The sequence below is a fragment of the Procambarus clarkii genome, chromosome 2, assembly GCF_040958095.1.
Source record: "Procambarus clarkii isolate CNS0578487 chromosome 2, FALCON_Pclarkii_2.0, whole genome shotgun sequence".
NCBI classification, from domain to species: Eukaryota; Metazoa; Arthropoda; class Malacostraca; order Decapoda; family Cambaridae; genus Procambarus; species Procambarus clarkii.
In genome coordinates this window covers 18162188-18234276 of record NC_091151.1, presented here as the reverse complement: position 1 = coordinate 18234276, position 72089 = coordinate 18162188, and the positions used below count along the sequence as shown (strand labels likewise).

At 41.8% G+C, this 72089-nt stretch overlaps 2 non-coding genes across 2 annotated transcripts; one reads left to right on the top strand and one right to left on the bottom strand.

Moving 5' to 3' along the window:
- The first annotated feature begins 3485 nt into the window (after positions 1–3485).
- Positions 3486–3626, top strand: LOC123762472 (U4 spliceosomal RNA). Its single transcript, XR_006773359.1, has one exon. It is a non-coding gene; the product is annotated as a U4 spliceosomal RNA (small nuclear RNA).
- A 58412-nt stretch (positions 3627–62038) lies between these two features.
- Positions 62039–62111, bottom strand: TRNAV-AAC (transfer RNA valine (anticodon AAC)). The gene has a single exon. It is a non-coding gene; the product is annotated as a tRNA-Val (tRNA).
- Between the last annotated feature and the right edge of the window lie 9978 nt (positions 62112–72089).

Genomic DNA, 72089 nt, shown 5'->3' with positions numbered 1-72089 from the left:
TCAATACATGTTTTTGTATCATGGGGCTGGCTGCAGACTCCGCACCTCACTGGGCGTTGGCAGCCATCTTTGTGATGCCCAAATCTCTGACATCTAAAGCATCTTAGGGGTTCTGGGGTGTAAGGCCTGTGTTGGAACACACCCAAGATTCCAAGGTCAAGTTTCTCCGGGATCCGTCCTCTTACTGTGAGAAGGACTTGTCGAGTTTCCTGTTTTGTGGTTCTTACTTGGCATCTCTCTGCTGACACCACATAGTTCAGCTTTTCGAGATGGCCAAGGGCCATATGCAAGGGATAGTGGAGGACAATGATTTTACTTATTTTATCCTCTGGTTTCAGTTCCTCACATTTTGCGTAATTTTTTAGAATCGTAGCGGCCGACTCGTCTTTAGGCCTCAGAATGTATTCTCCTTTGAGATTAGGTATTGCTCTGACCTGGAGCTGGGGGTACTCTTTTTCCAGGTCCACTACAGTAGCGTAGGAAGACTTACCTTCCGTGTGCTGCACTTTGAAGATTGGAAGCGTAGATCTAGTCTGAGGCGCTGGGAGAGCTGGAGAAGCTGGAAAGATTAATGGGCGATGGGTCGTCATGGAGTGGCTTGTCCTGTTAGACTTATTCACGTGATGCCACTCGCCGTCACTTTCAGAACTAGTATCCATTATCGATGGTCTTTTCCTACACTGAGCAGCATTGCTGGATCGATTATAAGTCAATTGGAATTCCATGATGAAATTCAAATGATCACTTGTGGAGTGGTCTGGTGAGTGAAGGTGATGCTCTGTGCTACTGGAGACAAAGTCAGCGTGGAGTTGGCTCACTGGGTGAATTGTGTGTGTGTTTGAAAAAAGTAGACTAGTTATTATTCGATAGATTTGTAGCGAGTAGATTATCCCAATAATATACTCGCTCCAAATGCATTGTTAATATTCCTGTCAACCTTTGGAGATGAATGAGGTGAGGCGTTGCCCGGGCAACACGGTGAGGTGTTGCCCGAGCATATAAGCAGCAGAATAGCAAACATTAACTAGTCTACTTTCAAGTGTGGTCTAGAGCAGACACTTGCGAGATACTGTACCGACGCTCAGTGCGCTCAACTCACACCAAAGTATCACCTGTGTACTTCTGTATATTCGACCAAATATATATATAGTATCTTAGTGTCTGTGTTTATTTGTCACCATACTTTACGTAACAATAGAACCGTTACATTGGTGACCCCAGAGAGTTTCGACGCTACCCAGCCACGATGGACTACAACATGGACTCTCACTGGACCTCTACTGCTACTGTTTGCTGTGATGGAACACTGCCAACACCCTCGCCACAGCACCCAACACCACTGCCTATGATTTTCATCGCGTCCATCTCTGCATTTTCATCTACTACGGCTTGCTGCTCCACGATCGTTACTCACTTATCTGACAGCCTCATCAATGATTACATCATGTTGGATCTACAGCTTGTCCTGCCGACTCTCCGTCGCTGCCAGGGCACTGCTTGTCCTACGCCCACGACAGCTGCTCTGTCATCAGATGCATCTACACTGCATTTTGATACTCGGCTGACTCAAGCCCTTTGCGCAGTACAGGACTTACAGCTTGCGTTTCCGACACTTCGTCGCCTTCAGGACAATTCAGCTCTAGATGTGATTACCTCGTTGTCCTAACTACGTGCCTACATTACCTCCTAATGTCCTGGTGCCCGAGCCCATCCGCCCCGGATCTAAATGCTGCACCAGCGACCCAAGGACGCAATAATTATGCACATTCTTCTCTCCTGCTACACCGAGCTTGTCCACACACTGCCTACATCTTTTGGTACCAGACTACAATTTCCACAGTCAACAATGTAGTACTCGGCGTGTACAGTCCTAATCAACCCAAGACGCTACAGCTTCGACACAGAGCAGACAGCAGACTACGACCGCATCGAGCCGCCACGCTCTCGCTCCCCGAATTCAGACACTCACAATTCTCAATCGAGCCGCCACGCTCTCCTACATAGAGCTCCACGACTCCGGCCTCACTCAGCTCTCTGCTCTGCTCCAGGCTTCGTCTCAACGTCTGCGACACTGCTAAATCCAGAGACACATCCGCCGACTACGCAGTTCACTTTTCGACCACAGTTACCAGCAGCACCGCCACCTACGACAACGACCTCCCACCCTACAACCCCAGTTACCAGCCGCACCACAACCTGATCCTACGACGACGGACGATCCAGTGCGACCTCCTACCCTACGACCCCAGTTAGATGACATCAGCGAAGAGGAGGAAGTTAACTTTGATGGTTATGTAACGCGAGCAGGGCGTACAATTCACCGACCAGCTAAGTTCCTTGATCAAGTATTTTTCCTTTCATCCCCTGGGAGGGGGAGTTCTGTAGCGAGTAGATTATCCCAATAATATACTCGCTCCAAATGCATTGTTAATATTCCTGTCAACCTTTGGAGATGAATGAGGTGAGGCGTTGCCCGAGCAACACGGTGAGGTGTTGCCCGAGCATATAAGCAGCAGAATAGCAAACATTAACTAGTCTACTTTCAAGTGTGGTCTAGAGCAGACACTTGCGAGATACTGTACCGACGCTCAGTGCGCTCAACTCACACCAAAGTATCACCTGTGTACTTCTGTATATTCGACCAAATATATATATAGTATCTTAGTGTCTGTGTTTATTTGTCACCATACTTTACGTAACAATAGAATCGTTACATATTGATTGATAAAGATTAAGCCATCCAAAGGTGGCACGGGCATGAATAGCCCATAAGTGGTGGCCCTTTTGAGCCATTACCAGTATCAAGAGCTGATACTGGAGATCTGTGGAAGTGCGACTGCACCCTGCGTGACGGAAGATGTCTCCCGTAGTTATTATTCGTTGTTGTTGTTTCAGATTTAGCTACTCAGGACGAAGTGTCCATGTAGCACAGGCTAAGGTGAGCCCGTAGATTGGGCTACGGTGAGCCCGTAAAGTTATTATTCGCTACTCTGCTGCTTATATGCTCGGGCAACACCTCACCGTTCTCCAAAGGTTGACAGGAATATTTACTGGAAGTAGGGAAAGGTTTGAGTTCCATAACTAGTACTAAGAAGAGCTTTGCTTCTCTCATTAGGCCAATGCATTTGGAGCGGGTATATTATTAGGATAATCTACTCGCTACATTATTATTAAGTAAAAGTTAAAAAATTATGATTTCAAACGATTCTTAAGTTAGTCCTCCAAACTTCTGTGCGTTTTCTTACACAAATGATCAAGGAGCGGAGACTGTGCAGAACAATTATTGTTTACATAACATCAACAAGTGTCTAGTCATTTATTTTAACATATGTATGATAATTAATACAGGCAAAAGTTCCTTAAATATTAATATAAGAATGAATTTATATGAATATCAACATGGCGAATATAAGAACATAGAGTACATGTGAAATAGTGTGGTCCACAGTGCTCTGAGGCTGGTATTCATTGCCCAAATACCAGTTAGCTTTGCGCAGTGGCAGTATCGTAACCAATGAGGTACATCCGAGGTGCGATTATTGCTAGTTGAAAACTTTAACCAATACCACGCTGGGTCTGCGTGTTAAAGCGTCGGCTACGGCAGTTTTTGTTAGCCCGTTCAAGGGCTTCAATATGATACAGTTGTCTCACTTATAGAAAATTTAATAATTAGGATTTATGTTATATTATAAATATATTGTTATATTATATTATAGATCTTACGATACCTCGCTGACTCCACATAGGCAGGAGAGGAGATTCACATACAGCATACTTGTGGTAATGTCTACGATTCCCTAAGGGACAATTTAACTTAACCTAAAACCATATAATTATATCAGACACGTGTTAACTTGTCAGTACTTGGATCTAATTACATGGAACTCCAGAATATAACCAGGATCAAAACAAAATTACCCTTTTTATTTTGTTTATATATATTAAAAAGCTAATTTTTATTTATATATACTTGTAAAGCCATTAGCAGCATAGCGTTTCGGAAAAGTCCTTAATCCTAATTTTTTCCCCCAAAGATGACCCGCCAAATCGTTTAACAACCAGATACTCTGTTACTGCTGGGTGAACAGAGGCTACAGTTAAGGATTGGCACCCAGTCAATCCTTCCCAGCCAGTATACGAACCAAGGCCAAAGCGGTTGCGAAGCGCCAGGCGAGTATTATTATTAACATCTATATTGACAAAATTAATTACAATTTTGCCTAATCTGAGGATTTCGATTAAGTCTTATTGAAGTGAGGATAATGCTGGTATTCATTGTCACGCAGGACAGAGGGTCATAACATAAGACAATAGGTCTAAACTGCAGGCGGAAGTACATATATATCATGGTTACAATCAATGTTTTAATGTATGGATATGTGAAAACAACTTTCTCTCGTGCACTGGCACACAAGGGCAGGGATGGGTTCATAAGTGATGCAGCTTAGAAGTAATATAAATAAAAATTGTTCTTCATTCTTTAAAATGGACAAGAAAATTTTGGTTAAATTGTTAGGATGTCGTTCAGAACACCTGAGTCAATAAAATAGTTACACAGTTGGTGGTACAAGAGGCCAGGTCTAAAGTCCTTTACGGTTTCTCATTCAACAATATAGTGTTCTAGTGAATACATTAAAGGTTTATCACAGAGTTTACAATCTGAGTATTCAGGTAGCGGCACAGCCTCACTAACGTGCCAGATGTGTCTATAGTCAAGGCGAATTCGCGCAATGACTACATCACATTGGCTGGTCTGGTTACTGTGCTGACCATATAAATACCTAATATTACAAAACTTGTCATAACTTTTAATACTGCAGCTTTCAGGTCTCTGGGCATTTCTTAGTTCTTCTAAATCTGAATTAATTTTTTTAATTTGTATGTTTCTAATAATTGCATTAGATAGTCCAAAGTCATAATCAATGTTTTCTTTCCTGCAAGCCTCATTGACCAATCGATCTTCAAAGTCATGTTTTCCAACTCCAACATGGGATGGGATCCACACAAATTTTATACAAGAGTTATTATCATTGGCAAAAATTACATTCCATTTAATATTACAAGCTACTTCCGAAATACATTGTGATGGGTTATTTAAGGACTGCAGAGCACTTTTAGAGTCACAGAAAATAACTCCACCACTATTGAGCTTAAGGTATTCAGTGGTTAGATAAATGCCCAATAGCTCAAAGCAATAGCTTTGAAAGTAGACTAGTTATTATTGTTGTTGTTGTTATAGATTCAGCTACTCGGAACTAGTTCCAAGTAGCGCCAGGCTGGTTGATTACCTGGTTGATGGGGTTCTGGGAGTTCTTCTACTCCCCAAGCCCGGCCCGAGGCCAGGCTTGACTTGTGAGAGTTTGGTCCACTAGGCTGTTGCTTGGAGCGGCCCGCAGGCCCACATACCCACCACAGCCCGGTTGGTCCGGCACTCCTTGGAGGAATAAATCTAGTTTCCTCTTGAAAATGTCCACGGTTGTTCCGGCAATATTTCTTATGCTTGCTGGGAGGACGTTGAACAACCGCGGACCTCTGATGTTTATACAGTGTTCTCTGATTGTGCCTATGGCACCTCTGCTCTTCACTGGTTCTATTCTACATTTTCTTCCATATCGTTCACTCCAGTACGTTGTTATTTTACTGTGTAGATTTGGTACTTGGCCCTCCAGTATCTTCCAGGTGTATATTATTTGATATCTCTCTCGTCTTCTTTCTAGTGAGTACATTTGGAGGGCTTTGAGACGATCTCAATAATTTAGGTGCTTTATTGCGTCTATGCGTGCCGTATATGTTCTCTGTATTCCCTCTATTTCAGCAATCTCTCCTGCTCTGAAGGGGGAAGTGAGTACTGAGCAGTACTCAAGACGGGACAACACAAGTGACTTGAAGAGTACAACCATTGTGATGGGATCCCTGGATTTGAAAGTTCTCGTAATCCATCCTATCATTTTTCTGGCTGTCGCAATATTTGCTTGGTTATGCTCCTTAAACGTTAGGTCGTCAGACATTATTATTCCCAAATCCTTTACATGCTGTTTTTTTACTATGGGTACATTTGATTGTGTTTTGTACTCTGTATTATGTTTAAGGTCCTCATTTTTACCGTACCTGAGTACCTGGAATTTATCACTGTTAAACATCATGTTATTTTCTGATGCCCAGTCGAAAACTTTATTTATATCAGCTTGAAGTTTTTCAATGTCCTCAGCCGAGGTAATTTTCATACTGATTTTTGTGTCAACTGCAAAGGATGATACGAAGCTGTGACTTGTATTTTTGTCTATATCTGATATGAGAATAAGTAAAAGCAGCGGTGCAAGGACTGTACCCTGAGGTACAGAGCTTTTAACTGCACTTGGACTAGATTTTATATGGTTGACCGTTACTCGCTGAGTCCTGTTTGACAGAAAACTGAGTATCCAGCGTCCTACTTTACCGGTTATTCCCATTGACTTCATTTTGTGTGCTATCACGCCATGGTCACATTTATCGAAAGCATTTGCGAAGTCCGTTTATATCACATCAGCATTCTGTTTTTCTTCTAATGCCTCAGTGACTTTGTCGTAGTGCTCAAGTAGCTGTGAGAGGCACGATCTTCCCGCTCGTAGTCCATGTTGGCCTGGGTTGTGAAGGTCATTGGTCTCCATGAAATTGGTGACCTGACTCCTAATCACTCTCTCAAATACTTTTATGATGTGCGATGTTAGTGCAACTGGTCTATAATTTTTTGCCAATGCTTTGCTCCCTCCCTTGTGTAGAGGGGCTATGTCTGCTACTTTAAGTGCATCTAGTATCTCCCCCGTGTCCAAGCTCTTCCTCCACACTATACTGAATGCCTGTGCTACCGGCACTTTGCATTTCTTTATAAATATTGAATTCCATGAGTCTGGACTTGGGGCCGAGTGCATGGGCATGTTTTCAATTTCTTTTTCAAAATTTAGTGCGCTCGTGTTTATATCAGTTATATTTACAGGGGTTTGAATATCCCGCATAAAGAAATTGTCTGGATCTTCCACCTTCATGTTGTTTATTGGAGTGCTAAACATGTCCTCATACTGCTTTTTTAGGATTTCACTAATTTCTTTGTCATCCTCCGTGTATGAACCTTCACTTGTACGAATAGGTCCAATACTGGCAGTGGTTTTTGCTTTTGATTTCGCATATGAGAAGAAATGTTTTGGATTTTTCTTTATTTCCTGAATTGCTTTCTGTTCTAACTGCCTTTCTTCAGTTTCATATGAGTGTTTCAATTTCCGCTCGATTCTTCAATCTCCCTATTTAAATTATTCCTTCTTTGACGGGAAATTCGTGTCTGCATAAGCAGTTCCGTTATTTTTTTCCTGCGTTTATAGTGTCGTCTGCGTTCTCTTTCTACGTTAGATCTCTTTCTGGCTTTCCTCAAATGAACATGTTTCAGACAGACTTGATACGCTTTTGAAGTCAGTTTTTCTATTCCTTCTGTAGGACTTGTATTACTTAGAACAGTTCCCCATGGAATGTTTGTAAGTTTCCTGTTTATTATCTCCCAGTCTATCCTTTTATTATTGAAATTGAATTTACTGAATAGCCCCTCTCGCTTTATCAACGTTTTAGGTCTATTCTGAGTATTGATGGTCGTTTGCACTTCAATGAGTTTGTAATCTGAGTATGTGGTATCTGATATCGTAATGTCTTCATTGTTCGTAAAGACCAGATCTAGAATATTTTCATTTCTCGTTGGCTCCGATATCTGCTGATTGAGTGAAAATTTGTCACAGAATCTAAGTAGTTCTCTAATCTGTGGTTGGTTAGATCCTGATAGATTTCCTGGTATAATAAAGGCTATGGTGAGCCCGTAATTTACCTGGCACAGGAGTGGGGCAAGTAGTACAGGCTATGTTGAGCCCGTAGGGCACTTACCTGGCACAGGAGCGGTGCTGAATGAATCTGCCAGTTATTATTCGTTGTTGTTGTTATAGATTCAGCTACTCGGAACGAGCTCCAAGTAACATGGGGTATGGTGAGCCCGTAACTTACCTGGCACAGGAGCGGGGCAAGTAGCACGGGCTATGGTGAGCCCGTAGTGGACTTACCTGGCACAGGAGCGGGGCAAGTAGCACGGGCTATGGTGAGCCCGTAGTGGACTTACCTGGCACAGGAGCGGGGCAAGTAGCACGGGCTATGGTGAGCCCGTAGTGGACTTACCTGGCACAGGAGCGGGGCAAGTAGCACGGGCTATGGTGAGCCCGTAGTGGACTTACCTGGCACAGGAGCGGTGCTGAGTTATTATTCGATTGATTGATGAAGATTAAGCCACCCAAAATGTTGCACGGGCATGAATAGCCCTTAAGTGGTGGCCCTTTTGAGCCATTACCAGTATCAATAGATGATACTGGAGATCTGTGGAGGTGCGGCTGCACCCAGCATGACGGGAGATGTCTCCCGTCAGTTATTATTCTGTTGTTTTAGATTCAGCTACTCGGAACATAATTCCCAAGTAGCACGGGCTATGGTGAGCCCGTAGTGGACTTACCTGGCACAGGATCGGGGCAAGTAGCGCGGGGTATGGTTAGCCTCGTGAGTTATTATTCGCTACTCTGCTGCTTATATGCTCGGGCAACACCTCATTGTTCTCCAAAGGTTGACAGGAATATTAACTGGAAGTAGGAAAAGGTTTGAGTTCCATAACTAGTACTAAGAAGAGCTTTGCTTCTCTCATTAGGCTAATGCGTTTGGAGCGAGTATATTATTGGGATAATCTACTCACTACAGAATTTCCCTTCCCAGGGGATGAAAGGAAAAAACACTTGATCAAGGAACCTAGCTGGTCGATGAATTGTACGCCCTGCTCGCGTAACCCTCAAAGTTAACTTCCTCCTCTTCGCTGATGTCATCTAGGGTCGTAGGGTGGGATGTCGCACTGGATCGTTCGTCGTTGTAGGATCAGGTGGTGGTGCAGCTGGTAACTGGGGTTGTAGGGTGGGAGGTCGTACAGGATCGTCCGTTGTCGTAGGTGGCGGTGCTGCTGGTAACTGTGGTCGAAAAGTGAACGGCGTTATCGGCGGATGTGTCTCTGGAGGGATGTCTGGGGCAGCGTCACAGTGTGCTGGTTTAAGGCAATCGATGGAGATGTTTACCCGCTGTCCTCGGCGTTCAATGGTGAAGAACTTCGTTGTTCGAGAAACCACTTTAAATGGTCCTTCGTAAGGTGACTGTAGAGGGCGTCGAACAGCGTCGATTCTTACAAACACGTGTTCAGTTGTGTGGAGCTCATGAGGCACATATGTAGCACGAGTTTTCGGTTGGCGTAGTCGTGTAGGCCGAATGTTTGCCATGGCCGCCCGTAATTTCTGGACAAAAGTGGGGTCTGAGGGTGTGATGAGTGGCGTCGGGGTTAAGAATTCGCCTGGAAGCTGCAGGCTAGATCCGTATACTAAGTCTGCTACCGAGAATCCACTGCCATCCTTCGTGGGCGAATGAATGCCAAGCAAGACTAATGATTGGCTGTCGATCCAATCATCAGGGCGTGCTTGAGCTCTTAGGGCGGCTTTTAGTTGTCTATGAAAGCGTTCAACCATTCCGTTCGACTCAGGGTGGTATGCTGTGGTTCGGTTGTGTGTGGTGCCGAGGAATTCCATAAGTTCCTTCCATAGATATGGTTCGAACTGTCGTCCTTGGTCGGTGATGATGACAGAGGGGCTGCTAAACGGGCGACCCATCCAGGGAGGAAAGCCTGGACCACTGACTCAGCTGAGATGTTGATTAATGGGATTGCTTCCGGCCATCTGGAGAATCGATCGATGGAGGTGAGTAGATAAGAACATCCTCTTGCCGACGGTAATGGTCCAACGATGTCTACATGCACCACCTCGAAACGGTCAGAAGGCAAAGGGAACTAATGAACAAATCCACAAGGGCCGTGACCAGGATTCGAACCTGCGTCCGGGAGCATCCCGGTGTAGTAGTGAGTGTAGTGTAGTAACGGAAACTGTTGAAGAGGGCTCTTTGTGTGACGATGTGTTTTCGCTCGCTAGCACTGGAGACATGAGCGAGTCCATCGTCGAACATCAGAATTGATTCCTGTCGTATGTATGACACAGGAAACTCCGTTAGTAGTTTCTGGGAAGCACGTACTCCTGGGTGTGCTACGGAGTGAAATGTTAAGAATGTATTCCAGCGAAACTGGGCAGGAATGTTGGGCCTAAGTGCTCCCGTCCGTGAGGTGTCACAGATTATACTACCGCCACCTTCCATGGGAATCTCGATGAATCGGAGAGCTGTGTCAGATGTTCGTAATCGCTACAGATCAGGGTCTTCCCGTTGGGCCTTTCTGATTACACAATAGTCTACCTGAGCTGGGTTTGTCACGACGTGGTTTATGGTGGGTCGAAACTGTGCATCGGCTATGACATTGTTAGTTCCTTTGACATGGCGGATATCCGAGATAAATTGGGAGATAAATGCCAGGTGGTTGGCTACTCGAGGAGAGTGAGCATCACCCTTGGCCGCCAGTGTATAAGTGGCTTTGTGGTCTGTGAGGATGTGGAAGTTCTGCCCCTCGAGGAAGTGCCGGAAATGTTGTATGGCTGCATAGATGGCGAGCAGTTCCCTATCAAAAGTGCTGTACTTCTCTTCAGTGGGTGACAGGCGTACTGAAAAGAATGCAGTTGGGCGCCATTCTCCTTCAATGAGCTGTTGTAGTACAGCACCAATAGCTGTTTTTGAAGCGTCGGTAGAAAGATTGGTGGGAGCGTCAGACACTGGGTGTGCGAGTAAGGTGAATTCCGCCAGCGTGTGTTTTATGTTGGTGAATGTTGTCTCTGCCTGGGGAGTCCATTCCAACGGAAGACGGGACCTGTGTTTCCGACCACGTAAGAGGTCGTATAAGTGTCGCAAGATGTCCGAACAATGTGGGATGAATCGATTATAAAAATTCACCACGCCAAGAAATTCTTGCAACTTCTTTGGAGTGGATGGGCGCGAGAATTCCTTGATTGCCTCGATTTTCTTCTCTAGTGGTTGGACCCTTGCTGCTGACACACGGTGTCCCAAGAAATCCAGCTCTGGAACATGGAAAATACACTTCTCGGAGTTGAGCTGCAAGCCGAAGTTGCACAGACAGGTGAGGAGTCGGAGGTGTAACAGATGTTCTGTTGATGATGTACTGGCCACCAGCAGATCGTCAATGTAGGCGTAGCAAAAAGGAAGGTCCTTAATTACTTGATCGATGAAGCGTTGGAATGTCTGGACTGCATTCCGTAGACCAAAAGGCATCCAGACGAATTCAAACAGTCCAAAAGGTGTTGTGATCGCAGTTTTCGGAATGTCTGCCGGTTCCACAGGGATCTGGTGAAATGCCCGCACAAGGTCAATTTTCGAAAAAACGGTTGCGTTGCTCAATCCCTGTGAGAAATCCTGGATGTGTGGTATTGGGTAGCGATCCGGCAGAGTAAGAACGTTGAGAGCCCTGTAGTCCTTGCAAGGGCGCTATTCCCCTGGGGCTGTTTTCGGGATCATATGGAGAGGTGAAACCCATGGACTGTTCGAAGGGCGGATTATTCATACCTTCTGTAGCTTGTTGAACTCAGCACGTGATACCGCCAATCGTTCCGGTGCCAGGCGGCGTAATGTGGCGAAGGTAGGTGCTCCCGTTGTAGTAATGTGATGTGTAATCGTATATTGCACTTCTGGTCGAGGGCTGGCGGGTTGGGTCACATCTTTGAATTCATCCAGGAGTGCTTGAAGTTCCGTAGATGCGACTGGGGTGACGCTGTTAACCTGTGTAGAGGTACTAGGAAAGGCTCGAAGTACTGCACCTGTGGGATCCACAATAAGTCGGGAGGTGTTGCAGGAAATCCCATCCAAGAATGGGTTGTTCCACATCCGCTATGAGGAAAGTCCACGTAAAGCGACCTAGAGAGGCGAAATGGAGAAGCAGGGCGCGGGTCTCATATGTACGGACGGATGTACCATTGGCGGCCCGTAAGTCCAAACCAGGAGTGCGGGTTGGTTTGACCTGTGGGGGAGGCAACACACTAGCTGCTGCACCTGTGTCAACGAGGAAACGGCGTTTGGTTATGATGTCAGATATGTAGAGCAGTGTAGTGTTTGAAATGGCGGGGTTACTGGCCGTTAACAGTCCCCGCCGAAGTAGTTTCCCGACATCGGAACAAGGAGCCCTACAGTTGTGGGCTTAGTGTCCGAACCTCTGGTGGTAAGAACAAAACTCTCCTAAGTGTTTTCGCTGTCGCCTAGATCCTGATACTGGATTCGCATTGTACGTCCTCCCTGGGCGGAAAAAACGCCGGTTTTGGAGGACGTCGAGTTGTTGGGTGTCTGTGGTCTGCTGTGTATCACTGAGGTGGGACATCTGTGTATCACTGAGGTGGGACATCTGTGTATCACTGAGGTGGGACATCTGTGTATCACTGAGGTGGGACGTTGCGTTATCAGACGTCGTAAGAAGCCGGTCTGCTAGTGTAGCTAGCTGAGCTAATGGGGTGTCGTCAGCCATACTGAATAGGACCCGTTGAATGTGTTTTGGACAGTGTTGTATCCAGAATAATCTCACAATCTCGCTGGGGGCTGGACCAGTTTCAGTAAGCATTACATACTGAATATGCCGCAGCTGGGCTGGTGTTTTCTCTGCTAATCTTTTGTCAGTGAGCAGTTGGTCCCTTTGTTGAATGCGGCATTCAATGCGGTGTACGTCCTGGTGTCTGGTGATGGTGCCGTGATGACAGCGGAGGCAGTGTGCATCGCCTCCGAGGAAAGTGTTGGCAGGGTACACGCATATCGGGCTTTCTCAGTCGTAATTTCGTGGAGGTCGAAAATAGCCTCCATCTGCATGAACCAAAATTCTGGTTCATCTGCGTTGTATGCTGGAAACCTGGTAGATAAATCCATGACGAAGATTTAGTTTGCGACTAGGTGTTCTCTTCACTCACTGGGTCACCAATGTAACGGTTCTATTGTTACGTAAAGTATGGTGACAATAAACACAAACACCAAGAGAATATATATAATTGGTCGAGTATACAGAAGTACGCAGGTGATACCTTGGCGGGCAATGGTGTGAGTTGAGCGCACTGATAGTCGGTACAGTATCTCGCAAGTGTCTGTTCTAGACCACACTTGAAAGTAGACTAGTTATTATACGATAGATTGATTGATAAAGATTAAGCCATCCAAAAGGTGGCACGGGCATGAATAGCCCATAAGTGGTGGCCCTTTTGAGCCATTACCAGTATCAAGAGCTAATACTGGAGATCTGTGGAAGTGCGACTGCACGCTGCGTGACGGAAGATGTCTCCCGTAGTTATTATTCGTTGTTGTTGTTTCAGATTTAGCTACTCAGGACGAAGTGTCCATGTAGCACTGGCTAAGGTGAGCCCGTAAAGTTATTATTCGCTACTCTGCTGCTTATATGCTCGGGCAACACCTCATTGTTCTCCAAATGTTGACAGGAATATTATGTGAAAGTAGGGAAAGGTTTGAGTTCCATAACTAGTACTAAGAAAAGCTTTGCTTCTCTCATTAGGCCAATGCATTTGGAGCGGGTATATTATTAGGATAATCTACTTGCTACATTATTATTAAGTAAAAGTTAAAAAAAATTATGATTTCAAACGATTCTTAAGTTAGTCCTCCAAACTTCTGCGCGTTTTCTTACACAAATGATCAAGGAGCGGAGACTGTGCAGAACAATTATTGTTTACATGACATCAACAAGTGTCTAGTCATTTATTTTAACATATGTATGATAATTAATACAGGCAAAAGTACCCTAAATATTAATATAAGAATGAATTTATATGAATTTATATGAATTTATTCTAAATTCTGGCGGGAAACGCCAGGCGGGTGGTACCGGCTCCGACACTGCTGCTGAAAATTCGTGGTATTTCGTCTCCACTCAACGTTGCATGGCCTAACTGCTGCCTAGCACGAGTTAAGTGCATGGAGACTTAATATGCCATAACTCACAGTGAACCTCAACAGTAATCAACCAAAATTAACCATTTTTCGCCTGCCTTTCTACGACCCTGCAGCCAAGTGTTCCCTATACGCTAGGCATCCCTACTACAATTCACCAAGTATCTACCTTTAGAAACGCTACCAAGAATCTATTCGTCGAAAACATGCCCAAACATAACACCAAGCAAGGTAGGGGTGCCTCTCGCTCTGGTTCCATTACTCCTAGAGTTCTGAATGAAACACTGGCAACGTTGCAATCCCCGCCGATGTTGGTAAACACAGCATCCGCTCCCCCTCCTCACTCCCCCCCTTCAACTCACTCACTCGAATCTCTAGCTGTAGAATTCACTCAATCTATGGCTCCCTGTCCAAACTTCAAACCTCTCCGAAGTAATCCATGGCTCCAGAAACTGCACAACCTTGTGAAAATGCAATCAGAAGCTATTTCGGCCCTCCAAGCCACAGTCACCCGACAACAACAAACCATAGACCGCCTCCTTGAATCGTCGACGAACAACAACCAAGAAATTCACAACATACAAACTGTTGCAAATGGTTCAATGGATCAAATACGTAAGATTCAGGCCGAAGAAACCCACTCAGCTCAAAGTGATCTCCTTCAAAAGCTGGAAAAACAGATCAATCTCCTTCAGATTCACCAGGCGGCTTCTGAAGATGACCAAGAGCAACAACAACTTCATGACTCCCTGATAATTAGCTCTACTGATCTACCTGATGAACAACAAGGTGAGGATTGCTGTAACATAGCCAACACCCTAATTAATTCAAAGATCAGTGTCAATGTTCAAATCAAATCGGCTATTAGGTTAGATAAAAACAATCCCCGTACCATTAGGAGAATGCTCATCAAACTTGCAAATCCCTCTGTGAAGTCTGACCTCATACAATCAGCTGCTAAGCAAAAAACCAACCTCTATATAAATGAGTGTCTTACAAAGCAGCGTGGATCCCTCCTCTACAGGCTGCGCCAAATTCGCAAACAAAACCTTGGTCTTATCAAGCAGTGCTACACAAGGAATGGTACGATTTTTGCGAAGAAGGAAATTACAGGAAAAAGATATGAAATAAAATGTGACCAACAACTCCTGGCCTTCTTAAGTGATTGTGGTATATCTGAAAACCTGAACCCAACCAATGCCAGTTCTTAAAATAACTCTTTCAGTGCCTGAGCCTAACCTAACTTAATCTAACTTTGTCTAAGGTGCTGTCTCTGCCTTACCTTTTACCTAATGTTCTCTCATTCATATAATTTCCTAAATAATCCATCAAGTCTCCATGCACTTATGCAAGCATCTACCTCAGCTTCATTGTAAAATTTTACTCTTAAATCTAATCTTACCCTATTCCAATTATATTTTAAATTTATTTGTATTGATCTATATCATTTATTGAAATCAATTATTGATCTCATTTTTGTTCTTTTAATTAAATTCATACTAATTATAAGTTAAAACTAAGCTTAATAAAAATTTTTATCTTTAAGATTATTTTACTTTACAATTATCATTTGTCAAATTTTTTTATACATTCATCTTGTCAGTCTCTACTGATTTTTTGTTCTCTCCACCAAACTTGTGTATCCTCCATGGCTATCTAGTGACCTTAATTCTACCTCTAATTGTTTCAATTCATTTGTTTACTTGCATTTATTGTTGTGTTTTGCCATAATTATTCTCTAATTTAGCAGACTCAATACTTTGTAAGCTCTTATTGTATTGTTATATTATTATATTGTTGTGTTTTGCTATAATTACTTTCTATTTTACAGCAGATTTGCTTTCATCTGTTCCTGTAACTGCTCATCTTATTGTATCGTGACATTCTTATCTATATTGATATATATTATCTATCTATTGTTACTTACAGTGTACCTGAGAGCACTTGTAAGCAATCTACCTCATTTTTCATTTTTGATCAATTTGTTTTTGTATTGCTTAGTCTTGTTTATATTTTTGTTTTGTATATCTATATCTTGTGTTTTGTATAGTCCATGTTTATATGTTTTTTCTTTAATCTCATTTATTACCTAGGTTGCCTAGCCTAGCCATACTCCCTTACTCCATTGTACCCCTGTAAGCCCCTTTTGTGGTTGTTTTGCACAGTATTGTGTACATTTTTTTTTTTCCCTATTTTATAGCTTATTTCTACCTTGTAATCTGCCTTTCTTTCCTTGTTTTTCCTGCATTCAGCTTTTTTTATGCAGTCAAGTATAGACCCAGAACTTAATCTCTTATCCACTATCTATGACAATAATCACTTTAATGATCTAAATTGCAGATATTTTGCAGCACATGATGTAAACAATGTAGTAACTCATAATCACAATATCTCTGTAATCAATTTGAATGTTAGATCCCTAGGTAAACACTTCGATGATGTTAGTGCCTTGATTGAAGCTATTGACAACAAATTCTCTTTTATTATACTTACTGAAACATGGTTGAAAGAGGATACCACTCAACTCTTTAACATGCCTAACTACTCAGCAATTCACAACTGTCGTCAACTTCAGAGAGGTGGTGGCACTGCTCTTTACTACCACCAAGAACTAACATGCTTAAAAGAAATTAGAACTAGAGACTGCTATGGGGAGTATATCTTCGCCAGCTTCAGAGTCAAGGGTGCCGAATCTGTCCTGTCTGTGGGTGCAGTTTATAGAATTCCTAACACTGATGTGTCCGAATTCAACTCAAACCTTAGAAATCTAATACTTGATAACAGACTGAACAAAAAACACCTAATTATTGCAGGGGACTTTAATATTGACCTCTGCGAGCCAGAACACCCTACTGCTGTTAGCTTCCTCAACTGTATGAACTCCTGCTTCCTCATTCCCTTAATCACTAGACCTACTAGAATCACTGATAGCACTGCCACGATTCTAGATCACATCTGGACAAACATAACCTCTCCGCTTACTTCAGGTATAATCACCGATAGCACTACAGACCATTACCCCACATTTCTCTTAACTAACATTAGCAAACCACCTCTTGAGTCAAGAGAGATACGTTTTAGACTACACATTGAAACTGCTATAGACAATTTTATAACTGCTACTGATAATGTCAACTGGGAGTCCGAGTTAGGTAACATAGAGGACATCAACCTAGCAGTTCAATCTTTTCTTCAAAAAACTCTTAGCCTTTATAATACCCACTGTCCTATGCTTACAAAACAAGTCACAACCAAAAGGCTTAACAATCCCTGGCTTACAAAGGGAATACTTAAATCTATTAATAAAAAACATGACCTTGAGAAGAAGTATAGGTTAGGAATTGTCTCCAAAGAATTCTCAAAGAATTACTCATTATTGCTATCTAAGATAATTAGACGAGCCAAAACTAAATACTACGAAGATAAATTTACCCAAATAAAGAGCAACATTAAACAAACTTGGAGAACAATTTCACAAATATTGGGATCAAAGAAGTCTATAATTAACAAACCAACACTCCTGTCTAATAACGATGGTCAGCTTTCAGCCTCGGATTCTGCTATTGAGTTCAATAGGTTCTTCTCTTCCATTGGTTCATCCCTTGCTAATGATATTCCATTTTCCAGTACTGACATTAAGGACTATCTTACAGGTAACTATCCACAGTCTCTGTACCTAAAGCCTATTAATTCCACTGACGTCAATGAGATAATCCTTTCCCTTAAAACCAAGTCTGGTGCCCTTGAGGAGATACCAACTTTAATCTACAAAAAAGCCTCCAGATCTTTAGCCCCTGCTATTGCTTTGCTCTTCAACAAGTCACTTGAACTCCAAACCTTTCCAGATATTCTAAAAAAAGCGAGAGTAACGCCTGTCCACAAATGTGGTGATCTCACAGATGTTAACAACTACATACCTATATCAATCCTGCCAAACTTGTCAAAAATTTTTGAAAAACTAATCTATAAGCAGCTTTACTCATATCTAGCCAAACTCAATATACTTAGCCCTTGCCAATATGGCTTCAGGCCCAAAAAAAGCACTAACGATGCACTTATTAGTATGCTTAACTCGATTCATACAGCTCTTGATCAAAATGAGTTCCCTGTTGGGTTATTTGTGGACCTGCGTAAAGCTTTCGATATTGTCAACCACCAAAACCTTCGTCTTAAATTACATCATTATGGTGTCAGAGGACACTCCCTACAATACCTCAAATCCTACCTTACTGACAGGCTCCAATGTGTTTCTGTGAATAATACAATTTCTCCAACACTACCCATCAACATTGGTGTTCCCCAGGGCAGCATACTTGGCCCTCTCCTCTTTCTCATCTACATTAATGACCTTCCAAATGCCTCCCAACACCTCAAACCAATTCTATTTGCTGATGACACAACCTTCATTTACTCCAGTCCTGATCCCCTTGCTCTAAATGCCACAGTAAATACTGAGCTTAATAAAGTCCATCTGTGGCTAACTGCCAACAAACTCACCCTTAACATTGACAAAACTTTCTATATTCTGTTTGGCAATAAATCCTCTAATCAAATAAATCTCAAAATAAACAATACCCAAATTTGTAACAAATTAGATGGCAAATTCCTTGGCATTCTCATTGACCACAAGCTGAATTTCCAGGGACACATTCTAAACATATCAAAAAAAGTTTCAAAAACTGTGGGCATTCTTTCTAAGATCAGATATTATGTACCACGCCCTGCCCTGGTGACTCTCTATTACTCCCTTATCTATCCATATCTCAACTCTGGTATTTGTGCTTGGGGCTCTACTACCCAAAATCACTTACGTCCTCTAATTACTCAACACAAAGCTGCTATTAGGACAATATCCAATTCTGGCCCCAGACATCATTCGGTACCCCTACTCAAATCTCTGAATATGTTAGACATTAAGTCACTGCACATTCTCTCATGTGTATTATACATATATAAAACGCTAAACTATAATGCCAATCCTGATCTCAAAAGCTTCATAGAAGGTTGTAACAGAACCCATGAGCACCACACCAGAAATAAATACAGTTTTGATATTCCTAGAGTACGACTAAATCAAACCAGAAATGCTCTACAAATCAAGGGGCCCAGAATGTGGAATGACCTTCCCAACCATGTTAAAGACTGTACCTCTCTCAACCAGTTTAAGTTAAAAACGAAGCTATACCTAATAAATTCCATGTAACCCACCTTACCCCCCTGTTGTCAACCCATGTATATTTTTTGTTTTTTTGTTTTTCAAATCAACGCTGTTTGAATGTAATTTTCTGTAATAATTTGTAATTGTATTTGTGCTGCTTTTTCAACAATGTTCCCCCCTCTTTTACCTCTATTTTTTATATGTACTCATCACATCTTTTCTTTTTACCCATTAGTTTTAAGCTGTAGTCATTAATGTTTTTCCTGCCCGAAACGCTTTGCGTAATAGTGGCTTTAGGCATTGTATGTACTAGCTCTATATATAAAGCCAACAAACTTTGTAAATCTCTTTATGTATGTACCTTACCTAAATAAAGATTTGGATTTGGGAATAATAATGTCTGACGACCTAACGTTTAAGGAGCATAACCAAGCAAATATTGCGACAGCCAGAAAAATGATAGGATGGATTATGAGAACTTTCAAATCCAGGGATCCCATCACAATGGTTGTACTCTTCAAGTCACTTGTGTTGTCCCGTCTTGAGTACTGCTCAGTACTCACTTCCCCCTTCAGAGCAGGAGAGATTGCTGAAATAGAGGGAATACAGAGAACATATACGGCACGCATAGACGCAATAAAGCACCTAAATTATTGAGATCGTCTCAAAGCCCTCCAAATGTACTCACTAGAAAGAAGACGAGAGAGATATCAAATAATATACACCTGGAAGATACTGGAGGGCCAAGTACCAAATCTACACAGTAAAATAACAACGTACTGGAGTGAACGATATGGAAGAAAATGTAGAATAGAACCAGTGAAGAGCAGAGGTGCCATAGGCACAATCAGAGAACACTGTATAAACATCAGAGGTCCGCGGTTGTTCAACGTCCTCCCAGCAAGCATAAGAAATATTGCCGGAACAACCGTGGACATTTTCAAGAGGAAACTAGATTTATTCCTCCAAGGAGTGCCGGACCAACCGGGCTGTGGTGGGTATGTGGGCCTGCGGGCCGCTCCAAGCAACAGCCTAGTGGACCAAACTCTCACAAGTCAAGCCTGGCCTCGGGCCGGGCTTGGGGAGTAGAAGAACTCCCAGAACCCCATCAACCAGGTAACCAGGTAGAGTAGAACAGACGGAGGGGACGTCCAACCAAACCTAAGGTTGTGTAATGTACGATTATGTTATGTTGTTGAGTAGAGAGATACACAGCACTTAGTAGGTTTTCATATTTATTTTTTAGTCTTGGATACAGCAGTGTCGTAGACGTTGAGACGGAGCCTGTAGCAGAGCAGAGAGCTGAGTGAGGCCGGAGTCGCGGAGCTCGATGCGGTCCTTGTCTGCTGTCTGTTCTGTTTCGAAGCTGAAGTATCTTGGGGTCAATTAGAACTGCATGCGCCGAGTGCTACATTCTTGACTGTGGAAATTCTACTGTTCTCTATTTCATTGTTGTTTGTTGTTTTAGATTTAGCTACTCAGAACAAAAGTTCCAAGTAGCACGGGCTATGGTGAGCCCGTAGTGGACTTACCTGGCACGGGAGTGAGGCTATGTATGTGTGTCTCTCTCTCTTCTTATGTGTTCGTAATAAGGCAAATCGGACACTTGGATTTATTAATCGCAGCGTTAGTAACAAGACACCTGGTGTGGTTCTCAAGCTATATCTTGCTCTAGTTAGACCCCATTTAGATTATGCAGTTCAGTTTTGGTCGCCATATTATAGAATGGATATAAATTCACTTGAACGTGTCCAGCGTAGGATGACTAAGTTAATTCCCCAAATTAGAAATCTTTCATATGAAGAAAGATTAACAAAGCTTAAGTTGCATTCACTGGAAAGGCGAAGAGTTAGGGGTGACATGATAGAGGTTTACAAGTGGGTGAATGGACATAACAAAGGGGATATTAATAGGATATTAAAAGTATCAACACAAGACAGAACACGAAACAATGGGTATAAATTGGATAAGTTTACATTTAGGAAAGACTTGGGTAAATACTGGTTCAGTAACAGGGTTGTTGATTTGTGGAACCAATTGCCGCGTAACCAATTGTGGAGGTGGGGTCCCTCGATTGTTTCAAGCATGGGTTGGACATGTATATGAGTGGGATTGGGTGGTTATAAATAGAAGCTGCCTCGTATGGGCCAACAGGCCTTCTGCAGTTGCCTTTGTTCTTATGTTCTATTTCGATTGATTGATTGATGAAGATTAAGCCACCCAAGAGGTGGCACGGGCATGAATAGCCCATAAGTGGTACATTTTTTTTTCTCAGTGTTCTGAGTTTGCATTTAACCATCAAGCTGTTATCGCGGGGAAGGATACTGCTTCACAGTCTTTATGAGGGTGTCCAGCTGCTGAACACCTTTGTTGACCAGGAGAGTGGCTGTGTTGATGGCTTCAGGGTGGCCACTGCATGATTCAGGAACTCTTAAAGCTCTTCTAAGGTCATTGGTTGCTTCACATTCCAGAAGATAGTGAAGTAATGGCTTTTCTGTGACAGTTTGGCAGAAGATGCACTCTCTCTGTCGGGGTTCACCAATCTCCCAGTTGCATCTGTAACCTAGACGTAGTCTATTCTCTATTTCACTTCAAGCTTGCTTATATTTGGTGACTACACCTTAGCTCCCTCCAACAGGATGAAAAGTGTTACCTGTAATTGGGGAAAAGAATTCCCCAATTCTTCTAGCTTCTGAATTGCCATGGTAGCTTCTGTAATTAGTGCTAATTAGTTATGCCATTAAGCTAATGAGAGATTGTAGTGAATATATTGTTTGTACTCGCTACAGAACTCCCCCTGCCAGGGAATGAAAGAAAAGCAATACACAAAAATAGGAGGCTGCTGTTCCCTGGGTCCTTGTGGAGCATGTGGTCCGGTACCAAAACATGCAGGCAACATGTGGATAAGCTTGGTGTAGCAGGAGGGAAGAATGTGCATGCTTGTTGCGTCCTTGGGTGGAGCATTTAGATCCGGGGTGGATGGGCTCGGGCACCAGGACCATAGGAGGTAATGTAGGCACGTAGGTAGGACAACGAGGGAATCACTGCTAGAGCTGAATTGTTCTGGAGGCGATTAAGAGTCGGAAATGCAAGTTATATGTCCTGTACTGCAAAAGGTGCTTGAGTCGGCAGAGTATCAGAATGTAGTGAACATGTAGATGAATCTGACGAAAGAGCAGCTGTCGTGGGAGTCCGTGTAGAACAAGCAGTGCCCTGGCAGAGACGGAGAGTCGGCAGGACAGGTTGTAGATCCCACATGATGTAGTTGCTGATGAAGCTGTCAGCTGAGTAAGTAACGATCGCGGTGCAGCAAGCTGTAGCAGATGAACATGCAGAGATAATCGCGGTGAAAATCATAGCTATGGCGAAGTTATAGGCAGCGTTCCATCACAGGTGGAAGCGGTCCACAGCACGCAGCAGCAGTAGAGGTCCAGTGAGAGACCATGTTGTAGTCCATCGTGGCTGGGTATCGTCGCAACACTCTGGAGTCACCAATGTAACGTATGGTTGGGTTGATTAGATACACAGTGTTTAGTGAGTTTCATATTTATTTAGTAGTCCTGGATACAACAGTGTCGTAGACGTTGAGACGAAGCCTGGAGCAGAGCTGAGTGAGGCCGGAGTCGTGGAGCTCTATGTGGGAGAGCGTAGCGGCTCGATGCGGTCGTAGTCTGCTGTCTGCTCTGTGTCGAAGCTGTAGCGTCTTGGGTCGATTAGGACTGTACACGCCGAGTGCTACATTGTTGACTGTGAAAATTGAACTGTCTTCTATTCATCAAATCGTTGCTTATATGGTGATTACACCTCACCTTCCTCCAACAAGGTGAGAAGAGTATTACCTGTAATTGGGGAAAGGATTGTAGATGCTGTAATTAGTTATGCTATTAAGATAATGAGATAATGGAGCGAATATAAGATTAACTCGCTACAGGTTAGCGATTTTGAACAAACGAACATTTACATTTTTATTTATATAGATATTGTATACTAGGCGTTTACCTTTAATACATATTATTATATACAAGTATAGCTATCATATAGTATATGTAACAGTTTACCCAAAAACCGGGCAGAGTCTAGTGTTTAATGCGTTCAATCATGTTTGTGAGCCTCACGATGTGTTCAAGTTCAAGTACGTTTAATAACACAGCAAGATACATATCAAAAGAATATAGTAGCTTAGGCTATTTCTACCCCTCTTCTACTTCAGGTCACTCAAGGGGTTCACGAATATAGTGAGTACAAACCCACAAATCACAGTACAAAAATCATATTTTACGTTACACATTTAAATAGTATACACAGCATTTACGTGTTACACTCTTGAGGCAAAGTGCTTGTAGGCAAAACGGCAACTGAATTTAATAGCTTCTTTTCATCAGTTGGTACTAACCTTGCTAGAAAAATCCCACAGACTCCGACACATGTTACCACATATCTTACAGGCAGCTATCCAAACTCTCTTCACTTTTCACCAGTCAGCGCGACATATGTTATGTCTATTATTCACTCACTAAAAACAAAGCTGGAAACATTAGTGAAATACCATCTATGGTATACAAGAGTGCCTCCCATGCCCTTGCACCACCCATAGCTCTGCTATTCAACAAATCTCTAGAGTGTCATACATTCCCTGATATCCTTAAAAATCACGAGTAACGCCAGTTCATAAAGGAGGCGATACGGCTGACAAAAACAATTTCAGACCGATATCTAATCAATCTATATTATCAAAAAAATAGAAAAATTATTTACAAGCAACTTTATTCCTACCTCGTAAAATTCAACATTTTAAGACAATGTCAGTTTGGCTTCCGCTCCCAAAAGCGTTCCACCAATGCCATTACTAGTCTGCTTGATATTTGTTCCCAGTTGGGCTCTTCATTGACCTAACATTCTCTAACACTCTTCTCCTAACATTCTTCTCTAGCATTCTGTATGCTGATGATACCTCCTTCATCTACTCAGACCCCAACCCACACACTAAATGATGTTGCATATAACGAATTAACAAGGTTCCCTCATAGATGTCAACCAACAAACTCACACTAAACAACGATATAAGACCTACTGCATTTTATTTGGAAGCAAATCATCAAATGAAATTCAGCTTCATATAGACAATATTAACATCAGCAATCAAAATGATGGAAAGTTCTACGGCCTATACATTGATAAGAGAATCTACTTCAGCACCAACATACAACACATAGCCAAAAATGTCTCAAATACTGTCGGTATACTATCTAAAATCAGATATTATGATCCCCCCCCCCCACTCAGCTCTCCTCTCATTATACTAATCGCTAATATTCTTATCTTACATACGGTATCTGTGCTTGGGGCTCAATTACTGTAAATTACCTCAAGCCCATTATCACGCAGCAAAAATCTGCTATCAGAACAAAAACTCTATTTTCAGACAAAACACAGCCCTCAGTTTAAGTCCCTTAACATGCTAACCATTCACTCACTCCACACATTTTCTTGTGCTATCTACATGTACAAAACCTTGTTCCTAAATGCAAATCCTGATCTGAAATTCTGCCTTGAGAGATGTAATAGAACCCAAAATCACCACACCAAAAATAAATATATCCTTGATATCCCCAGAGTCAAACTAGATCTGTGCAAACAGTCTATGCAAACAAAGGGACCTAGTCTATGGAACTCACTCCCTCACGAATTAAAAAGCTGTCCAACCTATTCCTTATTCAAAAATAAAACCAAAAAGTACCTAATTTCATCCTCATAGTTTCCTACCTAGTGCTTCAAACTCTCACTGTATATTGTGCTACCCAATCCCCCAATATATGTGCCTAAGCCATGCAACTTCACTATTGCTATAAACTTACATCGTAGTTGCTATGTTGAACGCAAATTTTGCTACCATGTACCTATTAATAGTCCTCAAATTATGGCTACAATGTACCTATTAATATTCTTCAAATTTTCTTACAATGTACCTATTAATACAATTGGGCGCCTGACAGCTGAGTGGACAACGCTTCGGATTCGTAGTCCTGAGGTTCCGGGTTCGATCCCCGGTGGAGGCAAATGGGGAAAATATTTCTTTCACCCTGATGCTCCTGTTACCTAGCAGTAAATAGGTATCAGGGAGTTAGACAGCTGCTTCCTGGGGATATGAAACAAAAAGGTCGAGGACCGGGCCGCAGGGACGCTAAGCCCCGAAATCATCTCAAGATAACCTCAAGAAGGGTTAGGATGAGCATGCCTCAAGATAACCTTATGAAGACTAATATTCTTTAAATTTTCTTACAATGTACCTATTAATATTCTTAAAATTTTGCTACAAATTATCTTTTAGATTAAGGACCTGCCCGAAACGCTATGCGTGTTAGTGGCTTTGCAAGAATGTAAAAACATCAATGTGACAATGTCAGACCACGATGGAAGGACTAAAACAGTAATTTCCTTCAGTACTTTCGTATTTAATAATACATCTTCAGAAGGATGAAGGACAGTCCGGTACACAGTAACAAGTGAAAAATTTATACACCTATGAAACATTATTATATTTTGTTATGGGAAAATTTAGTCCTACAAAACAATCATGTATTATAATTGTTTCGTAAGACTTTAAAAATTGTAATTATCAAAAGAAGCAAATGGTTTGTCCTGGAATAATTCAAACAAATTTTCATATTAATTTTGCAGATGGTTTAAATTATTTATGTTGTTATTATATGCATATTTATGTATTGTCTTCAATTATAAATGAAACCTAATTACATACATATAAAATAATTATCTTTATTGTTAGAAACATATATTAAAAGGTTGTAAACGAATATAACATATTTTAACAAATACAAAAAAACAAAGTAAAATTTTATGGTAAACTTAATAAAAATGATCTTACATGTTATTTTAACTATACGAAGTGTACAATACCAAACTATTGGGGCGTTGTTCCATTTAGACACTAGGATGCAATATACCGTAAAATTACACATCCCACACAAACATAAGTCGCCTTTCATAGTTGCTGATGATAGATGTCACTTGTGTTCCAGGGCGCCTGTTTACTTTTACCGGAGACTTGCATAAACCTCTTATCCTCGGAATGCGAAATAACTGTATGTAGTAACTGAGTGATTGTAACCTATCCACCGCTGCCCACTGGATGGAGGGGCGGTGTGCAGGACAAACATATAAATTTTGACACTAGCTCTCCACATATGTCAGTTGCTTAATTTAGAACCTGTACTCGAGGTCGATCTCGAACCCATTGTTGATGTGACTACTTATATTGAATTTTGTAACTAGCTCATCAAGATTGTAACTTGCTTAGCTAAATGAATTGTGGAGTTCAGTCCCTGAGCCCATTATGTGCTCCTGTAACCCTTTCCACTACCGCCCACAAGATGGGTATAGGGTGCATAATAAATGAACTAAACTAACTAAACTCCTCGCAATATATATTTAACCGAATTTACTAGAGGACCACTAACATTCTGGTGGCCTCGACGAGGATATGAAACCGGTGGCCGGTCAGAGGTCCCTCAATTTGTCATGAGGATTTTTCCCTGCTGGATTTGACAATGTAATGGAGATTTGGAATGGAAACAACAGTTGAGCAGCGGAGTTACCGAATCTGTGGTGAGAGTGACGAACACCACACTTGACTACTACCTGTGAGAATGTGAAAAATCTAAGTCATTAGTAATCTGTGCAGAAAAATGAACCCCACATTGTTTAATTTAAGAAAATACTATTTGTCAAATATTGATACTGTTCTTAAAAAATCCCCATTATGCACCCGCAAGATAACGTAAGATTTTAAGGGTTGGCAAATGTTAATCTTCTTATTTGAGAAGCTGATCACTTGAGACACCTAATAAGCAAGTCCCTAGCTATGCCTGAGTGCAAGTGACAGGATGAATAACCCGGCGGGTTTTTTTCCTATTAGGGGGTGTTGTACATACTACTGTGGCGGTATATCAGCGGTATTCAAACAACACTCAGCCCCCTTGTTTAACTCCCTAAACATGCTAAACATTTCACTCCACACATTCTCTTGTGTCAACTACATTTACAAAACCCTGTTCTTAAATGCAAATCCTGCTCTGAAACTCTCCCTGGACAGATGCAATAGGACCCCATTATCACCATGTAACAAACTAGGCTGTTGTAAGAATTATCCAGAGTGGTTTATCGACAAAAGAGAATGGGAAGCTGAGCCGCATGGTGACCTGACCCCCAGGGGAATTCGCGGTGGAAATAACCAACGCTTTGTTCATAGCTGCGTATAATGAATCATCCTATAGTATTCAGTAATTTAGAGAAAATTAGCCTTTATTCATTTTGCATTAAAATTGTATTGTATAATAGTACTAGATACAATATCAAGAGTATTCTAATTATTGAGTTAAGTCACCATCAGTGACGTCACGAATCAGATCTAACTTTTAAGGCGGAGTGACCGGCGGTCATAGGTCAGCAGGGTTGACATGTCTAATATTTCTCAAAGTTTTAATAACCATTTTTGTGATCGGGAACAGCTTTGCCGTTAGATGTTTGTGTAATCTAATTAAAGTAAAATAATTCAACCAGTCTGGATCAATTCAGTGCAAACAGAGGTTAATTGTTATAACTTAAACCTTGCTAGTAACTGGGTAGAACTTTGACTAGGCGGAAGGATACAATACTCTTGTCTGGGGTAGACCAGACAAGGAGGAGATCAGTGTGGTCACGGAAGCAGCTGGGAGAGGTCAAACATCTTACCTCTCCCCAAGACCAGCCAAGACATCTAGCTGGTCGCCCAAGGTATAGTTGCTATTGTTAAGTATAGAAATAGTCTCATTTGCCACTCAGGTCAAGTAGGGAGTGTTAAAGTGATAGGGAGTGAACATTTTTAGATTTTGTTTTAGTTTTCTTTTAATAAATTAAATTTGTTATTAATTTGCATTTTATTGTTTCCATTTGGTTATGTGTAAACTTGTCCTGGTCACGTGGTCCACACGAGGCAGAGTTGCATTGGGCGCCGATGCTAACATCGAATCGGAATTATCATTACCGTGTAATTAATTCCACACTCAAGTTTCCGAGGTTATAAACTACTAGTGGGGATCAAGCCCCAAGGTTGATTAATTAGCGTGATCGATCCAGACCTCGATCATTGCTCTGTAGAGCTGGTCTGGTGGTGGCAGCATAGAGGCGACTCTAGGGTTTTGCTCAGAGCTTAGCTCACGTCATACTGGGTGTAGAATCCTAAGTCGTTCAATCGTCTTAGGACCACGTGGCGTGGAGTTGGCTTTGGTAAAAGTTTTGGAGTCCCTTGGTAGAGAATAATAAGTAAGAATACGGGTAGAGGGAGTAGAAAGAAGGAAGTAAAGAGAGAGAAACCCTAACCTGTGTTACAATGGTGCACAGCGGTGGTTTCAACAATTTTGTTTGAAATTGTTGAAAGGCTCACGCGTCTAGCCGTTCGAACACGTGCGCGGATGCTAAGGAGACAGCCGCGGGTCAGGATTAGCAGTGCGCCCCACAAGTGCGTTTGAGTGGGGATTGGCGAATCTTGGGTCATGCGGGCTGATATGATTAAGGTTTAGTTAGTAAGATTAGGCTGTTAAAATAGATTTATTGAAAAGGAGACCGCTCCGAGTTGATTGGACTGGGTACCATACTCGACCCATTGCAATTAATTCAGAGGTGTTGGGAGCCGCCATACTCTCAACAGCAGTTCCTTGAGGGCTGTCGGGGGCGGATATATCTGTGGGACGCCAGTAGATAGTCCGAGGGCGTTATTAGACGACCCAAAACGCTAGGAAAAACGTAATCCGTGAAGGGCGTTGCGGCCTCCGAGGGACGGACTAGTAACCTACCTAGCAGCGATTCAACAACTAAGTGATCGCACACTTAGTGGAGGTTGAGTCGTCCCTAGTCATAATTGTTGCTGAAAGCTGCGTGTCGCTCTGTTGGAACCTAGATGGTGTGGCCTCTAGGCTAGGTGTGGTACGGCGAGCCGGTAGGAGCAATTATAAGATTAAGTCGAGTGCATTTTTTTAATTAAGTATACTTCAATTTATAAAGTAATTTTCCAATTATTTTCGTTGTTCTAGAGATTAATTTTTTTCCCTTACATTCAATCCCCGGTTAAAATTTTTCCCAAGTGTTTAGCGTTTTCTTGCATATTAGGCTAAGTGCGTACGTTAAGTTTTGTTATTCCCTGTTCTGTTAGTCTAAGTCAGAGGCGTTGTTAATCCTCTGGACTTAGGGCTATATGTCGGTCACGATAGATAAGTGAAGAAGTTTAAGGATAGTAAGTTGCGTGTAAATGTTATTTGTCCGTGGAATATTTCCAAGTATTTTGGGATAAGTTTTCGGCTAAGTCAATGTCGGAAAGTCGTTAACTGTAATTAATTTATATTCGTGGGTCACGTGTATGTTCTGGGTGTCATTAGGATTCCCCAGTCGATGCGGATGATATTTTCTAGTTGTTACCAGTAAGACGGTAGAATTGTGTTTGTAGACTTAGAATTCTGTTTTCAGTAGAAACGTAGGTGGAAAATTTTCTAAGTCCAGCTGGGCTAGAATCTGACTTTTTGGCGGAAATTCTAATTTTCAGGTTTCGTGTATATCCTAGGGTCAGTATTACTCTCTAGTGCGCGCAAGGGACGTAATTCTGTTCGTAAAGCATTAAACAGTGATAATTACATTTTTGCCGAATTTAGTTATTTTTCGAGAAAATCGTGTCGTAATTTTGTCAGAGTCCATTTGAGGTGAAAATCTCGGATTTTGACGAAAAATCGAATTAGTGAGTGTTGAAACCGCCCGAAGTGTCAGTATTGTTCTGCATACAACGTCGGTAGTGAATAATAACGTATGTATATCTGGGAACGAGAAACCCAAATTTTTGTGAATTAAACGAGTTTTGTGATATTTGGGGTGATAGAAATTTTTTCCCTCGGAGTCAGAAAAATTGGCAGAGTCCAGCAATTGAGTAAAAACGCAGTTTGAGTAAAATTCAATTTTTAGTAAGCATTTATAGGTCCTGGGTGTCTATATTAATCGCTAGAGCGGTTTATTAACGTAAAACTAGTTATTTTCCTTCAGAACAAAAATTTTGATTTTTCAGCGTTTAAGCGAAAAAGCGCGGGACTTAGTTTTTTTCAGCGCAGCTGGTCCCGCTCCATCAGTCATCAGTGGCCACGCTGCTCACTTCAAGCGCGTTTAGTATTCAAGTACAGTAAATATTCTTTATTAATCCATCACGAGTGCTGCGCGTTAGTTGCGCTATCATTTAAATTGTTTTATATAAATTAGATTCCTTAATTTTTTTTTAACGTAAAGGACTTAGGTTTCAGCAATAGAACTGCGGGATATTTCACGGTCAGACACGAGTGCGGGGCAGACACTCATTCATTGGATTCACTTCAACGATTCTCTCGATAAATCGTTGTATTTCCTATTTTGGGAATTTAGTAGTTTTCTCTTAGAAAAAGAGTTGTGATTTTTTTTATTTGTGTAAGATCACGGTTGTAGTGAGTCCGGGTCGAGGGTGTACTAAAGGGTAGTTTAGAAGAGACGTGGCACACAAGGAATCACAGAAAATGTTTAACCCAGATAATGACCAGTCAGTAGGGACCAGTGGGAATGGGAGTGTAGAGGATAGAACCTCTTCCGACACCACTGGGGATCGCTCAGGTAGCTCAACTGGCACCACAGGTGGGGTCAGTGGGACTGAAGCGACGAGTTCACGGGTTCTGCATGGGACTGGGCAGTCGAGGGTATCTTTCCATCCCTGGAGAGATACTATTATTGACATGAGTGGGGAGTCTTGCGAGGAGTCGTCCCATGAGTGGGGAGAGCCGTCTTGGGTTCCCCCACAAACAACATCGACGCCATGCCAGCAGGGTAGACAGGGGGCCTCAGTTAGGGTGACAGGACGTCCCACTTCGCTCGGTAGAGAACAGCAACCCGTGCAACGTGAATATGAACAACCACACCAACAGCAGGAACTACCCAACATAACACCAATACCACAGCACCCACAACACCTAGGTACACCTCATCCGTCACTACAACAACCCCAACCCCACCTCCCATACCTACCCCATCCTCAATTCCCATACCAACCCCATCCTCAGTTCCCATACCAACCCTTCCCCCAACCCCAGGCCACTCCATACCCATTCCAACCCCAGGCCACCCCATACCCATACCCATACCCATTCCAACCCCAGGCCACCCCATACCCATTCCAACCCCAGGCCACCCCATACCCATACCCACCCCAACCTCAATCCACACCCCAGCCGGAGGTCACCCACACCATACCTCAACCCCAACCCGAGGCCACCCACACCATACCTCAACCCCAACCCCAGGCCGCCACAGCCTTAGACAGGCAGATGCGCACGGAGACGCCGGGCACTCAGTTGTCGCCATACGTAGAGGCGTTAAGTAAAGGCGAGGGAGCCAAGCCGAGGAACTGTGGCGCGGGTTCATCAGGCGGGAAGCAGCCCTCAGCTGCAAGTTCGAGCCACCCTGCGCGGGGTACCAACAGAGATCCGCGGAGGTGTTACTCCTGCTGGAAGCGCGGGCATATACAGAGGGATTGCGAAGTCACTCCTACGAAAGCATGAAAGCAGGCTCCTAGTGATGGTAGGCCTACGTTTGAGGTGAAAGTGGAAGGTGTGAGATTGACAGCTTTTGTTGATACAGGAAGCCAGGCGACGGTAATTAAAAAGTCAGCCTTCAGCAATTTTAAGTATGCACGTCTTCAACGTTGCGCAAAGACATTAACAGCAGTCAATGGGGAAAAGATTGAGATCGTAGGTCAAGGTACAGTTAATTTTGAGATTGATGGGGCATTGCAGCCTCACACATGTACGATCGTAGAGAACCTTGATTTTCCTGGTCACATCTTAATGGGAACTGATTTTCTGTCGCGATTTGATTATTCCTTGTCTGCTCAAAAAGGGGCTAGGAACTGCAGGTTGCAGTTGGGACAGACTTCCTACCCAGTGGAGATGATCGACCATCCCCCAGTTGTAGCTTCAATTAAGAGGAAGCTGAAATATAATGCGCACTATCCAAAATTGATTTTTAAGTCTCTTCCAGACACAGTTAAGAGGTCATGCGCATTGCATGCATTGACCAAACAGAGTTGCCCACCACATTCTGTTAAATTTATTAAAGTAGCCGTGGGACGTCACATACAACCAGGTACCACCCTTCAGGTGGCTGGGAGATGTGATAGTTTATTAATTCCTCATCACTTAGTTGTAGTGCTCGATAAAGGTGCACTCATTCCAGTTGTCAATCTTTCACATAAGACTTTTCGCTTCAGGGCAGGTGATAGGGTATCTCAGGGAACCATGGTGGAGGACACAGAAATCTTTCACCATGAGTCAGCTGAGACGCCAGCCGTCACTGCACAATGTAGTGCACTGAATATGTTGAATACTAAAACACCATCCAAAGTACAATACGAGACGAGAAATGTTGCACAGAATGTTGAGGAAGTGGAAAAATTAGTTTCAGCACTTGATTTGCAACATGTTGCACAGGCAGATAGGAAGGCACTGAGAGGAGTTTTACGAAAATTCCCGAAATTGTTTGCGACAGAGGATGACCAGATTGGTCTCCTTGATAAGATCGAGCACACCATTCCAACTGGTGACCATTTGCCTGTGTACACAAAACAGTGGAGGTTGCCGGAACAGGCAAAGAACATTATCAGGGAGGAGTGCCAGAAAATGTTGAGACAGGGCGTAATAGAGCCTAGTACGTCACCATGGCTCTCTCCTGTTGTGCTAGTTCGGAAACCGGACGGTAGTTATCGTTTCTGTGTTGACTACCGGAGGGTGAACGAACTAACTAAGGGTGATGTGTATCCGTTGCCCCGAATACAGGAGATAATAGATCAATTTGGTGCTGCTAAGTATTTCTCAACTCTTGACGCAAAATCGGCGTATTGGGCGATTCCGGTGGCAGAACAGGATAGGGAAAAAACAGCATTCTCGGATGGTAGGCACACTTATCAATTCCGTAGGATGCCGTTTGGTTTGAAGACAGCTCCTTCGTCGTTTCAGAGGGCCATCAACTTTATCCTTAGTCCGGTACTGGGTAGGCATTCTTTAGCGTACCTGGATGATGTTGTGATATATTCCAGGACGTTTGAGGAACACCTACAGGACTTGACTGAGACTTTGAAGTTGTTAGATCAGGCAGGTTTCAGGCTGAATGTTCAGAAGTGCACCTTGGCAGCTCAGAAATTCAAATTTCTGGGGTTCCAGGTGTGCCCAGACGGTATCCGACCTGACCCAGATTCGTGCCGCGCCATTGCTGACATGCCTACTCCAAGGACAGCAAAGGACGTGCGTAGGTTTTTGGGGGCGGCCGGATATTTTCGTCGTCACATTGAAGGTTTCGCAGGCATTTCAGCACCCCTGACTGATCTGACAAAGAAAAATGCGAAGTTTGTGTGGAAATCAGAACATGACGAGGCCTATCGCAAACTGAAAGACCAACTAATCACGACACCGGTATTGGCTATTCCTGATTTTGAGAAAGAGTGGGAAGTGCACACTGACGCCAGCGGTATTGCTATTGGCGGGTGCTTAATTCAGCGAGACGCAGATAATTTACCCCATCCAGTAGCCTATTTCAGTAGGAAGGTCAAAGGACCTGAAGTTCGTTATTCAGCTACGGATCGGGAGGCACTGGCAGTAGTAGAATCAGTTAGGTATTTCGAGCCTTACCTATTTCAGCGGCATTTTGTAATCTACACAGACCATCGAGCATTAACACACATATTTAAAAAGCGAACGAAATGCCCACGAATGTCACGCTGGTCTCACGAACTTTCGGCCCACTCATTCCAGATTTTGTACAAGCCTGGTCCAGCCCATGTTGTGCCAGATACGCTAAGTAGAAATATAGCGGCAGTACAGATTAATGAAAATATTGAAACCATTCCATCGGATAAAATGAGAGAATACCAGATGAACGAGCCGAGATGGAAAGAGATTATTGAGTATTTAGAGGGAGGAAAATACCCGAAAAAGAAAAAGAATTTACCTATACATGATTTTGAGATGAAACAGGGCGTCCTGTATTATGTTAATAGCCAGAATGATAGGGCAGTATTTCAGCTAGTTATTCCGGACGCGTTGCGGTCATCAGCGTTAAAGCTTGCACATGCTTCAAAAATTGCAGGGCATCCGGGGATCTTTAAAACGCACTTAAAAGCAAAGTCTCTATTTTATTTTCCAGGATTACTTTCTGAGGTAATCAATTTCGTGAAGTCGTGCCCTCGTTGCCAGAGGAGGAAAGGTACCCTTAAGGTACAAGCCCCACTTCAGGAATTTCCTGAAATTCGTGAACCGTTAGATCGTGTGGGGGCCGATCTGATTGATTTACACCACAGTCATTCAGGAAACAGATATGTGTTGGTGCTAGTTGACCATCTGTCTAGATACACTACACTAGTTGCATTACCTCAGAAGGATTCTCGTACGGTTGCAGATGCGTTCTTGCGTAGGTTCGTTACTGTATTCGGACCTCCTAAAGTTTTAGTCTCTGACCGGGGTCAAGAATTCAATGGGAATATATTTAGAGAAGTTTGTAAGATTTTAGAGACAACTTCGGCTTTTACAACGGCCTACCACCCACAAGCAAACGGAATGACGGAACGGACTAATCGTTCAGTCAAGGATATGCTTGCAATCCTTGCTGAACATGATGCAAACACCTGGGATGAACACCTACCCTATGTTCAGTTCGCCTTGAATACTGCCATCCACCAATCAATTAACACCCAACCACTTCATTTGTTTACTGGTAATTCATGCAATTTCCCGTCAGGTCTGCTTAACAGACATAATGTTGCATACGGGGAGGACTATCCTTCAGAGGTCCTTGGAAAAATGAGAAATGCATGGAATATTGCAGCTGAAGCGTCCAAGAAGGCACGGACTCGGTATGCTCATTTTTATGACAAGAAAGTGCGCCCTCTTGAGTTGACGGAAGGAAGCCTCGTATTGAGAGTGAATGAGGCTGCGCCCGCCAATCAGAGCAGGAAACTAGCTCCGAGGTGGCGAGGACCATATAGAGTAATTAAAAGGGCGGGGCCGGTTAATCTTGTTATAAAAGGAGTGTTCGAGGACCAGGTGGAAAGGACAATTCACGTGAATAAATTGAAACATTATCATGCTAGAGAGGAATTAGAACTGCCTTCAGCGGGTCTAGTTCCTGACTCAGCAGTGCTGACTCATGGCTTCACCGACGAGTCAGAAGATGAGGATGACCCTCTGTCATCGCTCATCAGTAGTCAGGTGCAGTCTCGCCACCCTATGGTGACGAGATCTCGCGCTGTACAGTAAAGTAACTTCCTTGGTTAGTATAATTTAGTATTCATTAGATTTTCCTGTAAAGGCAATGAGATGTACTATGTCTATACTTGACTCAGGTAGCAACTTTTACCGTGCTCTGGGGTTCCACCTCCACCAAACCCAGAGTATATCTATGCTTCCGCTGTGTTGTGTCTGTCTGTTCCCAGGTCTGATTGGTACACCGACCCAGTTGTTCCAGCCACACGTGAACCCTTGTCTGGAAAGACCGAGGGGGGAGGCACGTTACACAAAGCCCTCCCCCCACCAGACCCAGTAACCCATACATCAGTTACTTTGGGGATGAGTGACAGTCCAAGAGTCACCCGGCCGACGCCTCACGTCACTAACGAGGTTGTCAGGGCCAGCGAGCTGTCCACATTATAGCAGTCACCGGAGGTGCCATACAACGCCGGGGTAGCTGTCTCGAGATCACCAATACCCACCTGCTGCGTCATCAAGACTGCAGTTATTCCAGCAGTGTTGGAGGAGAGGTCAAGAAATGGAAAGCACGTAGCAGTACTCAAGAATTTCGCCGGAAGATTAATGATTACGTCATCTGAAGTAACAAGAAAGCGGAAGTAAGGCGGTCACAGGTGGAAGGCACGGTTTCCCTACAGAGTACCGGGACTCGCCAATAGAAGGTCGCAAAATTGTCTCCTTTGGCCGAAAGTCGGCGGTACGAGGGTATACACAGTTGGTGTTTACGGCCTAGTAACCCGGGGACATCAAGAAACGCCTGAGATGACGTGAGCAATGATGGAAGACGAGATTCACCTGTTCTGCAAACAAGCAACCCGCCTCTACGACCTTCTGACACCACTCCTGCTAAGAGACACCGTTGGTACATCCAGTCCTGCTCTGCTGTGGTCATCTGCGACGTCAAGTTTAACATCATGACTGCCGTGTGAACTGTGATGGATATGAAGGCGTGTGGACTGTCGAGAGCAAGATTAATGGCCGAAGTAACAGTATTCTACAGCTGTCACTTGGCACTCAGCTCTACTACACTCTGTCGTCATTCAGGAGTACCGGATGGGAGTACAAGAGGACCAGGTATTGATGTCTACACATGAGAAGAAGCAAGATCGACACCGTCATCGTCAGCGACTACATTCAGCATCCAGCAGCATCGATTTTTTTTTTCTCGTTTACTCAATATGAACAATTGATACAAAACAACAAAGTTGGCTCTGAACATCTGTGTAAAGAACATCTGGACACTTTTGTTTAAATGTTGAAAAACAGAGTTAGAATCACAATATTTTTTAAATGTTGAAAAACAGATTTAAAATAATTCTGGTATAATATATGAATTTTGCTCTATAAATTGGTCAGTAATCAAAATCGAAGCCCCTGTGTAATTGTCTCAGCCCAGAACAAACGGTTATGGAAAATTATGTTGTGCTATTTTTTTCAGAATGTTTGAACACAGGAGAGGCGGACCAATATAAACATTGACACTTCTAGTGAGTGAGAACACTTGGCTGTACAGTCAGCTGAAACCTGTGATATAGTATAGGATTTTTTTTTATATTTTTAGATACATGTAATAAACGTTAGGTGTGTTCCTTAACATGTCAAGGTTGACATTGATGGGGAGTGGTTAGTACACGGATGTGTACCTGATAGTTCCGTAGTACGCTCCCGGATGACTGAAAGTTCAGTCTGAAGATATACTCTAATGTTTGTTTGAGCACGGTGTGGCCGGCTCTAGAGGACACATGGACTTGGCTAGTGAAGAGCCAAGAGAGTTTAATAGCTAGTTTTTTGATGGTAGAGTAGGGACATGTTATTTAGCTATGTCAGTAAGGATAGGATGTATGTTTCCTGATATTAGAGGATTGCTGTCAGTTGACAGCTGAGAAATTTATGAAATATGAACATGTTTATTATGATGTTGGACTATTATTTGTCAAATTTTATTAGTTAGGTTAGCTTTTGTTTGTGGCATGAGTTGAATTGTGGGTTTGGATACTAAACCTCGTGAATTTTAACAAATTAACAAGGTTTACTAAGTGCTTGTGCGGGGGGGTTGTAACAAACTAGGCTGTTGTAAGAATTATCCAGAGTGGTTTATCGACAAAAGAGAATGGGAAGCTGAGCCGCATGGTGACCTGACCCCCAGGGGAATTCGCGGTGGAAATAACCAACGCTTTGTTCATAGCTGCGTATAATGAATCATCCTATAGTATTCAGTAGTTTAGAGAAAATTAGCCTTTATTCATTTTGCATTAAAATTGTATTGTATAATAGTACTGGATACAATATCAAGAGTATTCTAATTATTGAGTTAAGTCACCATCAGTGACGTCACGAATCAGATCTAACTTTTAAGGCGGAGTGACCGGCGGTCATAGGTCAGCAGGGTTGACATGTCTAATATTTCTCAAAGTTTTAATAACCATTTTTGTGATCGGGAACAGCTTTGCCGTTAGATGTTTGTGTAATCTAATTAAAGTAAAATAATTCAACCAGTCTGGATCAATTCAGTGCAAACAGAGGTTAATTGTTATAACTTAAACCTTGCTAGTAACTGGGTAGAACTTTGACTAGGCGGAAGGATACAATACTCTTGTCTGGGGTAGACCAGACAAGGAGGAGATCAGTGTGGTCACGGAAGCAGCTGGGAGAGGTCAAACATCTTACCTCTCCCCAAGACCAGCCAAGACATCTAGCTGGTCGCCCAAGGTATAGTTGCTATTGTTAAGTATAGAAATAGTCTCATTTGCCACTCAGGTCAAGTAGGGAGTGTTAAAGTGATAGGGAGTGAACATTTTTAGATTTTGTTTTAGTTTTCTTTTAATAAATTAAATTTGTTATTAATTTGCATTTTATTGTTTCCATTTGGTTATGTGTAAACTTGTCCTGGTCACGTGGTCCACACGAGGCAGAGTTGCATTGGGCGCCGATGCTAACATCGAATCGGAATTATCATTACCGTGTAATTAATTCCACACTCAAGTTTCCGAGGTTATAAACTACTAGTGGGGATCAAGCCCCAAGGTTGATTAATTAGCGTGATCGATCCAGACCTCGATCATTGCTCTGTAGAGCTGGTCTGGTGGTGGCAGCATAGAGGCGACTCTAGGGTTTTGCTCAGAGCTTAGCTCACGTCATACTGGGTGTAGAATCCTAAGTCGTTCAATCGTCTTAGGACCACGTGGCGTGGAGTTGGCTTTGGTAAAAGTTTTGGAGTCCCTTGGTAGAGAATAATAAGTAAGAATACGGGTAGAGGGAGTAGAAAGAAGGAAGTAAAGAGAGAGAAACCCTAACCTGTGTTACAACCACACAGAAATAAATATCTCTTTGATATCCCCAGAGTTAAACTTAATCTGTGTAAACACTCTATGCAAATAAAGGGACCCAGTCTATGGAACTCACTCCCTAATGAATTGAAAAGCTGTCCAATTTTTGCGTCATTCAAAAACAAAACTTAAAAGTACCTAATTTCATCTTCATAGTATTTTACCTTGTTGCTTTAAAATTGCACTGTATCTATTGCTACCCAATCTCCCAATCTTTATGTACCCAATCTAAACAACTTTACCATCGTGATCATTGCTGTCTTCTTATATGTGCTTTCAATTTGATGTATGGTGCCTATTAATCTTCGTTTAAATTACCAATCAAGCTGTCTTTGCAATCAATCAGAGCTTTAATTTTTTTTTTTTTTTTTTTTTTTTTTTTTTAGATATATACAAGAGTTGTTACATTCTTGTACAGCCACTAGTACGCGTAGCGTTTCGGGCAGGTCCCTGGAATACGATCCCCTGCCGCGAAGAATCGTTTTTTCATCCAAGTACACATTTTACTGTTGCGTTAAACAGAGGCTACAGTTAAGGAATTGCGCCCAGTAAATCCTCCCCGGCCAGGATACGAACCCATGACATAGCGCTCGCGGAACGCCAGGCGAGTGTCTTACCACTACACCACGGAGACTGTTAAACACTCCCCGCGCACAAAACACTTACACATTGGTAATATACCAATGTGCTTTAATATACTTACTAATCTCTCTCATCTCATTTTTTTCTTTCTTGCCATGTATCTGTTATCATTTTATTAATTCCACTAGAATTTACCTACTTAAAATTATCTGTTAGATTAAGGACCTGCCCGAAACGCTGCGCGTACTAGTGGCTTTACAAGACTGTAAATACTATGCTGAGTATTCTCACAAACCCAGTCTACCTTCTTGTATATAAATAAATAAATAAATAAATGTCCACTCAGAGGATGAGTGGCGCTGCCCAATAAACTCGCCCCTCGGAGGAAAATTAAAATTAAGTAAGTTTAGTCATTTACGGCTTCGGTAGGTAGGCGGTTCCAAGGGTTAATAAGCCTGTATGTGAATAAAGCATCTCCTGTTCTCAGTCCTACAGTGTGGCTCGTTGAGCTTGAAATCGTTGCTCCTTGTTTGTGATACATCTGGCCCTAAGAAGAAATTTTTTCGTATCAACATCCGGCAAAAATGTTCATTTTTTTACAGGTTTCAATAAGATCCGCCCTTACGGGCTGACTATAGTCCGTGCTACATGGACATTTAGCTCTGAGTAGCTAAATCTAAAACAAAACGACAGATCAACCCTGTCATTACTATGATAAATATCACAAATCATGTGGTGAAACAAAGCGTTGAATAACTGAAGTATAGAATAATGACAACTAACTTTGAGGAGGACAGTTGTCCAGATGCAACTAGTTATCCAAATGGTTTACATAATTAATTACTGAACTTAACATAAATAGGAAACATAAATCGTATTGTGAAACATAACGTTGAATAACTGGAGAATATAATAAATGTAAATGACAACAACTTCATAAATGACGAGGGTTGAGGAGCAAAATGAGAGTTGCCGATTTGTTGTCCAAAAGGAAGCTCAGTGGAGGAGTAAGGTAGTGGAGAATAACTGCAGGGTACAGGCCCAGCTAAGGTAGGGGAGAATAACTGCAGGGTACAGGCCCAGCTAAGGTAGGGGAGAATAACTGCAGGGTTACAGGCCCAGCTAAGGTAGTGGAGAATAACTGCAGGGTTACAGGCCCAGCTAAGGTAGTGGAGAATAACTGCAGGGTACAGGCCCAGCTAAGGTAGTGGAGAATAACTGCAGGGTACAGGCCCAGCTAAGGTAGGGGAGAATAACTGCAGGATACAGGCCCAGCTAAGGTAGTGGAGAATAACTGCAGGGTACAGGCCCAGCTAAGGTAGTGGAGAATAACTGCAGGGTACAGGCCCAGCTAAGGTAGTGGAGAATAACTGCAGGGTACAGGCCCAGCTAAGGTAGGGGAGAATAACTGCAGGGTACAGGCCCAGCTAAGGTAGTGGAGAATAACTGCAGGGTACAGGCCCAGCTAAGGTAGTGGAGAATAACTGCAGGGTACAGGCCCAGCTAAGGTAGTGGAGAATAACTGCAGGGTACAGGCCCAGCTAAGGTAGGGGAGAATAACTGCAGGATACAGGCCCAGCTAAGGTAGTGGAGAATAACTGCAGGGTACAGGCCCAGCTAAGGTAGTGGAGAATAACTGCAGGGTACAGGCCCAGCTAAGGTAGTGGAGAATAACTGCAGGGTACAGGCCCAGCTAAGGTAGGGGAGAATAACTGCAGGGTACAGGCCCAGCTAAGGTAGTGGAGAATAACTGCAGGGTACAGGCCCAGCTAAGGTAGTGGAGAATAACTGCAGGGTACAGGCCCAGCTAAGGTAGTGGAGAATAACTGCAGGGTTACAGGCCCAGCTAAGGTAGGGGAGAATAACTGCAGGGTTACAGGCCCAGCTAAGGTAGTGGAGAATAACTGCAGGGTACAGGCCCAGCTAAGGTAGTGGAGAATAACTGCAGGGTTACAGGCCCAGCTAAGGTAGTGGAGAATAACTGCAGGGTTACAGGCCCAGCTAAGGTAGTGGAGAATAACTGCAGGGTACAGGCCCAGCTAAGGTAGTGGAGAATAACTGCAGGGTACAGGCCCAGCTAAGGTAGGGGAGAATAACTGCAGGGTTACAGGCCCAGCTAAGGTAGTGGAGAATAACTGCAGGGTTACAGGCCCAGCTAAGGTAGTGGAGAATAACTGCAGGGTTACAGGCCCAGCTAAGGTAGTGGAGAATAACTGCAGGATTACAGGCCCAGCTAAGGTAGTGGAGAATAACTGCAGGGTACATGCCCAGCTAAGGTAGTGGAGAATAACTGCAGGGTTACAGGCCCAGCTAAGGTAGTGGAGAATAACTGCAGGGTACATGCCCAGCTAAGGTAGGGGAGAATAACTGCAGGGTTACAGGCCCAGCTAAGGTAGTGGAGAATAACTGCAGGGTACAGGCCCAGCTAAGGTAGTGGAGAATAACTGCAGGGTACAGGCCCAGCTAAGGTAGGGGAGAATAACTGCAGGGTTACAGGCCCAGCTAAGGTAGGGGAGAATAACTGCAGGGTTACAGGCCCAGCTAAGGTAGTGGAGAATAACTGCAGGGTTACAGGCCCAGCTAAGGTAGTGGAGAATAACTGCAGGGTACAGGCCGAGCTAAGGTAGGGGAGAATAACTGCAGGGTTACAGGCCCAGCTAAGGTAGGGGAGAATAACTGCAGGGTACAGGCCGAGCTAAGGTAGGGGAGAATAACTGCAGGGTTACAGGCCCAGCTAAGGTAGTGGAGAATAACTGCAGGGTACAGGCCCAGCTAAGGTAGTGGAGAATAACTGCAGGGTACAGGCCCAGCTAAGGTAGGGGAGAATAACTGCAGGGTACATGCCCAGCTAAGGTAGGGGAGAATAACTGCAGGGTTACAGGCCCAGCTAAGGTAGTGGAGAATAACTGCAGGGTACAGGCCCAGCTAAGGTAGTGGAGAATAACTGCAGGGTTACAGGCCCAGCTAAGGTAGTGGAGAATAACTGCAGGGTACAGGCCCAGCTAAGGTAGTGGAGAATAACTGCAGGGTACAGGCCCAGCTAAGGTAGTGGAGAATAACTGCAGGGTACAGGCCCAGCTAAGGTAGTGGAGAATAACTGCAGGGTTACAGGCCCAGCTAAGGTAGGGGAGAATAACTGCAGGGTTACAGGCCCAGCTAAGGTTAGTGGAGAATAACTGCAGGGTTACAGGCCCAGCTAAGGTAGGGGAGAATAACTGCAGGGTACAGGCCCAGCTAAGGTAGGGGAGAATAACTGCAGGGTACATGCCCAGCTAAGGTAGGGGAGAATAACTGCAGGGTACAGGCCCCGCTAAGGTAGGGGAGAATAACTGCAGGGTACAGGCCCAGCTAAGGTAGTGGAGAATAACTGCAGGGTACAGGCCCAGCTAAGGTAGTGAAGAATAACTGCAGGGTACAGGCCCAGCTAAGGTAGAAGAGAATAACTGCAGGGTACAGGCCCAGCTAAGGTAGTGGAGAATAACTGCAGGGTACAGGCCCAGCTAAGGTAGTGAAGAATAACTGCAGGGTACAGGCCCAGCTAAGGTAGAAGAGAATAACTGCAGGGTACAGGCCCAGCTAAGGTAGAAGAGAATAACTGCAGGGGTACAGGCCCAGCTAAGGTAATGGAGAATAACCGCGAGCTCTGAGTGCTGCGCACGGGAGCTGTGAGAGCTGCGGCACGCGAGGTGTGAGTGAGTGATGTCAAGACTAAGTTGTGTCGCACTAAGGAGTTGGCTATGGAACATCTTGGGAAAGCGCAGCAAGTGATGAAGGAGCGATATGACAAGAAATTTAAGACAAAGCTCAGGTCGTTTGCAAGTGGTGATTTGGTGTGGGTGTTGTAACCTCGTTTGGGGACTTCCGTGTCTTATAAGTTTGAAGGACCTTACCAAGTTGTAGAAAGTTCGGAGATTTGTCATATAAAGTGTCTAACCTTAATATTTCAGGACAGTCAATGATTGTACATTTAAATCAGCTAAAGGCCTATTGTGGGCCAGGAGTTGTGGCGTGTTTTAGTCAGGAAGAGTTACCACCTGAGGAGGATTGCAATGAGGGGAAAGATGTTCAAATATCAAATCAAATATTTATTCAGGTAAAGTATATACATACAAGGTGAGATACAAAACATTGATGGATTTATAGATAGAGCAAGTACATACAATGCCTAAAGCCACTATTACGCAAAGCGTTTCGGGCAGAGGAAATGTTAATATTCCTCTGCCCGAAATGTTTCGAGCAGAGGAATATTAACATTTTTTCCTATTAAATGTTTAAAATAAGAAATGTTTCGGGCATGAAATGTTAATATTCCTTATCTCAGTTCCAGCTCCGGAGGGCAGGAGTTGCTCTGTCATTTGCAGGAGGAGCAGCGTGATGAGTTCCAGGTCCTGCTGGACACACATGTTCCAGGTCCTGCTGGACACACATGTTCCAGGTCCTGCTGGACACACATGTTCCAGGTCCTGCTGGACACACATGTTCCAGGTCCTGCTGGACACACATGTTCCAGGTCCTGCTGGACACACATGTTCCAGGTCCTGCTGGACACACATGTTCCAGGTCCTGCTGGACACACATGTTCCAGGTCCTGCTGGACACACATGTTCCAGGTCCTGCTGGACACACATGTTCCAGGTCCTGCTGGACACATATGTTCCAGGTCCTGCTGGACACACATGTTCCAGGTCCTGCTGGACACACATGTTCCAGGTCCTGCTGGACACACATGTTCCAGGTCCTGCTGGACACACATGTTCCAGGTCCTGCTGGACACACATGCGAATCTGTTTGGGGAGGTACCCACTCAGACTCCTCTCATCACCCACGACATCCAACTGCTTGACAACACTCCAATTCGACAGCATCCATACCGAGTGAATCCAGAGAAGAGAAAACTCATACAACAAGAAGTGGATTTTCTACTTCAACATAAATTCATTCGTCCAAGCCAAAGTTCTTGGAGTTTTCCTTGTTTGCTGGTACCAAAACCAGTGGGGACCTGGCTGTTATGTGTGGACTATCGTAAATTAAATATGGTGTAGCGAGTAATGTTTATACTCGCTCCAATATCTCATTACCTTAATGACAAACCTAATTAAAACTAATTATGACTACTCAAATCCTTTCCCTAATTACAGGTTTCCCTTTGCATCCTGTTGGAGGAAGCTGAGGTGTATTCACTGAATATAAGCAAGCGAATTGCGAATAGCACAGTACACTTTCCACAGTCAAGAATGTAGCACTCTGCGTGTACAGTTCTAATCGACCCCAAGACACTTCAGCCTCGGCACAGAACAGACAGCAGACAAGGACCGCATCGAGCTACAACGCTCTCCCACATAGAGCTTCGTGACTCCGGCCACACTCAGCTCTCTGCTCTGCTCCATGCTCCGTCTCAACGTCTACGACACTGCTGTATCCAAGACTACTAAATAAATACGAAAAAACACTAAACACCGTGTGTCTAATCTACTCAACAACGTAACATAATCGTACGTTACAAAGGTAACAAGAGTTGATTTGTTTCCATTACCAATGTTAGAAGAGTGTATAGACCAGATTGGTAATGCTCAGTTTGTGTCAAAACTTGATTTGTCTAAGGGTTACAATCAAATCTTTCTAAGTGATTATGCTAGGAAAGTGACAGCTTTTATTACACCTGATGGAATATATAAATTTTATGTAATGCCTTTCTGGATTAAGAAATGCTCCTGCCACTTTCCAGAAACTAATGAATTTTTTGCTTAAGGACGTGCCAAATTGCAGGGCATACCTAGGTGATATAGTCTTGTATAGTAAGTGTTGGACAGACCATCTGTCAGGTCTTAAGAAATTATTTGAAGTGTTACAGAGTGCCACTTTAACAGTAAATGTCAACAAGTGTAGTTGGGCAAGGAGCACTATAATCTATCTTGGACATGGAGTTGGACATGGTAAGATACTTCCCTTACAAGACAAAATTCAAGCTATAGTGGAATATCAAGTGTTAACTAGTTAAAAGGGGGGGGGGTTCAAAGATTTATTGGAATGTGTGCTTACTATAGGCAGTATTGTAAGAATTTCTCAGCAGGGGATACCCCATTAACCAATTTGTTACGTAAGCAAGTGAAATTTAAGTGGACACAAGAATGTCTAAATTCCTTTCAGAGTTTAAAGGGAATACTATCTACGTCACCTGTTCTAGCCAGCCCTTAATATGACAGATATTTTATCCTGCATATTGATGCGTCTGATTTAGGAATCGGTGCAGTTCTTATACAGAATGCACGTGATAATATTGAACACCCAGTATACTATTTCTCCAGAACATTTAATAAAAACAAAAGAACTATTCCGTAGTGGAAAAGGAGGCACTTGGTCTCATACTATCTGTTAAGAAATTTGAAACTTACCTGTCAGGTAATAAAGTGGTTATTTTTACAGGTCATAACCCACTTATTTTCAACCAGCAGATTTATTTATTTATTTATTTTTTTGAGATATATACAAGAGTTGTTACATTCTTGTACAGCCACTAGTGCGCGTAGCGTTTTGGGCAGGTCCCTGGAATACGATCCCCGCCGCGAAGATTTGTTTTTACAACCAAGTACTCATTTTACTGTCCTTTTGCTCTACGCGAGGTTTCTGTCCACGCTGAGCTGGCCTTAGGACACCTGCGTTATCATTTGACAGATGTACCACCCCAGTCAAACTCCCCACCTGATATTCAGTCACCTGGATGTGACTGGGTCACATCCACTGAGGGTTTTGGAGGGACGACACCGTTCCTAGGACGAGGATCAACGCCTTGTGGAAAAGACGAGTGTGGGAATATAAAGATTAGCTCAGTCCCCATTGGTGAACCAGGATTGGGATAGCTGAATCTCTGGGATTGGAACGGCGACGACGCGAAGGCTTCACGTCACCTGAGGACCTGTGGAACGTTCCTGGATCGTCAAGGATCGACTCAGGAAGCGTGGGAACCTCACACCATCGAGGGACAGGCGTCGTGAGCCAGGAATGTAAGGTAGATAATTTTCCCTACCATTACCCCTTGTGTGAGTAGGCTAGATAGGCCACGATATTTACTTATGTATGTGGCAGTATGACATTAATACTTTAGTATTAATTAGTAGTAGAATAGGCTGCAGGGCAGCTTGTGTCCAGGACTGTTTTAGAAGACAGTGTGTGTGGACGGCAGGACAGTTGAAGAAGAGGTGCCGACGTGGTGAAGAGGCCCTTCTGTGAGAGAGTGTGTGACTCCTGTCTTATCTGCCCAGTGAAGGAGTGGTTGGAGGTCGTGAAAGAAGAGTTGCTGAAGATCTCCAGATTTATTATCCTTATTTTCATTTTCATGTATTGCTTGTGATTGTGTGTGTGATCATGTAATTGTGTCAGTAAATTCACACATTTTATCATTGTGTTTAAGTGTGCCTCCATTTTAATATTTCTCTGTGAGCATACACGAGGGTTATCATAGTACCACCTAGGGAACGTCGCGTTCTCTATAGAAGTTCTTATGACTGGAGAGTGGTAAAGCAGCACAGACTTATATAAGAATGTAAGTATTTTATAAGTATAGTATAAGAATGTAAGTAAGTATAACAAGTATTTTGCCCCAAGAGTGTAACAATTATATGCTGTGCTTACTATATTAACCTGCAATGTTAAATGGGATTAAATGGGATTCTTGTAATGTTATTTGTCTATTTGTACTCACAGCAATTTGTGCGCCCCTTGAGGGACTTGAAGTAGAGGGGGTAGAAATAGCCTAAGCTACTCTATTCCTTTGAGATGTATTTATTGCTTATCTCAATAAACATACTTGAACTTGAACTTGAAAAGTGTACCCTTAGCCATCCGGCTAGTATCAGAGCCTGACTGGTGGCAACAGGTAACGTAGTGGCTGGAGAGAAGTAAAGCCACACAGACTTTTATGGGAGAGTACCCTGGGCCGACAGTCCAATAGCAGATCTATGGGAGTAACAACACTCTGGCAACAAACAGTATAGAATACACCCACTGAACTGCATCGCTGGAGTGCAGATATACTAACCCAGCTGGCGACCTTGTTAAGAAGAAGATAGAGAAGGCAGGCGGGAAAGGAGTTCCTGCAACCTTTTTGTCTGGCAGGCAAGACTCAGGGAGGTTATTGTTATACAGCCCGTCCTCCAAAAATGGGGTGGTAAATGTAAGGAGACAAATAAGTGCAATTATGTACTATTCATATCAGTTAGGAATTGTACTTATTTTCACTTAGTATTAAATCGTACTGTCAAATATATTGCGAATATTTGAGTTTACCCAAAAAACTGAATAGAAAACCACAACCTCACCTAACCGTCTTAGTTTTTGAAGATAATAATTTTATTGCTTCTTAATTACAATTAGTACTTAACCTATAGCTATATTGATATTACAGTTTTATAAAACTAATAAAACAAAACTAAAATATATCAATAAATTGTAAAATAACTCAGGATATTTTAAAATTTTGTATAAAATCTATATTGTTTAATAAACAAAAAAAAAAAATATTGATATTTAAAACTTGTGTATTGCAAGTTGAAATTGAAAATTTCATCCTAAAATTGTGTGTCTTAACAGAAAACGAGGGGAATTAAATCGGGGGAGGGAGTTGGGTAAATGTAACAGCCCCGTAAGTGCAATTATGCATTGGTTATGACAGTTAGAAAGTGTACTTATTACACTTAGTATTAAATCGTACTGTCAATTCGGAGGATGGGTTGTGTTATAAGGTAAGCCTGAGTCTTCCTTCACTCCTCCACGGGGTCTAGGCTGGAACTGCTGATAGCAGTTTCCCCGTGGTTGACTGAAGGGCTTCCAGGGTGAATCAGTGGCACCCCGTCCTACTACCAAAACTGGACGAATCACTTCCAAAACGACACACCCTGGACGCAAACACAGTGGCCTCCTTACCAGAGCCTCGGATATTAACACCAAGTAATTAAGGCTTCCAGCACTTCCACTAACACGATAACATCATTTATATTTGCCAACATCCAGGGTATACAAACACGCAAAACCAACAAAGTTCAATTTATAGATGGTCTCCTTCATGAGGCAAATGCAGTGTTTGCAGCCCTAACAGAAACCCACACAAAGGACTACCATGATGGTGAAATATGGATCTCAGAGTACAATCTTTTCAGATGTGATAGGAAACACCGGCTTCAGGGTGGGGTCAGCCTCTACATCAAAGACACACTCATCTGTACTGAGCTGCTAAAACCTCAAATGATATGGTGGAAGTGCTGATAATCAAAATAGAGATTTTAAATGTAGTTATTGTCCTTGTATATAAGTCACCGGAGGCAAACCCTCAGCAGTTTACAGACCAACTAATGAAAATAGAACACTGCTTGGAAAACCTCACAAATCCAGCTCCGAACATCATCCTGCTTGGGGACTTCAACCTACGGCACCTGAAATGGAAGCACCTGGCTAATACAGTAATATCAGAAAGAATACCAGGAATGTCGGAAAATCCGACACCATTTAATAATCATACAGATAATAACTGTATTACCAACAAGTTACCCATAGAAAACGTAACTTGTAGTGGAATTACCGTCTATAGAAAACGGGATATCATCACCACATACTATCATAATTCACCAGCTATTCTGCTGGGAATTATTCTTAAATACATTAGTCTTTGGACTTTACCATCATAAAAACATCTTATATAAATTAACTTAATTATCAATATTAAAGTAGAGTAAATGTGACCCTTCTATCACTTTCTGACATGTGGACAAAGTAGGCCAGGCGTCAGGGAGGAAGGAGGGCAGCCATTGTTGTTTATATTGAGACCAGAGGCTCACACGGGAGCAAATTCGGCTCCTGTTAAATTTACTTGGACGTAGTGTTATGGAACCCAAAGGTGTACCATTGTCAACACGCTGTCTACATATCAAGTTAAGTGTCTATCCGAAACCCGTTTATCATTCATTTATGGCCATTAATGTCAGGATATAGGGTTAGCCGGTTAGATCGCGAAATCGCCTCAAACTAAAGGTAATTAAGCCAGGTCTTTAATGTTCCATGTACTGTATAGTGTTTTCTCTGATATAGCTTGTCATATATAGGATTCTGGCTTCACAGCTAACGCACTTTTGACAGGTCAAGACGAGGATGCAAGATTATGTGCACCAGTTACTGGGTGATATGGAAGCTACCTCAAAGAGGATAATTTGGTGTCTACACCCTAGTTATACCTGGTGGACTAACCTGCTGTACTATAAGATAAGGAACCTCTTCAATGTATGTAGTTACTGTAGTTTGATTGGCTGCATATATATAAACTAATAAACCCCCCTTAATGTGTAGAGGATCGATTTGTGAGATTGAGATTATTGCAGAAATACAGTCCACTTATCATTATACAAATTGCTATCGAAGTATATAAATTAACGTAAATATAAATTCATATAAATTAAATAAATATAAATCTCACAGGTCGGTTCCCACATTATTTGGTCCTTCGAACCGGATGACGGATTATTTGATCCCTTGAACCCACATTTGGTCATCTTAGTACCGGATGAACCAGTTATCCAGTGGATTCATTAAATATACTAGTGCAGTGTTATTTAAACAAAGGCCAGCCAGTCAAAGACGGCAGCGTAGCCTCGAGGGAGCTCAGGAGCCTCCCTCAGCCCAGTTCAGCTTCGTCAGCGGTTTCATGCACACCCACAGATATTTGGTGGCGTGTTATTTCGTGAAATGACAGCGCTAATATAGAAGCCAGCCAATTAGTGACTGTCGCAAGATTGTTCACGGATTTCGTGGTGTTACATTTCGCGAGAGATTATCTACGAATTTTGTGGACTTTATTTCGCGAGGTCACTAATAATATTTAATACTTCTAGATAATATTAGAAGTTTCATAGAGGCTAATTAAGAGGCTATTATCAATAATTGTGTATATTATTTCTCCAAAATAGAGAATTATTTAATATATTGCACTAGTGATCACAGTATAATATTTACTAATTGCCAACCCACAACAGGGTAGGATATTAACCATTGACTAGTTGAACTATTATCGTTCATCCTAGTCCCATTATTACCATAGTCAGTTGTACTATATTGATCAACCTAACACCATTAATGAATGGTCCAGACCCTATTTTGGGTGTAATTTTTATCAACTCGAGTTGAGTTGTATATATAATAATTTACTTATGATCATTACACCTTTGAGTGATTAATTAGTGTCTCTACCATCCTAGGGTGATATAGAAGAGCTAACCTAAAGGTACTTCCAGTGACACTGGTTTATCACTCAAATCATTAGTGTGTATGATTGTATATATATAATGTGTATTAATTTTAAGTGCTAACCTCTAGTAGAGGTAGGATTATTGCCTAGTGAGTTCAGAATTTACCCTAGGCTACCATTAGTACTTGCTCACAATTTATGAGCCAGTGGTGCTCAATTAACAAGTCACCATGACTAATCCACAGAAAGCAAAGCGTGCTTTAATATCAAGCAAACGCCAACTAACAAGAGATCTCAACCAATATGAACAGTTGTTATATGAGCCTGTAATTAATTATCGTCGGTTGAAAATACCACTGTTACAGATTCAAACCCAATTGCATATATTGAAAGCAAATAGGAAATCTTACCAAAATCAGGTCCACGACGACGACATAGTAGTTGAAGATGTGGAACCATTCCTGTCTGACCTTGCACAATATGAAGAAGAAACTCAAGCCAGGTTGGAACATTTACACAGGATAATTGAATCAGAACAAATAGCAAGTACATCAAATAAAGTAGATAATGTTATGGATGATCTGGATCTTTTTGAGAATAAATGTAAAGCCAGATTAGATCCTTTAATCAACAAGGATAAAGCTTCACCCAGTAAAGCTTCACCCACTACAGCTTCACCCAATAATATACCACCAGAAATTAAGCAGTTTTCAGACAATTTATCCACAGTCTCTGTGGTTTCTGAAAACCCAATACCTGAAGCTACTAAGTTAACATGCCTCCAAACTAGAGGTGAAGCTGAACCAGTAGTAGAAAATGTAAATGAAAATAGCGACAGCACTAATTTCCCAGTCCAGCCTCCTAGGAATAATGCTGGCAATGAGAAAACTGTCATACATCTAGTACTACAATTGCTGGATTTACCTCAACCTGATCAGACTGCTGACTCATTACAATCCTTCAGCATGGAGTTTGAGTCACTACTAAGAACATTCAGACTTAAGGTTGATATAACTACTAGTGAATGGATGACCAAAGTAGTCCTTCAACGAAAATTGTCCAGCGATATACTAGATGAATTATATGCACATCAACATAACACCATCCTGACAGTACAGGACATCACTGAAGGTTTACATTCCATCATAAGCAAACGACGAGCAAATGAGGAAGTTAAAGCCTCTTGCAAGCCTTCAGAAATAGAAAATAATAGTCAATTAAAGGGTAAAACAACCACCCCAAATAAACATCAACCAATTACTCAAACATCAAGTTGCAGAAAATCTGACAATGCAGCAGCATCCTCCAAGCCTACTGTTACTAGTTCACCCAAACCGGTAACTTCCAAACGTGCAGTAGGCTGGGGGACATGTATGTTCTGCAAAAAGAAACATTCAACATACCGTTGTGCTAATTATCCAACCAGAGACACTCGTATTGAGCGACTCCAGGAATTAGGGAGATGTTCGAGGTGTCTCAAGTCACACAACATAGACTATTGTGATACCCAATTCAACACCTGTAACAGGTGTAGAAGAGGTAGGCACCATGCAGCACTGTGCAAATATACGAAATTAACGTATTCAAGACCCAAGGTGGAAGATAGCATTCCCACCACAGTACAGTACTGCAAGGTGCAACAAACAAAGAGTGTCCAATCGGCAAAGTCTAAAGGTAATACGACTTTGCCTACTGCCCAAATTACCATCCTGAATAAGAGGGCCAAGGTCCATACCCGTGGGTTGTTTGACCAAGGATCCCAAAGAACATACATCACTAAAAGGTTGGCAGATGAATTACAATTAAGGCCTGTAGCCCAGATGTCATTCAACATCTCAGGGTTTGTAACAGATGCAGGACCTCAAGTCTACCAGGTGGTACAACCATCAGTACGCTTAGGCAGGTACGTCTGTCGAGTACAAGCCATTGTGGTGGACAAAATACCAGTAGACCTACAAGTTCAAGGTCTGCGAGCAACAGCCAAATTCCTGAGAAATAGAGGAATAAAATTGGCAGATAATATTAAGTCTGATCACCTCAACGACTTCGGTCTCCTTGTTGGGACAGACTATTGCCATCGATTCATCGGTAGCCCTACTAAATATCAGGGTATAACCATGTTAAACTCTGCAGGAGGTAAATTACTCTCAGGCCCAGTATCAAGCCTGAGGAGACCTATGCCTGCAGATAAACAATACCAATAGAAATCTAAATTTGTCAGCTGATTATATTTCTCCAGTAGCATTATACTAAGGAGATTACAGCTGACTATAGCAACAGAGGTTGATGTTAGTATCATCATTTAAAGCTGAAGATGAGTTCATGAGGCCTCAGTGGCAAATCAGTGAACAGTAGCCTAAAACAGCTACAAGTCACTGCGACCAATGTCACTGAACCCACTGCAGTCTCAGAACCATACTTTACTTTAATGATGAGCTATTCAATCTTCTGAATCAATTAACTAAATTAAACCCCAATAAATCTGATGACTGATTTGATACATTTATTATTTAATCAAGATGTATTCCATGGGCCTCAGTGTTTATATATCAGTGACCAGTTACCTGAAGAAACTTCAAGTTATATCTAATGTCACTGATCTCACTGCAGTCCCTGAATCATACTTGACTGTAGTACTTGATCACTTCCAGTCTTCTGGGTTAAATAATATGTAATTAGGCTTGAATATTAGCCTTTCAAGAGTTGACAGGGAAATGAAATCGCATTAGACTTCTAACCCCTGCAACTCTAGTACGGGACATCCGTCCTGTACGAACAGACGCACAAATGTGTGATTACTAACTACTAACATCAAATTAATCTAATAATTCGAAGGAGGAGTATCGGTGTTCGTCTGTTCTAAATAGGACTTCGACCCGTGAGCAGCCCCTGGGGAATTATGTCGGAAAATCCGACACCATTTAATAATCATACAGATAATAACTGTATTACCAACAAGTTACCCATAGAAAACGTAACTTGTAGTGGAATTACCGTCTATAGAAAACGGGATATCATCACCACATACTATCATAATTCACCAGCTATTCTGCTGGGAATTATTCTTAAATACATTAGTCTTTGGACTTTACCATCATAAAAACATCTTATATAAATTAACTTAATTATCAATATTAAAGTAGAGTAAATGTGACCCTTCTATCACTTTCTGACATGTGGACAAAGTAGGCCAGGCGTCAGGGAGGAAGGAGGGCAGCCATTGTTGTTTATATTGAGACCAGAGGCTCACACGGGAGCAAATTCGGCTCCTGTTAAATTTACTTGGACGTAGTGTTATGGAACCCAAAGGTGTACCATTGTCAACACGCTGTCTACATATCAAGTTAAGTGTCTATCCGAAACCCGTTTATCATTCATTTATGGCCATTAATGTCAGGATATAGGGTTAGCCGGTTAGATCGCGAAATCGCCTCAAACTAAAGGTAATTAAGCCAGGTCTTTAATGTTCCATGTACTGTATAGTGTTTTCTCTGATATAGCTTGTCATATATAGGATTCTGGCTTCACAGCTAACGCACTTTTGACAGGTCAAGACGAGGATGCAAGATTATGTGCACCAGTTACTGGGTGATATGGAAGCTACCTCAAAGAGGATAATTTGGTGTCTACACCCTAGTTATACCTGGTGGACTAACCTGCTGTACTATAAGATAAGGAACCTCTTCAATGTATGTAGTTACTGTAGTTTGATTGGCTGCATATATATAAACTAATAAACCCCCCTTAATGTGTAGAGGATCGATTTGTGAGATTGAGATTATTGCAGAAATACAGTCCACTTATCATTATACAAATTGCTATCGAAGTATATAAATTAACGTAAATATAAATTCATATAAATTAAATAAATATAAATCTCACAGGTCGGTTCCCACAAGGAAGTAGCCTAAATGAACAGGCACATGCAAATGACCTGCTACGGATGTGCGACAGGTTTGCCTTAAACCAGCAAATAGTAGAACCAACTAGGAAGGAGAACACGCTGGACCTCATTTTCACTAATAATGATGAATTGATCAGGAACATAATGATTACAAATACCTGTTACTCAGATCACAACTTAATTGAAGTTATGACAACCATGGGGAGTAGACCTTCAAAACCAGTCCAGATTCCCGGTGGAGGAGATTTCAGCAAATTCAACTTCAATAATAAACAGATAAACTGGGAGCAAATAAACTAGGACTTCACAGAAATAAACTGGGAAGAACAGCTAGAAAATGCAAACCTGAACCAGTGCCTGGAAAAAATAAGCTCAGTAGCACTAGAAATATGTTCAAACCGCATACCTCAAAGAAAAAAGAGGAAGAGATGCAGATTGGAACGGGAACGTCGTTCCCTATATAGGCGAAGAAAACGAATCGCGGAACAACTTGAGAGTCGCACCCTATCTCAAGAACGGCGAAGAAGGTTAGGTAGAGAAATAGAAACAATTGAACGGAAGCTACAAGAATCATACAAAACCCAGGAGAGGCAAAGAGAGCAAAAGGCCATCAGTGAAATAGAAAGAAATCCGAAATATTTTTTCTCCTATGCAAAATCAAGATCAAAAACCACATCTAGTATCGGGCCCCTGCGAAAGGGAGATGGGACTTTCACCGATGACAACAAAGAAATGAGCGAGCTACTGAGGACGCAGTACGACTCTGTCTTCAGCGAGCCATTAAACACACTAAAGATTGATAACCCAAATGAATTTTTCATGGATACGATACCAACATCAAATCATATATCAGACGTCACCCTATCCCCACTGGATTTTGAAGAAGCCATAAACAGTATGCCTATGCACTCTGCACCAGGCCCGGATTCTTGGAACTCCATATTCATAAAGAACTGTAAAAAACCACTATCGCAGGCCTTCCACATTCTGTGGAGACAAAGCCTAGATACTGGCGTTATTCCTGATATACTAAAAACAGCAGAGATAGCACCACTTCATAAAGGAGGAAATAAGGCAGAGGCAAAAAATTACAGACCGATAGCGCTAACATCGCACATCATAAAAAGTTTTGAGAGAGTGCTAAGAAGTAAAATCACAAAATACATGGAATCACAGCAACTCCATAACCCCGGACAACATGGTTTCAGAACAGGGCGCTCTTGCCTGTCGCAGTTGCTGGACCACTATGATATGGCATTAGATGCTATGGAAGACAAACATAACGCGGATGTAATTTACACAGATTTCGCAAAAGCTTTTGATAAATGTGACCATGGTGTTATTGCACATAAAATGCGTTCAAAAGGAATTACCGGAAAAATAGGCAGATGGATCTACAATTTCCTGACCAACAGAACCCAATGTGTAATAGTCAACAAAATAAAATCCAGCCCATCAACCGTGAAGAGCTCAGTCCCCCAGGGTACTGTGCTTGCTCCAGTACTTTTTCTCATCCTCATTTCGGACATAGACAAGAACACAACCTATAGCACTGTATCATCCTTTGCAGATGACACTAGGATCTTCATGAGAGTAGGCAACATAGAGGACACGGCGAACCTCCAGTCAGATGTAGATCAGGTCTTTCTATGGGCTACAGAAAATAATATGGTGTTTAACGAAGATAAGTTCCAGCTCATGCGCTATGGAAAAAATTAAAATATAAAAACGGAAACCACGTACAAAACTCAGGCAAATCATAACATAGAACGAAAAGGCAATGTAAAGGATCTGGGTGTACTCATGTCGGAAGACCTTACCTTTAAAGAACTCAATAAAGTAGCCGTCACAACTGCAAGAAAAATGACAGGTTGGATAACAAGAACTTTTCACACTAGAGATGCTATACCGATGATGATACTTTTCAAAACGCTTGTGCTCTCTAGAGTAGAGCACTGCTGCACAATGACAGCACCTTTCAAAGCTGGAGAAATTGCTGACCTGGAGAGCGTGCAGAGATCCTTTACTGCTAGAATCCACTCAGTAAAACATTTAAACTATTGGAACCGACTAAAGAGCCTAAAACTGTACTCCCTTGAGCGCAGGCGGGAGAGGTACATAATAATTTACACGTGGAAAATATTAGAGGGGCTGGTCCCAAACCTGCACACAGAAATAACATCACATGAGACCAGAAGACATGGCAGGATGTGCAGAATACCCCCGTTGAAAAGCAGAGGTGCAACAGGTACTCTGAGAGAGAACTCTACCAACATCAGAGGCCCGAGACTGTTCAACACGCTTCCACTACACATAAGGGACATAACTGGCCGACCCCTCACAGTGTTCAAGAGAGAACTGGATAAGCACCTCCAAAGGATACCTGATCAACCAGGCTGTGACTCATACGTCAGGCTGCGAGCAGCCGCGTCCAACAGCCTGGTTGATCAGTCCGGCAACCAGGAGGCCTGGTCGACGACCGGGCCGCGGGGACGCTAAGCCCCGGAAGCACCTCAAGGTAACCTCAAGGTAACCCCCTTCAGTGGTGGAAGCAAAGACCTGCGGTGGTGGGCATTGTTGGTCCTCTCCTGTGGGACCAAGGAGACTCTGGTGAATCCCGGGAGTAGGAGGGGCTGAGTATTCGGCCTTCTGAGCCCCTAGCAGCCGAGTGCTAGAGGAGGGGCCCAACCCCCGTGACAATATATATATATATATATATATATATATATATATATATATATATATATATATATATATATATATATATATATATATGTGATATATATATATGTAATACTATTACATATATATATGTAATATATAAATATATGTAATAGTAAATATTCTTCCTCCCTAAGTGAGCTGCTCTGTCTGCCTCCGCCGAGCGCGGGTGAGACAAAGGGAGTGATCATCCTGCGGTGATCTGTTCACGTGCGCTAATGACCTATATCCACAGATTCGAGAACCACCATTGAAACATTGCAACACGAACACATATGTGATAAAATACATCTGATCACAAATGTCATATCATTAATGCAAACACTCAAACGACAAGGCCGATGGGTACTTATCAACTGGGTGTCAAGTCATGTGGGAATAATAGGATATGACATTGCAGACGAAGCGGCAAAACTTGCAACTAAGAAAAGAAATGTAGACATTTACATACCACAGAGTCTATCACAGATTAAGAAAGTAATTTGAAACAGAGCAATGCAAAAGATGTACAGTCATCACAACACAGCAGTTGCAACATCAGGATCTGCGGGTTGGTACAAGAATTCAACCAACTACGAACCACTTAGTTTGATGAAAGGGAACAGTAGAGCAACAGAAGTACACTTACATCGCGTCAGGCTTGGATACCCATGTGCATGGGAAATAGGCTTACAGGTTCCGGAAGATGAGAGGAAATGTTAGCACTGTGGAGAAATGCCCGACAGACCACTGGAACATTGTCTAACACCGTGCACAGTTACAAACCGACTAGGATTTCAACATAGATTCAACAGAGCAGAAGAAGTTGTTAAACGTATATGGCAAAATTCTACTGAAGCGACCATACGAGTCATAAATACTCATACTCCGCCCAAGTAAAACAGAAACAAGCAACACTTAGTGGGCCAGCCAGAGGCTTAGGGCCCGCGCAGGAATATCCCTGCAAAAAAAAAAAAAAGACCTATACCTGACCGCGTGGACAATCTTTCATCAATGTGTTTATTCCTCATTGGAGAAGTACCTCTACACTCGCCGCTCCGCTCCACTCTGCTTACATAAGTTTACAATTTTTTTATTGATAAAATGCTTCTTAACTCCTGCGCCACCTTTTCCTTCTGGATGTTTTTATTGCCGCTCCAGCTCCTCCTCCTCCTGCAGGTTTTTGTTACGGCTCCTGCTGCTTCTAGCTCCTCCTCTTCCTCCTGCTTCCTATAGGTTTTGTTACGTTTCCCTCTCCTCCTCCTGTTGCTTCTTATTCTTCCTATGCTCTCTCTTTCTCTCTTTAAACCTACTTCCTGTATTCTATATTGTTCTCATCTCCATCCCTGTGTTACATCTTCTCATCACGCTCCTAAAAACACATCCACTCCCCAAAACCAGCTCTTTCTCTCTGTCTGTCAAAAAGACAGGGGAGGAGCTTACAAACTTTATGACCCTTTCACCCACTCACCTGCATCTTCCGACTTCAGACTCCTCCCTCAACTCGCTCTTCCATTCACACTCTTTCTTCTCATCTTGTAACAAAAAAAAAAAAGCTACACGACCTTCTCTCTACCTTTTCACGACTACACACACAACACTCGAACATTTCTTGCTCATCCCATTCATCTCTCAGCCAATCACAGTCTTACTTTTTCTTCTTCAAAAAAAAAAAAAAAACACTCAGTACGCTTTCACAACGTTCTCATACAACCTTACTCACCTCTCTCTCTCGTCCTATATTTATCGTACATCTGGCAACACGTCCTCTTACACCACCTTATATTGCCCCAAACGTTCCCGCAACGCACACAGGCACCGCTCCTGTGCCAGGTAAGTCCTCTACGGGCTCACCATAGCCCGTGCTACTTGCCCCGCTCCTGTGCCAGGTAAGTTACGGGCTCACCATAGCCCGTGCTACTTGGAACTTGTTCCGAGTAGCTGAATCTATAACAACAACAACAACATCCCGCAACGTTATCACAACTTTCGACGTGGCCGAAACCCCTCCATCCCAAAAAGGAGGAGACGATTTACGTCGTAAAACTCCCTACTTTAGTCAACTTGAGGGTTATTTTGTAGACCCGGGTCAATATGGAAATCACTTCCTAGAATGATATGATTTTTGTTGAGATTGTTATTTATGATAAGATTCCTTAGGTTATCTAAGAATGAAGCTATATTGGTATTGGGAAATCTATAGATGGCACCGATAGTCAAGGAGGATTTAAGGGATTTACTGGAGAACTTGGCAAAGGTATATTCACAATAGTTGTCTCTATCACTAATGACACTATTGCAGATAAAGGTATCTATGTAATATATTGCAGTGCCACCTACTTTTTTATTAGGCCTGCAGTTGTGAATGGTTTTATAACCAGCTAAGTTGTAGAGTTGGGTATAGTCTTTTCTTAGCCAGGTTTCTGTAAAATGATGAATGATAATTTAGTACCTAGTGCTGTGAGTAGTGCATTTATATCATCAAAATGTTTACCAAGTGACCTAACATTTTGGTTGTAAACTGATAAGCAAGTGCTATTTAGGAGTTTGTTTTTTGCAAGATTTGTTGTGTAATATCTGCAATAATGATGATCAATGTGCTGTTTGGTGTAGATATGAGACAGAAGATTTCGATCAGGATCAATATCAGTATGCATGTAGATGTAATAGGGGTCACGATACAATATTACAAGCAATTATAGAAACAGTTAAAAACTAAATTTGCTGTAAATATAAAGTATTTATAGAAAAAACACAACAATAAATGCAAGTACACAAAATAGAATCACCATTCAAAAAATCAAAGTAAAAAAATCACCGTAGATAGCCAAGAAGGATACAGAAGTTAGGTTAAGAGAGAAAACATAAAATCAGTAGAGACTGACATGATTAATATGTAGCAAAAATGATAAGACAAATAATAATCGTAAAATAAAATAATCTTAGAGATAATTAATTTTATATAGCTTAGTTTTCAACCTATAATTAGTATGAACTTAAAAAACAAAATGAGCTCAATAATTAATTTCAATAAATGACATATAAATCAAATTACAATTAAATTTAAAATTTAAAAATAATAGGGTAAGATTATATTTATGAGTAAAATTTTACAATGATACTGAGGAAGATGCTAACATAAGTGCATGGAGACTTAACTGATTACTTAGGAACTTTTATGGATGAGAAAACATTAGTTAAACGGTAAGGCAGAGACATCGCCTTGGACAAGGTTAGATTAAGTTAGGTTAGGCTCAGACACTCATGAAATATTTTCAGTATTGGCATTGAGCGAATTTTGGTTTTCAGACATACCACAATCATTAACGTAACATAAAATCGTTGTTGAAGTAGTGTAGTCTCTTTATTAATAAACGTGTTATTGTTACAGAAAACAGTTTTTATGTCAATACCTTCCACATAATTGTTCCACCCATGTTCTGCATTGTACGATTGTTCTAGTAGTGTGATCTTTTAATGAAGACCTGGGAATTCGATCCTGATTCATAGCATCACACATCAAATTAAATTTTAGTGTGAGATCCCGTGACCTACTTATTATATTACACAGAAACAAATGTATACGTATACAAACTCAGAAAACAAATGCCTCACCGCAGCACCAAGGATCAGCTGACGCCATAAACACATCTCGCCCTACAGTGCGGCAAGTCTCCCTCAAACACACACCTCTGTTTTAATCGCCGTGCCTCTATCTACAGCACAATACAACAAACACTTTTGAAACTTATCATTCTCAACATAAATGTGTCTCCCAACATTTGTTCTCGAGCAGTCATCGGGAGGATAAACCCTTCATGCAAACTGCCCCTACCATCAAGAAAAAAGAGTATTAATGTTTGTTAGAAGAAATATGAGGTAATAGTCTGGTCCCATTAATGATTATCGCTGAAGTAAGTGGAGAGGTTATGTTAGTCCAGATGTGGTCACAAATAGAGGCAGTCGTTTTGGTAATTCTAGTAGGTTTAGTGATTAAGGGTATGAGCAAGCAGGAATTCATACAGTTGGTGAAACTAACAACTTGAGCGTTATCAATCTCGCAGAGGTCAATATTAAAATCACCTGATAGTATTAGTTGCGTTTTGTTAAGTTTGTTGGTATTATATTTCTAAAGTTAGGGTTGAATTCAGCAACATCTGTGTTAGGAATTCTGTAAACTATTGTTTATGTAATAATCTAAGATGAGGTCTGATAAAGACCTTTTGTGCCCTCTGTAATGCTTTTGCGCTACCGCTCACAGGATGAGTATGGGGTGCACAATAAACTAGCCGCCTTCGGCGGCAACAATCAAATCAATACTACCACAGTCAGGTCAGCCTCGGCACCCTTGACTCTGAACCGGGTTCTGTAAGTTCTTGGTGATAGTAAAGAGTAGTACCACCACCTCTCTGCAATGACCGACAGTTGTGAATTGCCGAATAACTTGGGATGTTAGAGAGTTGTGTTGTATCCTCTTTCATCCAAGTTTTAGTAAGTATAATGAAGGTGATTTTTGTGCCAACTGTATGAATTGAACACTTGGTAACATAAATCATTCCAGACCTCCTTGCTCCGGCAAGGAGCAACGGTTTCAAGCTCAACGAGTCGCACTGTAAGAGTGAGAACATGAGATGTTTTTTCACCCAGAGGGTTATCAACTGCATGGAACCGCCTACCCGGCTAGGCCGTAAATGCCAAAACTCTGTTAAATGTTAAAATCCAACTGAAAAAGATCAGGGCTAATTCGGGGATTTTTGACAAGCCGCCGTCTTCCTGTCCTCGTCGAGGCCGCAAGTGTTAGCGGCCCTCAGTGGCGTTTTCCCCTTAAATTATTGCTGCTTTATTACAAAATAATTAATCTGAGAGCACCTAAATGGAAAACACTGTGCTCACCAGGGATCGAACCTGGGACCTTCTGTGTGTTAGACAGATGTGATAACCACTACACCATGAGCACCTGACAATAGTTTATCAATGAACCTTATAAATCATTATTTATGAGGACTAAAACCAATGGATGAAATAAAGAAGTCAGTTGTGTGCACCTTCAAGATCAGTGAAGAATTATGACAAAATAATAACATAAAGTAGTAAATTATTACACAATATAATGTTAAGTTTCCTTGTGTCTGGACAGGACATAATGACCTCCCAGACTCATCTTTTATTGTCCCTTAATTTGTCTGGAGCTGCCTCGATAACACACAGACTCTCAATGTTATGGGAATAATTAAGCACCATAATGTAACTAAGTGCCATGACTCGCAGAGTTTGAGATAAGTCCTGATAGATCAAGGTGACAACAGGACAGCCAAGTTCCCCCTCCACACCTGGCAGCGTACTGCCGCCGCCTCCCAGGACACACTATCTTATATCTTACAAATACAAATACAAATACAAATATTTATTCATCAGGTAACGTACATACATACAAGGTGAAATACAAAAAATTGATGGATTTATAGACAGAGCTAGTACATACAATGCCTAAAGCCACTATTACGCAAAGCGTTTCGGGCAGGAAAAACACTAAGACTAAAACTTAATACTAACTTAGATTAAAGTATAAATTGTGTTGTGAAAAAATCAGAATAAAATGAAAAAAGGGGGGGGGGAACATGGCAGAAAAAAAGCAAAAATACAATTTGGTCAACAAACAGCATTGTTAAAAATCGAAGACATGGGTTGACATTTAGGGGTAAGGTAAGTTACATTGAGTTAATTTGGTAGTACTTAGTTTTTATCTTAAACTGGTTGAGAGAGGTACAGTCTTTAACATAAATGGGAAGGTCATTCCACATTCGAGGTCCCTTGATTTGTAAAGCATTTCTAGTTTGACTAAGTCGTACTCTTGGAATATCAAATATAGGTATTCAAATCCTACCTTAATGACAGGCTCCAGTATGTTTCTGTGAATAATTCAATTTCTCCCATCCTACCCATCAACATTGGTACGTGTTCCTCAGGGCAGCATACTTGGCCCTCTCCTCTTTCTCATCTACATTAATGACCTTCCAAATGCCTCCCAACACCTCAAACCAATTCTATTTGCTGACGACGACACAACCTTCATTTACTCCAGTCCTGACCCCCCCCCCCCCCCCCCTTGCTCTAAATGCCACAGTAAATACTGAGCTAAATAAAGTCCATCTTTGGCTAACTGCCAACAAACTCACCCTTAACATTGACAAAACTTTCTATATTCTGTTTGGCAATAAATCCTCTAATCAAATAAATCTCAAAATAAACAATACCCAAATTTGTAACAAATTAGATGGCAAATCCCTTGGCATTCTCATTGACCACAAGCTGAATTTCCAGGGACACATTCTAAATATATCAAAAAAAGTTTCAAAAACTGTTGGCATTCTTTCTAAGATTAGATATTATGTACCCCGCCCTGCCCTGGTGACTCTCTATTACTCCCTCATCTATCCATCTCTCAACTTTGGTATTTGTGCTTGGGGTTCTACTACCCAAAATCATTTACGTCCTCTAATTACTCAACACAAAGCTGCTATTAGGACAATATCCAACTCTGGCCCCAGACATCACTCGGTACCCTTACTCAAATCTCTGAATATGTTAGATATTAAGTCACTGCACATTCTCTCTTGTGTATTATACATATATAAAACGCTGAACTGTAATGCCAATCCTGACCTCAAAAGCTTCATAGAAGGTTGTAACAGAACCCATGAGCACCACACCAGAAATAAATACAGTTTTGATATTCCTAGAGTACGACTTAATCAAACTAGAAATGCTCTACAAATCAAGAGACCCAGAATGTGGAATGACCTTCCCAACCATGTTAAAGACTGTACCTCTCTCAACCAGTCTAAGATAAAAACGAAGATATACCTAATAAATTCCCTGTTACCTACCTTACCCCTCTATTGTCAACCCATGTCTGTTTTTTTTTTTAAATGACGCTGTTTGTCTACCGAATTGTATTTGTGCTGCTTTTTCAGCCATGTTCCCCCCTTTTTATCTCTTTTTTTATTTGTTCTCAACTCATTTTATTCTTTATGCTCAATTAGTATTAAGCTTTAATCATTTAAGTTTTTCATGCCCGAAACGCTTTGCGTAATAGTGGCTTTAGGCATTGTATGTACTAGCCCTATCTATAATTCCATTAACTCTTTGTAAAATCTCTTGTATGTATGTACCTTACCTAAATAAACATTTGATTTGTTTTTATTTGATTTGTATTTGTATTTGTTTCTGGTGTGGTGCTCATGGGATCTGTTACAACCTTCTAGGAAGCTTTTAAGGTCAGGATTGACATTACAGTTCAGCGTTTTATATATATAAAATACACATGAGAGGATGTGCAGTGACTTAATATCTAACATATTCAGAGATTTGAGTAAGGGTACCGAGTGATGTCTGGGGCCAGAGTTAGAGATTGTCCTAATAGCAACTTTGTGTTGGGTAATTAGAGGACGTAAATGATTTGGGTAGTAGAACCCCAAGCACAAATACCATAGTTGAGATAAGGACAGATGACAGAATAATAGAGAGTCACCAGGGCAGGGCGGGGTACATAATATCTGATCTTAGAAAGAATGCCAACAGGTTTTGAAACTTTTTTATATACATTTAGAATGTGTCCCTGGAAATTCAGCTTGCGATCAATGAGAACGCCACTGGAATTTGCCATCTACTTTGTTACAAATTTGGGTATTGTTAATCCTGAGATTTATTTGATTTGAGGATTTATTGCCAAACAAAATATAGAAAGTTTTGTCAATATTGAGGGTGAGTTTGTTGGCAATGAACCAGTGATGGACTTTATTTAGCTCAGTATTCACTGTGACATTAAGAGCAAAGGGGTCAGGACTGAAGTAAATGAAGATCGTGTCGTCAGCAAGTAGAATTGGTTTGAGATGTTGGGAGGCATTTGGGAGGTCATTAAGTTGATGAGAAAGAGGAGAGGGCCAAGTATGCTGCCCTGAGGAACATCAATGTTGATGGGTAGGGCGGGAGAAACTGAATTATTCACAGAAACATATTGTAGCCTGTCGGTAAGGTAAGACTTAAGGAACTGCAGGGAGTGACCTCTGACTCCGTAATGTTGTAATTTATGTAGAAGAAGAAGAAGAATTTATATCTTATACCGGCTATGCTTATATAATTATTTACATACGAGAAGATGCATTGGGTTGGGTATGTACATATATGCACTGTTGATTGAGTGTAACATTCTTTCAAAGCCAGTAACATTCATAGCGTTTCTGGTAGGTCTTAAGATAACCAATAAATTAATTAAATTTACCTAAATTTAAGTCAATGTGACAGGGGACAGGCAGGCGTTTTATACATACAGTACATATTTGACTTATTTCGAGGTCCTCCCCAAGGAATGGGGCCCTCCCAAGAAGGACAACAGCAACCTCAAAACAAGCAGACTAGCTCCTAGGAACCTACTTACTGCTAAGTGAACATGTGCACTAGGTGATAGGATACACGCCTGTAGCAAGTATATTATATCAGTAATACACTTGCTCCATATTCTCATTAGCTTATGTGCAGTGTAGATATTGAGATGGGGTCTATTAATTCTACATAACCTATCTCTAAGTTATCACATTCATAGAATTCCTACACTGATTCTTGGTCCACTAATTACAATTCCCAAATGTACAACTACAGTTAATATCTCTTCCCAACCTGCTAGAAGATGGGCAGGTGAGGTGGAGGCTGATTATATATGTAGTCGACCGTGATTCATCATCCCCGTCCATCTGGTCACCATTTGGTCCGGGAGACATCTCCCGTCACGCAGGGTGCAGTCGCGCCTCCACAGATCTCCAGTATCAGCTCTTGATACTGGTAATGGCTCAAAAGGGCCACCACTTACGGGCTATTCATGCCCGTGCCACCTCTTGGGTGGCTTAACCTTCATCAATCATCATCATCAACGGCTATTAATGCCCGTGGCAAGAGATGGCACTAACTATTCATCCCCGTGCCATCTTTTGGGTGGCTTAATCTTCATCAATTAATTAATCAATCAATCAATTATCATCCACATCACGTCACCTTCACACGACAGACACATCACTACACAGTCAGCATCCGAGCGATATGATGGATCACCAGGTTAATTACGTGGGAACTTACGTTGCTGCTCACAATCACAAAAGGAAGACTCTCTCCATTTCAAGTTCTGGCAGTGATGGCGTTTGGCGTCCTGTGGCCAAAGCCAACAGGAAGAACCACTCCACTATGACCTATCGAGTAAATATTCTTCTACCGATGAGCACTCCATCTACCAAGACAAAATCTGCACTGCCAGTCTTCAAGGTGCAGCATGCTGAAGGTAAGTCCTCGTGCGCCACTGTTGTGGACCTTGAAAAAGAGAATACCCAGCTCAAGATCAGAGCAAAGCCAACCCTCAGAGGCAAATACATTCTGAGGCCCAAAGACGAGAGCTGTAACGTTTCTTAAAATTTTCGGGAAATGCGACGAACTCAAGCCAGAGGACAACATAAGGAAAATCATTGTCCTCCACTATCCCTTGCACATGACCCTAGCCCGTCTCGAAAAGCTGATTTATGTGGAGTCATCAGAACGCTGCCAGGTAAAATCCACAAAGCAAGAAACCCGACAAGTCCTTCTCACAGTAAGAGAACGGATTCCAATGAAGCTTGATCTTGCCATTTGGGGAGTATTCCAACACAGGCCTTACACCCCAGAGCCCCTCAGATGCTTCAGATGTCAGAGATTTGGACATCACAAGGACGGCTGCCAACGCCCAGCGAAGTGTGGAGTCTGTAGCCAGCCCCACGACAGGAAAATATGCCTTGATAAACATAAGGCAAACCAGCTCGTCCAAGTTAAACGCCCAATTTGCTCCAATTCACACCATGTCTGGAACTTAAGATGTCCCAAAACGATTAAAAGGATCCAAGTAAAACCCGCCACGTCTACAACAGAGCAGAAGCCCAACCAAAACATATACCAGTTCCCCTGCCCACAAAAACAGCGTGGAGCTTACTAAAACCAAACCGGGTGGAAGGGGCACATGGCCCTCCACCATCGGCAATGGTGGAGGGTGTGAAGGTCTCCGTCCAGGACAGAGGGATTGCTGGGGCTCAATAGAAAATAGTTCAACGTAATTGCCCGCCCATTGCATCCAGTAAGCACACTGGGGGATGGCAAGAATGTTCGTGTCCCAAACCAGCACAGCAGTAAGTAGAGCTCCTTCACAACTCGACACCCTCTGGCCTATGCTTAGGGTCAGGGTCACGAAATTGGTCGAAAGTTTGCTGTCGAAACATGATATCAAGCAAACCACTGAGACTCGAGACACTTGAGCACAAGCTCAAGAAATTTGAAAAAACAATATCCTTACCTTCAAGAACGCAGGGGAAGAGACACTCTCCTAAAAAAATAAACAGGTAGAGTTCAGTACTTCTGAAAGCGTCCTTGATGAGTGAGTTTCAAGAACACCAAGATCCTCAACTCCAATTTCAACTTCCATGGCGATTTCAACTGACTCCATGGATACCACGGTAATATTAGCAAGTTCCCACAAACTAGAGGACTAAAGATCCTGCAATGGAAATCGCAAAGGCTGCACACAACACTTGCAATGTATAGCAGCAACTAAATGCATAGACATCCTGATACAAGAGGAGAGCTTGCTTCGAGACGGATTAGAACCTAAAATCTCAGGCTATCGAGGTTTCTTCCTTTCATAGGTCAATGGGCAATCCAGGGGATGTGCCATCTATGTGAAATGTGACCTGATCTCCAAGCCCATAACCAGCTCACTCGATTAAGAGAAGCAATTACAGAACAGTTAAATACTAAAACTGCTGTATATATAAGGTAATTATTGCAAAAACACAACAATAACTACAAATACACATTTAATAGAAACAATTATAAGTACAAAAAAGATAAATGTAGATATAAAAGAAGTGGACAGAAGTTAGGTAAAAAGTGGAAACAAAAGAATCAATAAAGATTGACAAGAATAATGTACAATAAAAGTCTTAATAAGTCGATTAATAATCATAAAGTAAAATAATCTTAATGATAATTAACTATTAAACAGCTTGAAACTATAGGATCAAAATAGCAGTTATGATCCTATAATTAGTTTGAACTTAAGAAAATAAAAATGAACTCATTTAATTAATTCCAATAAATGACTAATATTAATCAAATTACAATAAATTTATAGATAACAGAGTAAGATTATAAATGAGAAAGATTTTACTATGATACTGAGGTAGATGCTTACATGAGCATATGGAGATTATACTGATTAGTTAGGAACTTTTATGGATGAGAGAGCATTATTTAACCAGCAGAGCAAAAGACAGCACCTTAGACTTTTTTTTGTTTTTAATAATACCTTAGGTACATCTGCATTTGTGCAGCTACCCTAAACTATATGAAAGAAAGTACAGTGTGTCAAAAAGCTAGCTACGTGATGCAAAAAAATCCCCATCACTCAGGATGGTTAGTCATACAGAGATGATGACTTACTGTAAATATATAGCTCTTGTAATAGCACTTTCTCTGTAACTAGCTGACATTGTAACTATACGGTGTGAAGGATAAATGAAATTATTTATGTAATAATATAAGATGAGGTCTGATAAAGACCTTTTGTGCCCTCTGTAATGCTTTTGCGCTACCGCTCACAGGATGAGTATGGGGTGCACAATATTTATTTATTTATTTATTTATTTATTTATGCATATACAAGAATGTACATAAGGAATGTGAGGATACAAATATGGTAATTACAGTCTTGTAAAGCCACTAGCACGCGCAGCGTTTCGGACAGGTCCTTAATCTAAGAAAATTTTAAGGAGATAAATACTTGCAAAATTTATAGACAAACAAATGATAACAGATTACATGGAATGAAGAAAAAAGAAGATGAGAGAAAATTATAGGTACAGTATATTAAAGCACATAGGTAGCTATGATTGATTGCAATGACAGCTTAAAATGGTAGTTGACAACAAATTGGTAGGCACAATACAGCAGAAACAATATAAGATTGATTGCAATGACAGCTTGAATGGTAGTTGACAAAAATTGGTAGTCACAATACAGCATATGGCTAGCACATAAAAGAAGACAGCAATGAACACAATGATAAGGTTGTTTGATATTACATAAAAATTAGGAGATTGGGTAACACTAGGTACAGAGCAAATTTAAAGCTCAGTGTAGGAAACTAAATAGATGAAGTTAGGTACTTTTTGGTTTTGCTTTTAAATAAGGCAAAAGTTTTACAGTTTTTCAATTCACTAGGGAGTGAGTTCCATAGACTAGGTCCCTTAATTTGCATAGAGTATTTACACAGATTAAGTTTGACCCTGGGGATATCAAAGAGATATTTATTTCTGGTGTGGTGATAATGGGTCCTATTACATCTGTCCAGGGAGAGTTTCAGAGCATGGTTTGCATTTAAGAACAGGGTTTTGTAAATGTAGTTGACACAAGAGAATGTGTGGAGGGAGTTAATATTTAGCAAGTTTAGGTATTTAAACACGGGAGCTGAGTGTTGTCTGAAAGCAGAGTTAGTTATTATTCTGATAGCAGATTTTTGCTGTGTGATGATGGGCTTAAGGTGGTTTGCAGTGGTAGACCCCCATGCACAGATACCATAATTAAGATAGGGGTAGATTAGTGCATAATATAGTGAGAGGAGAGCAGAGTTAGGAACATAATATCTGATTTTGGAGAGTATACCAACTGTCTTAGAGACTTTCTTAGTTATGTGTTGAATGTGGGTGCTGAAGTTGAGTCTCTTGTCTAGGAATAGGCCAAGAAACTTGCCATCATTTTTATTACTGATGTTAATGTTGTCTATCTGTAGCTGAATTGCATTTGATGATTTGCTTCCAAATAAGATGTAGTAAGTCTTTTCGATGTTTAATGTTAGTTTGTTCGTTGACATCCATAAGTGGACTTTTTTTAATTCATTATTCACAACATTATTTAGTGTATGTGGATTGAGGTTTGAGTAGATAAGGGTAGTATCGTCAGCAAACAATATAGGTTTGAGAATATTAGAGACATTAGGCAGATCGTTTATATATATAAGAAATAGAAGAGGTCCTAAGATGCTGCCCTGTGGCACTCCAACGGTAATTGGTAGAGTGGAAGAAGTTGTATCATTGATGGTTACATATTGGTGTCTGTCACTAAGATAGGATCGGATGTAGTCAAGGGCAAGGCCTCGGATTCCATAATGCTGGAGTTTAAGAGGTAGTTGTGATTAACAGTATCAAAGGCTTTTCTTAGGTCAATGAAGAGTCCAATCGGAAACTCATTTTTGTCAAGGGCTGAGTAGATAATGTCAAGGAGACTAATGATTGCATCGTTGGTGCTCTTTTGGGACCGGAAGCCAAACTGGCAGGGGCTGAGTATGTCGAATTTTACGAGGTAGGAATAGAGCTGTTTGTAAATAATTTTTTCAAATATTTTTGATAGAATGGGTAGATTTGATATTGGTCTATAATTGTTTATGTCCGCCGGATTGCCTCCTTTATGGACTGGCGTTACTCTTGCTTTTTTGAGGATATCAGGGAAGGTGTGATACTCTATAGATTTGTTGAACAGTAGTGCTATGGGTGGGGCAAGGGCATGGGAGGCTCTCTTGTACACAATGGACGGAATTTCACTGGTGTTCCCTGCCTTGGTTTTTAAAGAATGTATGATGGACACAACATCTGCCGGGCTGATTGGTGAAAGGAGAAGAGAGTTTGGATAGCTGCCTGAGAGATATGTGTTAATATGTGTCTGAGTCTGTGGGATTTTACTGGCAAGATTAGCACCAACCGATGAAAAGAAACTGTTAAATTCATTTGCCATTTCTAAGTCAGTTGACGGTATACCCCCATCCTTGTAGAGTTTTATTTGGTTATGTAAGTGTTGTTTAGTTCCTAGGATACTAGAGATAGTTTTCCAAGTGCTTTTCATGTTGCCTTTTGCTTCATTGAATCTATTCACATAATATGCAAGTTTTGCCTTTCTTATGATACTGGTAAGCATTGAGGAGTACCTTTTAGCTACTTCCTTTGAAACTAGGCCAATCCTAACTTTCTTTTCATATTCATGTTTCTTGTTGATTGAGTTGAGAATGCCACTTGTGAGCCATGGATTGTTTAATCTTTTGTCAGTTACTTGCTTGGTAAGAAGGGGACAATGAATGTTGTAGAGGCTTAGAGTTTTGGAGATGAAGAGGTTAGCTAATGAATTTATATCATGGGTATTATTGAATTCAGAATCCCAGTTAATATTGTAAAGTGCCTCTGTAAGATTGTCTAAAGCTGATTCACTGTGTAGCCTAAATGAAAGTTTCTTGCTTTTTGGTGGTGTTATGTCCATGTTCGCTATGAGAAAGGTAGGATAGTGGTCAGTTGTTCTGTCGTAGATTATACCAGATACAAGGGGAGCTGTTATGTTTGTCCATATGTGGTCCAAGGTAGTGGCTGATGTTTGAGTGACTCGGGTAGGTTTGGTGATTGTGGGGATTAGCATACAGGAGTTCATGCTGTTAAGGAAATAGTTAACTTGAGAGCAATTTTGTTGACCCAGGTCAATATTAAAATCTCCTCCCAGAATGAAGTGGTTTTTGTTGAGATTGTTGTTTATAATAAGATTCCTTAGGTTGTCTGAGAAAGAAGCTATGTTAGTATTGGGAAATCTATAGATGGCTCCAATAGTCAAAGAAGATTTAAGGGATTTAATTGTAAACTGAGCAAAAGTATATTCACAGTAGTCATCTCTGTCACTAATAACACTGTTGCAGATAAATGTATCTCAATAAGCTAGCTACCGCTCACAGGATGAGTATGGGGTGCACAATAAGCTAGCTGCCTTCGGCGGCAACAATCAATCAAACAGAGGCATATGATAAGTAGCCTGCACTGACAGACTCTGGGTTCGTTAT